Source organism: Lethenteron reissneri, chromosome 45 (assembly GCF_015708825.2).
Source record: "Lethenteron reissneri isolate LAM-NWPU_2019-01 chromosome 45, ASM1570882v1, whole genome shotgun sequence".
In the NCBI taxonomy this organism is placed as follows: Eukaryota; Metazoa; Chordata; class Hyperoartia; order Petromyzontiformes; family Petromyzontidae; genus Lethenteron; species Lethenteron reissneri.
The window spans coordinates 7,318,511-7,375,695 of record NC_083823.1 but is presented as its reverse complement, the minus strand read 5'-3'; the positions used below and the strand labels follow the sequence as shown (position 1 = coordinate 7,375,695).

The 57,185-nt window shown below is 50.3% G+C and overlaps 2 protein-coding genes and 1 non-coding gene across 3 annotated transcripts; 2 read left to right on the top strand and 1 right to left on the bottom strand.

Annotated features, from left to right (window-relative positions):
- Positions 1-1,341: 1,341 nt before the first annotated feature.
- MED17 (mediator complex subunit 17) lies at positions 1,342-15,368 on the bottom strand. Its single transcript, XM_061570467.1, has 12 exons — positions 14,839-15,368; positions 13,151-13,317; positions 12,497-12,707; positions 11,370-11,506; positions 9,381-9,465; positions 7,385-7,537; positions 5,923-6,059; positions 5,203-5,390; positions 4,603-4,740; positions 3,611-3,728; positions 2,408-2,567; positions 1,342-1,970 (listed from the first exon to the last, which is right to left on the bottom strand). The coding sequence occupies exons 1-12, from the start codon at positions 15,071-15,073 to the stop codon at positions 1,765-1,767; spliced, it is 1,935 nt and encodes a 644-aa protein (XP_061426451.1). The 5' UTR covers positions 15,074-15,368; the 3' UTR covers positions 1,342-1,764.
- An 802-nt stretch (positions 15,369-16,170) lies between these two features.
- On the top strand, positions 16,171-16,361 carry LOC133354012 (U2 spliceosomal RNA). Its single transcript, XR_009756519.1, has one exon. It is a non-coding gene; the product is annotated as a U2 spliceosomal RNA (small nuclear RNA).
- A 3,297-nt stretch (positions 16,362-19,658) lies between these two features.
- Positions 19,659-46,621, top strand: LOC133353947 (F-box-like/WD repeat-containing protein TBL1XR1-A). Its single transcript, XM_061570476.1, is given in 18 exon segments — positions 19,659-19,848; positions 20,416-20,516; positions 20,758-20,832; positions 22,884-22,963; positions 23,679-23,824; positions 26,964-27,144; positions 27,809-27,873; positions 27,875-27,936; positions 29,470-29,623; positions 30,919-30,982; positions 32,427-32,524; positions 33,438-33,498; positions 35,327-35,448; positions 36,649-36,723; positions 38,509-38,636; positions 40,047-40,212; positions 40,552-40,653; positions 43,482-46,621. Coding segments are annotated over 15 exon segments (1,509 nt in total). The 5' UTR covers positions 19,659-19,848; positions 20,416-20,516; positions 20,758-20,832; positions 22,884-22,905; the 3' UTR covers positions 43,509-46,621.
- The last annotated feature ends 10,564 nt before the right edge of the window (positions 46,622-57,185 follow it).

The following is a 57,185-nucleotide window of genomic DNA, read 5'->3' as shown; positions in this document are numbered from 1 at the left end:
CACATGACTCGAGTCCACACCTCAGAGGTGGGACAAAGTCATTGTTATGCAAGTCCAAGTCGAGTCTGAAGTCATCAAATTCATGACTCGAGTCTGACTCGAGTCCAAGTCACATGACTCGAGTCCACACCTCTGGCATTAGCACGACCTCGATGTGTATTTGAGCAGGAAATTACTGGAGACGTTTTAATTTGGAACATCGTTTGCAAAAGTTATTTCTGACTCGATGCTCTTGGTAGGAAATCTATTTGAAATGTTTAGGCAGGTGCCCTACTGACTCCACATTGTTTCCAAACAGAAATAATATCGACCACGAAGCCCTCGGCCCGAAAGACTTCAGCGAAACTTCACCGAGCGGTGTCACCCAGTGACAATGAACACACACGCATCAACATCAGATGTGTACGCACGTACGTATTTGGCACCAGGTCTGTCATCATAATCTTCCCAAGCACCACCTGTCCCAGCGGGGGTCACGTCTTGCCATGTGGGCGGTTGCAGTTTGCGGCTGATTACCGCGACCAAAATATGGATTTCCTCTTCCTCCCTTTGCGGGTGTGGCCAGGAAATCCAGGGTCAGGACCGACTCAATCCGGCCTCCACCACCCCCACAGTGCTTCATCCAAGGATGAGATTAAAACTTACCCGCAAATGACTCAATGGGAATTATACTTGGCTTTCATCTCCTCCCCCCCACCCCCCACGCTGGCAGACTCACACCTCAAGATCACTTGCGAATGAGACTATCCTGGCGTCTGACGTTCTCACGCGGTTGCACAGCTGTTGTTGTTCCGGTCCACCTCGATAACGGGAAGTCTGGTCACCTACAAAAGCATGCCCAGGCTTCACTTACTCCGTGCCAAGATTGCGGGAAAACGCTCTGCCATGGGGTGGTGGGATGCCTCTTCAAACAAGCGGAGTGCGTGTTCTCAAGCAAGCAGTGCCCCAACCTGTTCACGACGCTTCATGCAGTTGCTGCACAAGCGGCTGTAACCCAGCCAGCGTTGGGGAGGCGACATGGCCCAGCCACTTGTCGGAGAGGTTCGCGGTTAGATTCCAGAAGGCCGGTTGCTACTGCATGGCCGAGTGAATGTTAAAGAACCATGATGTCATTGCAAGAAGTGTAGGCCATCGTATGCTGGCATTATGGTCTAAATTTGGAAAATTGCTCGCATTTATTGGTAAATACACAGCAATCCTCTCCCCCAAATGAAAAGAAAACTTACCCGAGTCTTGAGGCTCTGTGAAGTTTTCTTGGATAAACTAGCATAATTATAATTAAACAGGAGTGCCGTCCAAATCTCCTAAGCCACACAGAATCGTGAGGTTTGAAGGCAGGCGTACAAACAGCAGAACTTTAATGGGGTGTACAGCACTCACGACATGGCAGGTTCAAAAATCACACAAACCAACAAAACGGCTCCCCCCGTTCATTGTTCGTTTCTGTTGATCCAACTTCGCCAAATGTGCCGTCATTCACGTGAACGATTGGAAAAATCGTTCTTTTTTGGCCATTTCTTCACGTGAATCATCGAGTTCAGTACACACAAGCGCTACATTTCCTTACTCATACCCCATGCCTTGCAATAAAAAAATAACAATGAAAATAGACTTGGCCTAATCATAAATAAACATCTTTGCTTGCCCAGGGTAGAGGTGCGTCCCCCTGGTGGTTGTAGGGGAATGAACGTCAGCTCGTTTGGTCAAAAACAAATCCCGCCACTCATCCAGCACCGCAGAAGCCACGGGGGGACCGCCCCCCCCTCAGCTGGGCATGAGTGCCGCCATGAGCAGCTCCATCTTGTTGACGAAATTGCGGCCTTCCATCTTGGCCCAGTTCACCTCCTTGTAGGGTCCGCCCAGGTGCAGCCACTTGGGGTCACTGATGACGTCGCTCTTGGGCATCTCCTTGGAGTGGCTCCGTGGACACTGCACCACGACCCGCGTGCCCATCTCTGGCCCGTTCCTCACTGCGCCGCGGGAGTTCAAACAAGAGGGTGTCGGCAATGCACGTTGTTTATCTGGGGAAAGGCTCACGGAGATTTTTTTTCAAGTGGGGCCCTGCATTGGGAGTGTTTTGCTTCATGCGTGGGAAATAAGCTGGAGCGCCTGGAGAAAACTCACCATGCGCGAGGGAATAACACTCAAAAGATTAAGTTATGATCCCACTTTACATTACCGGCATGGCCATTTCAGAACCCAGCCAGTTTTGGGTGGGGGAGGAGGGTGGTCACAAATGTGCACGATCCACCATTCCTTGGCCTTTCAAGAGACGGATTCAAGATGCGTTCCGACTGCAAATATGGTCACAGTGGCACAAAGACACCACGCCGACCGACGCCGTGGTAAACAACGCAAGGCGAGCGACGTGCAGCCGATTTGAAGAGCGACGGTGGAGCGGACTCACCGGTGATGGAGTACTCTCCGTTGGGCGATGCCACGCTGATGGAAGAGGCGTTGCCGATGCTCTCGACGGGACCCAGCCCCACGTGGTTGCTGAAGCTCAGCACCATCCAGCCCATCACCTTGGCCAGCTGCTGCACCGCATGCACCTGGTGCTGCGACATCTGCAGATGGCAAAGCCGGGGCGGAGCCGACGACGGGAACAAACGTCACTTAGCAAGGGTAGCTTTGCAGATGTGGCTGGGAGACTTGCTACTAGAGTGACAAGCCAGCATCAATCAATTATCTGGGATGTAATGCAGGCAACCCACCGGAACTGGACCCTGTTCTTACGTGGAATGAGTTGATGTTGTTCTCTGAAAAAGCCAGGTGGTGGTGCTTGCCTGTGATCGAGTGGATTTGACGTAAGAGTTGGCGGATGAAATATACGTTTCAAGCTCACTGAAATGTGAGAGGGGGCTAGGAAGGTAGTTCTAAAGGTCTTTGTGAACCTGTTTGTACGGACCTTTTGAGTGTTATTCCCACGTGTGCAGGGGTTACATGCAGATACTCTGGTTTCACGTCTATATGCAAAAAAAAACCCTTACAGGAAATGGCTGTACATCCCAATGCATGAGCAAGTGAGATTCAGCAAGTCTTCTCGAGACAAACAAGTCAAGATAAATTTAACACGAAGGCTTTTGCGACCAATATCATCCATAATACAGGTTTTTTGGGTTAGATCGCATAAATATATAAATGTGTCATTAAACTCACTATCACCTGACCCAGTCAATTGGTAAGGTTTGTCACGTAAACAGAACAAACCTTACTATTTTGCTGTGTCAGGTGGTGGTGGGTTTAACGACACATTTATATATTGAAAAACAAAAAACCTCTATTATGAAATCAACATCAAGTTGTTATCGTGGCTAAAGCCATTGATGCCACTACCCTGCACCAGATACTGCAGCTGCTGCACAGTCGACACGCAGTGACCTCTAACATCTTCCCAGACAGCATCCCAACATCCGCTTTTACGTCTTCTGCTTGATAGTATCCCACAACCCGCTCTCCAAAATCTGCTCTTTGGTCCCCCCCTTGATAATATAAAATAAATAACGTTGATATATCACGAAAAGGAACGTTAAAGAAGTGGCTGTCATACGCAAATAAGTTCTGGACGTCGAACGCAAGAGAGCAGTGTGGGACCTCCCCTAACCTGTACCTGTGAGATGAGGAAGTCCATGAGCTCCTGCTCCTGGTGGGAGAAGGTCATGACGCGACCATCGCGATGGACGACCTTCACCTGCTCCAGGCCGATGTTGAGCTGCAGTTGCAAGGTCCTGGGGGTACGGGCCGACATCGGTAGAATTCAGGGATAAGCACGGGCCTTGTGAGTTACACACTCGGTGTCGACCGCCGACCTCTCTGCTGGCACGCGTGCGTAAGAACTGCGCTCGGTGAGATGGCCGAGTGGCTAACGCCGTGTCGGAGCAATGAACCGGTACTGCCGAGATCCTGGGTTTGAAGCCACCCACGATTAAAGTTGGTTACTAAGCGGAGTGAGCTGATGGTCTCAGGCTGCCATCAATTGACCGCACGTATTTGGTTGTTTGCATTTTACTATTATTTAAGCAGGTGAGTCCCTGGTTCTTTCGGTAAAGTCACGTAGGTATAAAATAAAATAAATCACGACGTTTCGATTGCAACACAAGCGGTTGTCCTCAGGCAGAAACGTCGTGATTTATTTTATTTTCTACCGACGTGACTTTACCGAAAAAAACAAAGAGTATGGATTCCTGCAGTCACGAAAGCTTCAAATCAGGTAAGTCCCATTGAGCTATATAGCTCTTTTTCAGAAGTGACCTGGCAATTTTTTTTAAGTTCAACGAAGTGGAAATTCGTAGCAGCCAAATACTTTAATCGCGTGATGTTCATTCTAAATGTGGAGGGAAAAAGCGGAGGACCCGGACAAAAATCCACGCAACCACGGGAAGACCATGCAAACTCCAAATATATACGCGTCAGCGTCTGGATGGATCCCACGACCTCCTATATACCAGGCGAGGTCGTAAACATCTCGCCACCGTGACGCCCCTAAAAATATCAGTTTACCTGTCATGCGACGAACATTATTACCCTTAGTGGGAAGAGACAAGACGTATTTTGTTTAATCTCAGAATTAGATTGCCCGCGCCGCACACAGAGCAGACTCACTTGCAGATCTGCTCGTAGCCAAGCGAGGTGATGAGCACCTTGACGCTCGACTCGTACACGTCGTTGACATTAGACCAGTGCGCCTGGATCTGCGGGTCGTCCACCCTTGCCGCCAGCTTGTCGATCGTGGCCGCCGTCCTACACCGCGGACACACACAAAAAAGACAAATGTCTCCCGTGTAGCCGTGCAGATGGTTTGGGCAAGTGCTGTGAGCGAACACCACCTATCAAGGCTGGCACAGCACGTCAGGCAGCACCACTCCCGTCTGCTGTTGTCTCCCCAGTGTTGTTCTGGCTAAGTCGACCTAAGGGGAGGACAAGGACCGGTGCGGATAATCGCCACTGGTTCGTGACTCACCGAGGCTTTTCTGGTGATATAAATGACATCATTATTATGACTACCCATCCACACATTATCCAGGCTCAGCCCTGCACAGCTGCTGAGATATGACAAGAAGGGGCACATTCTGGGTGATTTGGTCACAGGCTCTCATGACCTGGTTACAAATTTGCGATCGCCCTCCTTCTAAATCTATTTCCATCGCCGCCACCGTTACAAACGTGCCAACCTGCGGGTTGGGACGTCGTGACGACGCTCACCTGCGCCGCAGGAAGATGTGTCTGGCCTGCTTGATGATCTTCTCCAGGAGACCCTCAGAGCTCTGCAGCGCCCCCAGCTCTGTCTTGTCGTAGGCCGAAGGCCCCGCCAGGCGCATCCGCTTGGTGAGGCCGAACTGCGCCGTTGACGGGTGCGGCATGGTTGCCACGTTCAGATTCTGCTTGTGGAACTGCGTTGGTGGGGATCGAGGGTGGGGGGGGGGGGGTGGTCAGGGACATCATCAGGACACATCCCCACCGGGCGTGGTGCTGGCCACCCACCCCCTCGTGTGGCGTGCCGGCCTGCATAGGTGCTACTCGCTAACATCACTTGCCCCTACAGTCTGTTAATAGGCTATATGGAGGGTATTTGTTTATCAAAGATGCTTGCATAGCCAAGGTCGGGGTGCGACTCACTGCCTCGCATCCCTCGCCCGCCTCGCACCATGCTATCAGTCAATGATACAGTACTTCAGGGTACAGTATACTGGCGAAGGGCCAAAAATAACCCCCGCAAGAGAAAAATTGGTGTACAAAGAAGATGCCCGCAATGGGTCGAAACTGTGAACGGTAAACCCGCGATATCCAGGGGTCTCCCGTACATATATATTTTTTAACAGGTGGTCCAGTTCACAAATACGTTTAATCACGACGCATGTAAGCGTTACGTTTGTTGAGAGGGCATTAACACGGATACATTAAGCAAGCACAGGCCAACGGTACCTCTCTCATAAGCTGGTGAAGGTTGTGCTCCAGCACGTAGAGGTGGTCGTCTGCTTGCGCCGAGCGCTCCGGCGCCAGCTTCTGCGACTTCTTCTCCTCGCTCAGCAGGTGGCACAGCGAGATGGACAGCTGCAGCCCTGCGAGAAACGACGGAGTTCTTGTAAATGTGTAATGTGAGGATATATCCGGCTCACTGACGTATCACAACTCGTCATGATGATTGGCTCTGCCGGTCCTGGTCTATAGCCAATGGGGGGAAGCCTAGGGGCGTGGCCCTGACGTTATGGAAAGGTGACAGCTGTAAGTAGAGGATTGGTTCTGCTGGCTTTGGCCACAGCTAATGGGGAGATGAGTCAGGGGCGTGGTCCCGGGAGCCTACGAGGGAGCCTGGAATATTCCATGGAGGCTAACCAGGATTGGTGGAAACGTACCAAGTGACCCGGGTATTAAATAGGGGTGGAGACGAACGACACGTGGTCAGAACGGGAACGAACGGAGGAAGGGGGCCACGTGGCAGTGCGTTTCTCTCTATCTATCCCTCTCACGCTGCCTATCAGCAGCGTGAAAGAAAGCTGTAATGCAAGTTGAATAAAAGACCGGATTCCAGAAGTCGCCTCAACGACCTTTATTACAAATGTAAAAAAACTTACCTAAGAGGCGGCTAATGGGTCGTGGACAATGAGCCGGCTCTGCCGAGATCCTGAGTTCGAACCCACGATTCGGCTGCCCAACCGTGGGTTAACCAGGTTCTCAAGCGTAGTCTCAGTTGGTCACCAATGACGGCACAAAATAAACTTCGTCAGCATGTAGTAATATTAATAGTAATGGTCATTTATTTACCCAGAAAAGCACACTGGGTCTGAAGACTTTTTCAGGGTGGTCCTGGCATTGGGATGTTTGGCCGATAACAATTAAATATCATTTTTGTTTACATATGGGAGGAAACCAGAAGTCCCGGAGTAAATCCATGCAGAATAGGGGAGAGCATACACACTCCACAATCAGCAATCAAACCCAGGTCCTCCCTGCTGCGAGGTATACGTGTTACCACTGTGCCACCCTCCTGTCCCCAAATCTCTGCCTTTTTAATTGGTGTTAATAACAAAATAAGTAATATTTAAAAGTAATTTTTCTTAAACACGCTTTAATAAAATGTACCCCACTTGTAATGGCAGAACTCCACGACTCCAGGAAGTGGCCGCAAAGCTTGCCATAACGTAAGGGACTGTGGTGATTTACAGCCAACGTCAGTTGAGCGTGGACAATTAGAATAGAATATAGTATTGTCATCAGTATGACATAAGTATTCCAAGTCTGCAATCGATACCACATTGGGAAGTGGGTTAAAACTGAGTTACAAGATTTGAGGAAACAACAACGACAACAGACAGAGTGAGTTAAATAAAAGCGTGTAAAAAACCCAGCACAAGTCATGCACGCATCTAACGCTGTGCAATGGCACCTGGGAAGAGCTGCGAGATGATCTGGTTCTTCACAACGATGGGCGGCATCTGGAACTTGATCTGCACGGCCTCTCGGGACAGCTGAGCGAAGATCTCTTTGCAGAAGAGCACGTTCTGGGCGGCCTCCAGCTTCGCCTGCCAGTGTGGCGCCCCTGCATAAAAACCGCGGCGTGTGAACACAAACCCGCGGGTAAACTCGGTCTGCGTCGTCACGTGAGCGCGCGCCACTGGTGTGTGTGCCGCTGGCGTGCGTGCCACTGGTGTGCGTGCCGCTGGTGTGTGTGCCGCTGGCGTGCGTGCCACTGGTGTGCGTGCCACTGGTGTGTGTGCCGCTGGTGTGCGTGCCACTGGCGTGCGTGCCGCTGGCGTGCGTGTCGCTGGCGTGCGTGACGCTGGTGTGCGTGTCGCTGGCGTGCGTGACACTGGTGTGTGTGCCGCTGGCGTGCGTGTCGCTGGCGTGCGTGACGCTGGTGTGCGTGTCGCTGGCGTGCGTGACACTGGCGTGCGTGCCGCTGGCGTGCGTGTCGCTGGCGTGCGTGACACTGGTGTGTGTGCCGCTGGCGTGCGTGTCGCTGGCGTGCGTGACGCTGGTGTGCGTGTCGCTGGCGTGCGTGACGCTGGCGTGCGTGACACTGGCGTGCGTGCCGCTGGCGTGCGTGACGCTGGCGTGCGTGACGCTGGCGTGCGTGTCGCTGGCGTGCGTGACACTGGCGTGCGTGACACTGGCGTGCGTGACGCTGGCGTGCGTGCCGCTGGCGTGCGTGTCGCTGGCGTGCGTGTCGCTGGCGTGCGTGACACTGGCGTGCGTGCCACTGGCGTGCGTGACGCTGGCGTGCGTGACACTGGCGTGCGTGACACTGGCGTGCGTGACACTGGCGTGCGTGACACTGGCGTGCGTGACACTGGTGTGCGTGCCACTGGCGTGCGTGACACTGGTGTGCGTGCCACTGGCGTGCGTGACACTGGCGTGCGTGACACTGGCGTGCGTGACACTGGCGTGCGTGACGCTGGCGTGCGTAACGCTGGCGTGCGTGACGCTGGTGTGCGTGACGCTGGTGTGCGTGCCGCTGGTGTGCGTGACACTGGTGTGCGTGACACTGGTGTGCGTGCCACTGGTGTGCGTGACACTGGTGTGCGTGCCGCTGGTGTGCGTGACACTGGTGTGCGTGACACTGGTGTGCGTGCCACTGGTGTGTGTGCCACTGGCATGCGCTCCGCTGGTGTGCGTGACACTGGTGTGCGTGACACTGGTGTGCGTGACACTGGTGTGCGTGACGCTGGTGTGCGTGACGCTGGTGTGCGTGCCGCTGGCGTGCGTGCCACTGGTGTGCGTGACACTGGTGTGCGTGCCGCTGGCGTGCGTGCCACTGGTGTGCGTGCCACTGGTGTGCGTGACGCTGGTGTGCGTGACGCTGGCGTGCGTGCCACTGGTGTGCGTGACACTGGTGTGCGTGCCACTGGTGTGCGTGCCACTGGTGTGCGTGACACTGGTGTGCGTGACGCTGGTGTGCGTGCCGCTGGCGTGCGTGCCGCTGGCGTGCGTGCCACTGGCGTGCGTGCCACTGGTGTGCGTGACACTGGTGTGCGTGACACTGGTGTGCGTGACACTGGTGTGCGTGACACTGGTGTGCGTGCCGCTGGCGTGCGTGCCGCTGGCGTGCGTGCCACTGGCGTGCGTGACACTGGTGTGCGTGCCACTGGTGTGCGTGACACTGGCGTGCGTGCCGCTGGCGTGCGTGCCGCTGGCGTGCGTGCCGCTGGCGTGCGTGCCACTGGTGTGCGTGACACTGGCGTGCGTGCCACTGGTGTGCGTGACGCTGGTGTGCGTGCTGCTGGTGTGCGTGCCGCTGGTGTGCGTGCCACTGGTGTGCGTGACACTGGTGTGTGTGACACTGGTGTGCGTGCCACTGGTGTGCGTGACACTGGTGTGTGTGCCACTGGCATGCGCTCCGCTGGTGTGCGCGCCACACACGTGTCCCCGCGCGCGACCCCCACCTTGCCGTGGTTTCCTGGCTGGGCAGCTGAAGAGGTTCACTGTGCCGAGGTCTCCAATATCTGTCGACTGCTTTTGGATGGACACCTGTAGATTCAATCACCGTGAAAACATTAGATCGATTGCTCTGAATTCGCTATGTGACCCTGAACCCTCCTGCATCTAGCTCTTCCACACCCCACCACCCCCCCACTGCCAGCTTTGATAAATTGCCATGATTCATGCTTGAACTTTAAATGGGGATTCAAGAATCAATTCTCTCGTTTCACGTTTGCGATCCTTGTTTGTATTTTTCCTGTCTCATTTATAATGTCTAGTTTGCGTCTTTATCCCTAATGTTTCAGTAGACTAATTTGCACAAATGGTATGGAACTGATTATATTATCAAATGATCGTTATGACGGTACCCCGGTGTACCAAATAATACAAAATGGCCGAGGCAATTAAATATTTTATTTTTGGGACAATATTTTGCCCAGGGGTGTACTTAACTCTGTGTCTGGGGTACCAATAAATCCGAAACCCTGAACGCTCGTACGCACCGTGGTGGTGGTGCATCGTCTACAGCTCGTCGAGATGAGTCGATTGCCGCATCGCCGACCATCAACAGACTAACAGTGACTGCATCACGCACATTATGCAAGAGCTGGGGTACTATAGTACCCCGGGGGTACCACCATAAGGTTCAAATGTACAATGTAATGAATCGTGAGCATAACAATAATAATTTTTTACATGGTTTCTTTCTCTCAATGATAAACTAAACTTTTTTATTTTACCAGGTAAGTCCCACTGAGCTATCTAGCTCTTTTTCAGAAGCGACCTGGCCGCAAACGGTAGCTCAACGAAGTGGTTTATCATCACGTGGATATTTCTAGTAGCCAAATCAGAATCCGAATCAGAAACTTTATTTATCCTGGAAAATCCGATGAGCTATGAAGCTCTTTGTCACAGATGTCCCAATTTTGTGACCGGCATCATCAAATGAAATTCCGAACTCTCGCACGGTACTTCACTCCGTATTAGAAAATTATCCCTGGAAGAAGATGTCAAAGAACTACCTGTAAAGTCTCTGCAAACAATCACCTATCTACAAAAGAGAGAAGCACTTTTCCGTGCCAAGCATAATGTTTGTCACATGACCGTCGAACCAATATTTTAAAATTCTCGCCACTGTAATACAGCCAAAGTGTGAGGCTAAAATTACTGTTGTGGTTTATATTGTACAGTCAACAGAGATTAGGCTGTGATCATAAACTCACTGCTTTGAGATCCCAGGACCTCAGTGGTAGCAGCTCGGCAATAATAATTACACTGGTCAACAAAAAAAAAAAATTCTGGCCTGGACTTTTGCAACTGTTTTAGACTAATTTCAGGGTGCTGATTCCAAATCTGATCTCAGATTTGCTCTATCACATCTCATTTTTATGCTATCGTCTTACTTCATTTTCATTGATTTTACCCGAAATTAACTCTGTCACTTATGATTGCAAGTTGTTGCGAGTCAGTGACTGCTTTATTGTTAAAATATGGTGCTGTATTTTTAGGATAGTGTGTTTATAAAATCATTGTATGTAGATATCCACATTTATTTGATATTTTTCTTCTGCAGTTTTCATTTAAAATGCAATATTTGATATCTAAAAAACCTGATGTGATAGACAAAAACTGATGCCAGATTTGGAATCAGCACCCCAAAATTACATTAGAACCATTGGAATACCTTATGCTAGAAAAAGTGTGTTGACCAGTGTAATCGATGAACCGATGGAGCAATATCATGATTATAACTGTCGTCATCAACGTTCAATCTACCAATAACGTATGATAATCATCCAGTTCAGTCTTTCAAAAGAGGCTATCCTGGGGTCTATTGAGCTCTCACCTGGTCAAACAAAATATATTTGAACCCCTCGGGAGACCCTCTATTTGGTTGACAGTTTTTACCAAATCCTAAATATGTGAGAGGCTCGTGTGCAGCTTCTCCTTGCCTTGATATACGCAGTTCCTTCCAGGTCACTTGGCACCAAGACATCAAGGGGACAGTAGTCATCCGGGATCTTCTTGTCCGGGTCAATGTCTGTGTTCTTGAGCACCTCAAATGTGCCCTGGTGCGGGTAGAGGGACCCTGCACGGCGCAACAACAGAGGCACCACAAGCATCGACAGTCAAACAGATAGACTCTCCATAAAACATTTGCAAGCTGGGTATGAACCAGAAATAATGATACCGAACTTAAATCTGCATTAAACTTAATTTGCAGCTTTCGTGACTGCAGGAATTACTCTTTGGTTATTTCGGTAAAGTCACGTATAAAGTTAAAATAATAAATTAAATACTAGCATACGACGTGTCGATTGCAACACAAGCAATCATCATCAGGTATAAATGAAATAGAAACACAAATCTAGTATACTTAGAAATGTAATGTAATACAACAGAGAGTCGGATAACATAACAGTCAACACCCTACCTGGTTGATTACGTTCTTCCTGAGAATGCTAAGCTTTAGCATTCTCAGGAAGAACGTAATCTGTTGTATTACATTACATTTCTAAGTATACTAGATTTGTGTTTCTATTAAATCTGCATTGTTTGTGTTTCTGTGTATTTTGCAGGTTGCTGTGTATAGTGCATGGAGATGCTAAACCAAAAATAAATCTCGATTTAAAGATTTCGTGACTGCAGGGATTCATCTTCTTGGTTCTTTCGGTAAAGTCACGTAGAAGGGAAGTAATAAAATAATAAAAATAAAACATAATAATATAATTCTCACGACGTTTCGGCCACAACGCAAGCAGCCGTCCTCAGGTTAAGAACAGGTCTGTCGGAAAGACAGCGTCTGAATGAACACCACCAGGCTTGGCAGCGTATATTTAAGCTGGGTTGGAGGGGGAAGAGCGCCTTGACAAAAGAATTTGCGTATCAAGAAGAATTCACCTGAGGACGGCTGCTTGCGTTGTGGCCGAAACGTCGTGAGAATTATTTTATTATGTTTTATTTTTATTATTTTATTACTTCCCTTCTACGTGACTTTACCGAAAGAACCAAGAAGACAAAAATAAATCGTTGTCATTATTATCAAATTGCCCGCAACTCACGGATGAGAACTCCTCACCGGCGCTGCGGTAGCTGAGGTCCCCGAGGATCTTGTCGCGAACCTTACGCAGCTTCCAGTGCTGACGCAGCTTGAGCAGCTCCGCGTTGAAGTCGCGCTGCCGCTTCTGCTCCTGGCTCTCGGCCACCGATCGGCTCAGCCTCTCGGCGCCGCGCAGGAGGATTTGCGCCGCGCCGGCCAACGTTTTCTTCTTAGCCACGAATTGGAGCAACTGCCCATCGGGAGATACGTAACGGTTCAACTAAGTATCCCCTCCGACAGTGATTCAGCAATTACTTTACTCTCGCGTTCAGCAACAGACAGCAAGTGTTCAGGAAACTAACGGCAACATCAAAACTTCAGAGAAAGCCTTGGAAGTGAGTTTGTCAAACTATTTGAACATTTTAAGTATTATCTTTTCATGTGCATGGCCTGACATTTACCCGCATCGTAAAGTTTCATCCCACAATTAAAACAATCTCCAAAAATAAAACGGCCAAAGAACTCAATGCAGGACCCTCATGACCCTCCTGAAGGAGTTTTGAGACTCACAGTGGATATATTCTGGGTAACTAATTCTCACGCACTGGCATCGTTGCACCCTTAATTATCTCCCTCTCTACCCTCCCTGCCCTCCCGCGATTGCCGTGTTGGGGTCGAGAGCATCAACCGCACCTGACGAGAGGGCAGCACTTCCAGCGACACGGGGTCGAGGGTCATGTACTTCTTCTCCCGCACCACGTTGAGCACGTCATAGAGCACGCTGATCTCGGTGAGGGCACTTCGCAGCTGGTTCCTCACAGAGTCCCAGGGCCACAGCGAAGGCTGGAATTTTGCCACACCTGGATGACAGCACCAGCAGAGCGGTGGGGAGAAGGGCAGACAGGAAAATAGCCGGCAATTAAATCTCGCGTCTCATTCGCAGCAGCGCCGAGTTTGTGGCAATTAATTGTATCAAAGGGAACACGGTTTCCTAAGATATTACCATTGTCTGCTCCCGAGTCATTATAGATCTTGTGTGGTACTTACAGCGCACACTGTGCAATCGTCCCCTGGGAATTATGCTGCCTTCATAGGAGTAGCATCATCAAATCGATGACAATGGTTACTTTTTTCTTGCGATGTGCTCACCTTTCCGATATTTTGAACTCCTTTGGTGTTTCGATTTAAAGCTTTCGGGACTGCAGGGATTCATCTTCTTGGTTCTTTCGGTAAAGTTATGTAGAAGGGAAATAATAAAAATAAAACATAATAAAATACAATTCCCACGACGTTTCGGCCACAACGCAAGCAGCCGTCCTCAGGTGAAGAACAGGGCTGTCGGAAAGATAGCGTCTGAATATGTTGTTTTATTTTTATTATTTTATTATTTCCCTTCTACGTGACTTTACCGAAAGAACCAAGAAGATGAATCCTTTGGTGTTTTGTATCGTTTGTTGTTGCAACGTCGTCACCCGCCCCGACTGGACATACGTGAAAAAGAGCTTTATAGCTAATCGAATTCCTCCTGCAGTATAAATAAATATTCTCATTCAACTTCTGCCATTGAAATATATAATTTTCACCAATAGCTGAGGGCTGGAACAAGTCGTAAGGAACATTCTCATTGTAACGGGAAACCACTTCAACCTTTTGAAACGTTACAAACTTCGCCGCAGTACTGAAACTTAAAGAGTGCATTACGCCCACAACAAAGTGAGTCTTGCGTTGTGAAGCTCAGCAATTATTGTTTTATGAATTCGCGTGGTGAGATCTTCAACAGTGGAGTTAACATGGCTGGTGTCAACAATGTGATTGTGTTTCTGTTGTCGATGATGGTTAATAATTATTATGGCGCTGATGTTTATGGACCATGTATGCTGTTAATTTGTATTAGAATGATTACGTTTGTTTACCCAAGAAAGCCTAATTATCTCACGACTTATTATCAATCGTGCTTATGTTCATATCGCGTATAAAGTCAGTTCCTGCGGACTGCTGTTGATTTGCTCTCCAACACAGCGGTGTGCTGTACCAATAGCGAATTGGCACGTTCTGTTTACGTGACAAACCTTTACTAATTAGCTGTGTCTGGTGGTGGCGGGTTTAACGACACAATATTTATATATTCGCGATCTAACCCAAACCCACCAACCCCTGTAGTATGGCTGATTGACTGCTGTTGACGGCTTTTGCCTGCATGCTGGTACGAACAATAATTGACGATAATAACATTGCTGGCAATGCTTCCCACAGCGCTATAACCCACCACAAACAAACCAACACATCAACAACAACAATTTACGTGAGCCACCCCCCCCCCCTAGCCCGCTCCCGCCCGCGGCCTAGCGCTCAGGCTGCGGCTAAAAATCCAGGCGAGGCACCTTCGTCCTGCTCCTCGGAGGCCGCCGCCGCTGCCGTCGCCCCCTCGGCGTCGTCTCCCTCGGCCTCGTCCTCCGAGTCGCTCTTGGAGAAGTCGATCTTGTGCGCCAACTTGGCCAGGTTCTCGGACATGGACAGCGGCTGCACGAACGTCTCCGTGCCATCGAGAGCGACCTCCTTGATCTGGTGCTCGCTGCCCGCCTCGATGCTGATCTTCACCGACGGGGCAGCCGCCATGGTGGCAGACGCCGCTCGCGATCAGCGAAGGCGGTTGGGAGTAATCGATTGTAATAATCGATGAGAGTAATCGATTCGCGTGTGCGAGGGCAAAGAGACCGACAGTAAAGAGACGGAATGAAGGGTGGTGGTGGTGGTGGGGGGGGCGTTCGTGACGCCTTCTGCCCGAGCCGCGGCTGACAGGAGGCCGACTGAACCACGCCAACCCTCGGGGTTCGCACCAGAAGCAGAAGTAATCGATTTCACTCGATTAGGTGGAAAATCGATTACGATGACGTGCAAAATCGACTACACGTAATATAGACAACACGTTCTACTGAATTAAATAGACTTTTTAATAAATGTTTTCTCCTACAACATCAGAGTGCAGCGGCACATTAAATACACACTACAATGACAATAGTTTAAAGCGATTTGAAGCATGTTTTGGGAGGGGGGGTCTGACTTTTTGTGACGCCGCATGACACGGGGGGGGGGGGGGGGGGTCAAATATCGTCCAAAATCGCGTGACGTCATTCATGGACGGCCCCTTACGGACACGTCTCGTGTAAATAGGGCACATTTTGAAAATTAATGGAGCGATTGGAATCATGTGACTCCATCACTCTGCCACAACACGCACACGTGTGCGCCGCCACGTGGGGCATGGCGATATGACCGAAAATTATTTGAGCCTCTGGCGGGATGCTAATAATTATCTATATTTATATACGGTACAAACAGCAGATATCTGAATTTAAATATATTGATGTAAATCTGTTTCAAATATTTTCACATCACGAGTGAGATTGTGTTCCACGTGAAATAGCCGTTTTGTATAAATTATGGTACGACCCATAGCGTAAATATAGGCGACAACGTCACTCCCATAAGTCATTGCGCGGGATTTTAACAATGTGCTATCCTATATTTTAGATACAAACATACGATCTGTAACTTAAAGTTTATTCAATTTAAAGCTATACACAATGTTGCATATTCTGTGTATAGCTGTGCTGCATGTGATTATAGCTGTTTTGTGATAATCATTGTATGTTCCCATAGCGTAGAGAGAGTACCTGTGGGTATGTGTACCCCAGCGTAGGCAGTGTTTAGGTATCGCTTCTCGGCCTTTTGGCTAAGATCAAGTGTAGTATCTGTTCTTATCAGTTTAATATCTGATACGTACCACATTGTGGTACCTTATATTAAATTGATTTTTGGGACAGGGAGATGGAATAGGGGCTTGCTCCGTCCACTCCGCGCATCAACCCGGTATTGCAGTACCTCCGGGAATGGTGCACCTCCCCGCTTGGGGAGGGAAAATGTTAAACAAAGAAAGATTTACTTTTTGCCGGACATTTCCTATTCGGTAAAGCAATCAACTCCATCCTTGTCTCCAGCCCGTGTAATTGCAATCTACAGCACGATGGGATGATAGATATTGACCCTGATATTTTTGTTTACTATATTCTTATGCCCGTTTTTCTGAGCGTCCGGTTTTATATTAAACATTATTCAATGAGCGCACATACAAAGCAGTGGTATTATCGATGTCCGATTGCATATTAATATTGATTCTGTGAGTGTAAACAAACATTTTCGGGGTAAGGAGCTTACAGAACTTATATTGCATTGTTTTTAACACAGGCCTTTTGGCAATCTGCTGCTGGATGAAGGCCTCACTTAGCCTCCCAAATTAGCAGACTGCTGCTGGTCTCACACACTCCGATCTGTTTTTACCCCATTGTCACTCAACCCATCAATCTCACTGTCACCTCATCCGTCACACGCAACACACCGCTATACTTTTCGTGTTGAACTTCTTTCGCACCGTACGTAGTCAACGTGCTCATCGGAGGTGCGGGGAAAAACAACAAATTAAACACAAAAGCAATTTACCAAACAATGGAACCTCCCATATTCATTATTTTCCTCCGGTCTACAATATTCTACAATGTCATATTATTCGTTTCACAAGTCTCCACCTGTCACCTGTAGCTTAAAATTAATCGTAGCCGTGTATGTCAAAAAGCTAAAATTTTTACAACACCCCATACGTTGTAAAACTATATTTTAGGTGGGGTGTTGAAACATTTTCTGGTCCCATTACGACCACATCTTCTCCAACTCAACAGATTTCAAACACAGAGACACAGGGTAGCCGGCAGCATCCAGAGGCGACGCATGGAGCGGGCAGGAGTGACGACCCCAGCTCACGCTTCTCGTACCCTCACCAAGACCGCTGTCAGCTGAAGTTGAGTGGAGCTGATGGCGCTGTGCGGACATGGAACGGGTGGTCTGTGCGTAGGGCCGTGGGCGTGAGTGAACTTCTGACTTGACGTCTTTATGCCTCTGGCTTTGTAGTCGTATTTCTCTGGGGTGTGTGGCACCATTCGAGGTGCTGGTCACCATCTCTCTCTCTCGTGTGTATGTCATTGTTTGCACTCACGGAATGTGTAATACAAACTTTAACACAGAATTAAGATGAAGTAAGGCATCGCAATTCAATGGTCGTGTATGCACTCATTGAATGAAGTTTCATACTGGTAGGAACCTCCTGGTTACACCAGCCCACAGGGGATTATTGTGTCCGTCCGTCCGTCGTGCAGGGAGGGGCTGGGTGGGGAGGGAGGGGCTGGGTGGGGAGGGTGGGGCTGGGTGGGGAGGGGAGGGTGTGGAGGGGCTGGGTGGGGAGGGTGGGAGGGGCTGGGTGGGGAGGGTGGGGCTGGGTGGGGGGTGGGAGGGGTGGGGCTGGGTGGGGAGGGGAGGGTGTGGAGGGGCTGGGTGGGGAGGGTGGGAGGGGCTGGGTGGGGAGGGTGGGGCTGGGTGGGGGGTGGGAGGGGTGGGGCTGGGTGGGGAGGGGAGGGGCTGGTCACCCCGTGGTGCCCTTATAAAACTCAACGTTTAACCTACTCACGCCGGCTTGTGCCCGCCCTCACAGTCGGGCATATTTGCGGAATACACCACGCCGCCGTTGACCCTGGCCATTGACCGAGCAACCCAACGTTCCTACCAGCTCCCTCCACAGGAATTGTTATAAAAGATCGGACACTCAACAGTAAAGTTTTGATGAAGTAGGACATCAGAATACACTGAATCGCGGCTATGATAAAGTCGGTCATCAGTATAACATTCAAATAATGTTTTTTACACAGCGACTTAACATAGCAATCTGATCAACTATATGAACAGATTCCTATAAAACATAAGTATAAATCTGGCATCAATGGTCGTTGTTTCTGTATGCTCATTGAAGTGCTGAATGCGATTAAAGATTAAATCTGACACTAATCAAGACGCCTGCCAATTCGACTTTGATCTGGCTCCGGATCGACTGAGCGGAATCGATAGAATAAGCCTCGATCCTCGATCAACAAAGAGCAGCATCCATGGGGCACGACTCTAATCGGTGATTGTGCCCGAGTTGATCGAATTACAGCGCCCCTCGGCCAGCCCTGATCCAGCAGCCCCCCCCCCCCCCCGCGTCACCACCACCACCTCCATCATCATCTCCATCATCATTACCACCACCACCTCCATCATCATCTCCATCATCATTACCACCTCCATCATCATCTCCATCATCATTACCACCACCACCTCCATCACCACCACCATCACCACCACCACCACCACCTCCATCATCACCACCACCTCCATCACCACCACCACCTCTATCATCATCACCATCACCACCTCCATCATCACCACCACCACCTCCATCATCGTCACCATCATCATCACCATCATCCCTCGGCCTCCCTAGGCGCCATCCATTCAGTAAGTACGCATGGAGGGGGGAGGGGGGGGGTTAACCCAAATACGTAGCTGGCGTATGGGGGGGGAGGGGGGGTCTACTGACAGTGTGCGCATAGGAAACGGGGGGGGGGGGGTGAAGCCTCGACAATAAAGTGTCTACTTTGGCCTTCAAATGAGTTAGAGAGCCCGGCGGTGGACGATCTGTTTGCTTAAACGCGTTAATATTATTAATCCTTCATCGTTTCCGCGTGGATTAAATATCGGCCGTTCTATAGGATTCGGGAGGGGTGGGGGTGTAAAAAGTCCGCGTGCGTACAGGGAGCGGGAGGGAGAGGGGGGAGAGGTCAAGTTTTGACAGATTGCTGCGTGGGGACTCAATGGATGGCCCCTCACACCCACCCGGCGTCCCGCCCCTCCCCCTCCTCTCTTCTCATACACCCCGCCCCCTCAGCCCCCTCACTCTGCCCCTCACCCCGCCCCTCATCCCCCTCACCCCGCCCCTCATCCTCACCCCTCACCCCCTTCACCCCGCCCCTCACCCCGCCCCTCACCCCCCTCACCCCGCCCCTCATCCTCACCCCTCACCCCCTTCACCCCGCCCCTCATCCCCCTCACCCCGCCCCTCATCCTCACCCCTCACCCCCTTCACCCCGCCTCTCATCCTCCTAAGCCCCTCACCCCGCCCCTCAACCCCCTCATCAACATCACCCCGCCCCTCACGCCCCCCACCCCCCCATCACCCCGCCCCTCACCCCCCACACACCCCCCCATCACCCCGCCCCTCACCCCCCACACACCCCGCCCCTCACCCCCCATCACCCCGCCCCCCACCCCCCCATCACCCCGCCTCTCCGAGCCGCCATTGCCCGTCTCGGCTGCCCACTGTCCCCTCCCCCGCCGTCTTTGTTGTCGCTCTGGGCGCTCCGTCACTCGCGGCCACCACCGAGAGGGGCACCGCCGAGAGGGCCGCCACCGCCACCACCGAGCCGGGCACCGCAGGAGACGACGCAGCCGCCGGAAACCCGAGCAGAGAGGTGAGCGAGATGGCGTGAGACACACGCCGCACTGTACGCGCGTGTGCGGCCACAGTGCGTCGCGCACTGTACACAGCACAACGCACTGTACACAGTACAACGCACTGTACACAACACAACGCACTGTACACAGCACAACACACTGTACACAGCATCGCGCACTGTACACAGCATAGAGCACTGTACACAGCACAACGCACTGTACACAGCACAACGCACTGTACACAGCATCGCGCACTGTACACGGCATAAAGCACTGTACACAGCGCACTGCACACAACGCACTGTACACAACGCACTGTACACAACACTGTACACAAAACAACGCACTGTACACAGCATAGAGCACTGTACATAGCACTGTACACAGCATCGCGCACTGTACACGCACGACGCACTGTACACGACACTGTACACACCCGCACGGCGCACTGTACACGCACTGTACATACCAGCACAGCACACACCGCGCACTGTAGCGCACTGTACATACCAGCACAGCACACACCGCGCACTGTACCGCGCACTGTACGCTTATTAACAGCGGCGTCTCGTGTGTGACTGCAGCTGCGTGTTGTTGTACACCGCCGACACCACCGCCCACGGCTGCGAACGCCTCTTCTCTTAACGCAGTTTACGCACTTGCGCTATTGTGAGCGCACGTACAGGTACATCAGTCTGCGCTGTGTGCCCTGCAGTACACGAAGCTACATTGAAAGTGCTGGCAGTGAATACCCACTGCCCTATGCAACGTCGCCCATTCAAACGAGCAATGCGACTGAGCCAGTGGTGTGAAATTCCACAATCTGAGACTACTCACAACATAGTACTAATGTTATCGACCTCGGGAACATGATGTCTCATTCGTATTTATGGGTCGTGCCCATTGATTGCATCGTTGTACTGCAGCGGTCTGTCGGAGTGGACACTGCTGACTGAGAGCGTGGGGAGTGAAGTCGAAACATCCCTTGGACACCGAGACGTGTAAGTAGCATCACTCTCTGAGTCGGGGCTCATTTTGTGAGCGAAGTTATGTTTGATTAGATTTTTCCGTAGCAATTGAAGTAAATTGAGTGGTTGACATGGTGCAAAAATTGACGGCTGTTTGATTAATTTTTCTTGTGCGGTTCTATGTTTTTGCGTTCGTATGTTAGTGACCGTGCTATCCTGTTCACTTCAATTATCATTTGGTTAAATTGGCTTTGTTATAGTAGGGTTTTACCCTTTTAAACTGGTACAAAACTGACACCTTTATACAAGGCATCATGTTTGCAATAACCACAACACAAGAGGTCAAAAATGCAAACAAAAAGTAGCAACTCTGATAATGATAATAATATGCACTGTCCTTGAAGTTGATTGGTCCACACCCGAGACGGCTTTCTTTAGAGCTTAGTCCCCATTGGTGTTGGACCAGATGACACCATTTTTGACTACTTGTGTTGTGGTTATTGCAAACATGATGCCTTGTATAAAGGTGTCAGTTTTGTACCAGTTTAAAAGGGTAAAAACCTACTACTATATTTTGCCACTGGTAAAAGAGATCTCATAGTGGCTTTGTTGTGTTTTTGTTGCCCTCCGATTAGCACGGTTGGCTACGAACGGTGCGAAAGATGCTTAACGTACAAACAAAATACAGTAAAACCTTGGATTGCGAGTAACTTGGTCTGCGAGTGTTTTTTAAGACGAGCAAATTTTTTACACAAATAATAATTTGATAAACGAGCGAGGTCTTGCAATACGAGCAGTACGTATACGCTTTGTCTGTCGAGCGTCACGTGATCACAACTGAGCCGATGGTTCTTCTTTCTGGGTAATCGTCTCCCATGCTCGGTCTCAGTCGGGGATGCCTGTGTACGCATTAAACTTGAAATTACTGTTGAGTGCAAATTATAGAGAGGGCCACTAATGTGTGGTGGAGCCATAACCTCTGCTTAATAATCCACTGCATTGAGTCTGGGTAGAGTGTTTTGAAGAGTGAACATGTGCATCAGGTTGTTTTAGGCTGTGGGACAATGTTGCAGAGGGCAATGCAGCAAATTCCAATGTTGAACTGTTTTTTTTTTACCCCCGTGTGGTGAATTATGGTCAAATAACTCCCATGACCCACACGACGTGGCATTGCCCTCATCCATAAGTGACTTGATGAAAGGGCCGTGCCTGTTTATGTAGAGGCCCCCTGCACATTCATAAAGCCAGAGCCATCCGTAGGGTACACTGAATCGGGGGTGGTATGCCCTGGGCCCCGCGCTTTGGTGGTGGGGGGGGGCGGCACGCTACGACGTCACGGTGTCGGGTGTAATACTTCCGGTTTAGTTCGAAGGTGTCGGGGGGGGGCTCAATCGGGCCCCGCGCCCCCCTATGGACGGCCCTGCCCAGACCATACGCTTGGTGTAGATGTAGTGGCATAGAATCGGTCACGTAGCAGCATAGCGCTGGCTGCTGGCAGGGAAGGGGATCTGCAGCTACAGTAGCCCTGCCTGACAGCAGGTCACGTGATAGACCAGAGAGGGATGTAGGGGAAGGGTCACGGAAGGGTCACATCGAGAACCCGCTAGAAGGTTCCAGAAGGGGGCGTGGCTGGGGGTGGAGCCAGGCCACGCTGACAGTAAAAGAGGGGCCAGGGAGGGAGCTCGGGGCTGTCGTGTGGAGTGGGGGGGGGGGTCCCGTCGTGCTGCTGCTGGAGTCTTCACCGTCGTCTCCGTCTTCACCATCTCGGAGTCGCCAGTCAGGCGGCAGTCCACCAGCTGCCCTGGTTGACTGCCGCCTGACTGACTGGGAACCGTAGTCACTAAGTGTTCACTGTCAGGCCGTGTTAATAAACAGTGTGCCTCCTATTCTTCGTGTCTCCGAGTCGGTCACTACATATACACAGCTTCCCATGTCATTCTCTTTGTTGAATTTGCAAAAAATACCCCCAAAAATATGATGCCTCATAACGTTTTTATAAAGTCACTGGGTTCTCGCATGTGTGACTCAATGAGATTTAATTGGCGTGTGCTCATACATGTGTTTGCGTGTTTGTGTGTTTACAGGACCGCCGTGCCACGTGTAATCATGAGCCTAAGCAGCGATGAAGTCAATTTCTTGGTTTACCGTTACCTCCAGGAGTCGGGTGAGTATGGGCAAATGGGCTCTGCAGGGTTTCCTGGGAAGAAAATAATTCTCATGGTAGATACAGGGAGGGGTCTTCCATTCCATGCATAGGGATGTTTCCACCAAACAGGGGTCTCCAGGACTAAACGCACGACCCCCCCAGGATGGACTGGGGGGGTCTCTGATGAGGTTACGCGTCAGTGGGCTCAGTAAGATCTCCCAGCGTGAGCGGTTTATTTCCCGGCAGCTGCGTACCCATACCCAGCAGCATGGGGAGAACTTGGCAACGCATTTAATGGCAATGCGAAGTCTGATACCAGTCATCTTTACGGTCTCCCCGGTTCAGCCTCTAGGGCCTTATTTCCATCATCAGCTCATTCTGTGTCACACTTCAGGTAGCTGATTCTGCACAAATTTGGCAGTAGACCGTGTCTGGCTTGAGCCATGCTGGGGTACACAGTGCACATGACGCCACTCACCCCAGTCAGGTTTATTATACATGGAGCACCGCCAATACGGTTTACCAACACGTCTACTTCCCAGTCATCACGGCCCCAAGTGGATTCGCGCCCGTAACAATTGCCACCTGCCCTGGTTCAGACACAAAAATTGCTTGGGGTTTTTTGTTGTTGCTCTTGTTGGCACTTTAGCCAGACCCTGCCGACGTTGACGGGTCAGAACGCGCGAGCGTTGAAACGAGCCGCAGGCATCTCGACCCACGTGTCGTGGCGCAGGTTTCTCGCACTCGGCGTTCTCCTTCGGCATGGAGAGCCGCGTGAGCCGCGCCAGCATCAACGGCGCCCTCGTGCCGCCCGCCGCGCTCGTGTCCGTGCTGCAGAAGGGCCTGCAGTACGTGGAGGCCGACATGTCCGTCAGCGAGGTTGGTGGGGGTGGTGGGACGGTGGTGGGACGGTGGTGGGCGATGGTGGTGTTGGTGGGGGTGGTGGGTGGGGGTGGCGTTGGTGGGGGTGGTGGGTGGGGGTTGCGGTGGTGGGGGTGGTGGGTGGGGGTTGCGTTGGTGGGGGTGGTGGGCAGCGGTGGCGTTGGTGGGGGGGTGCGCATCCTGTGCCTTGGCACCACGTGTCTCATGATGTCACTGTAATCGCGTGATCAGTGTGGGAGTGTGTGATGCATCTTTTTGTGACTGTGATCAATGTGTGACTGTAATCAATGTTCGAGCACGTTCTGTAATTTCCGTTAGATTATTGACATTATTTAGCTGCTGAGTTTCCACATTAGCCACTTTGTTGAGCCTTTGTGGCCAGGTTACTTTTGTAAAAGAAGCTAATAGCTTAGTGGGGTTTACCTGGTAAGATGAAAAGTAAACCCGTAAAAACAAAGTTTTTCACTATAAATCCTTTATATGCGTGGCATCGGGGCGGCTCGAGTCCTCTCGTCCTCTGGCTTGAGATGGCTGCCACCTATGGGTCAGATGATTGTCTGGCAGCATTAAACAATTGGTACTAAAAGATTTAATTTTTTTCCCCTAAACAGTGTAAAATTTAGGAATTTTTTTCACGAAAATGCATTGTCACGCACAACCAGTCTGTGTGCAAAATGTCAGCTCGATTGGATCACGGGAAGTGAGTTAAAAAACGACCGAAAGATTTGCACGGTCCTAAGCAAGCAAGCAAACTTAATATAAAGGATTTAAAAATAGTTTAGTTTTTTTTTAAATATATATTTTAAAGTGATTTGTTTACATTTCTTATGCTTTGTACTCCTATCATGTTTTTGTATTGTTGTAATGTTCTGACCGGCCCCTACTGGACATCTGTGAAAAAGAGCTTCATAGCTCTTCGGATTCCTGCAGTATCAATAACTATTCAGATTCTGAATGTGGGACTATGTGATCAATGTGTGACTGTAATCAATGTGTGGTGATCAATATGTGACTGATCAATGTGTAACTGTAATCAATGTGTGGTGATCAATATGTGACTGTGATCAATGTGTAACTGTAATCAATGTGTGGTGATCAATGTGTAACTGTAATCAATGTGTGGTGATCAATATGTGACTGTGATCAACGTGTGACTGCAACTAATGTACGACTAAATTTCGATTTAAAGCTTTCGTGACTGCAGGGATTCATCTTTTTGGTTCTTTCGGTAAAGTCACGTAGAAGTGAAATAATGAAATAATAAAAATACAAAATAATAGTGAGAATTGTATTTGATAATGTTTTATTTTTATTATTTTATTATTTCCCTTCTACGTGACTTTACCAAAAGAACCAAGAAGAATAATGTACGACTGTGATTAATGTGACTGTGATGAATGTACAATAGTGTTGACTATAAGATTTCATTAATGTTCTGCAACATCAGTCTATCAGTGTATAACTGGGTTTAAATTCCTGCACCGAATATTGCTGCTTGCTCACTACCACCTATCCCTCGTTCCTAAAGCAACTCTGCTAGGCTCTTCCTGGTGTTACTCGGCATGTAAACAATATCATCGATGCCATTTTGAGAATATCCAAACTTGCACACATTTCTCAAACATTCATAACTTTATAAACAAGTGATGCCACCATCTCCCACTAAAATAAATATGTTCAGTCATTTCAATAGCTCTGCCTGGAAAAAAACAGAATGTCAGAGCTTTAAACAAGGTTAAGTGGAACATGTCAGATAATAAAATTTAAAGGGTAACACTTGAGTACACTTTACCCAATCTCTTCTGAAAGGTTGAGGCACCATCCGTTCCATTTGTTACTTGATCTCAGCCCCATCACCCTTCCTTCGCATGCCTCACAGCACGCTTCTCTCTCGCTCCCTTCCCTCCAGGCACCGAAACCATCGTGCAACCCCACGACGAATGTCAAGGCCCATGTCCACTCGGCTAGCCAATGTTCCTTCCTTCATTTCAGTGCTTTGGGCATCTCTTCACATCCTCTTAATAATTATTTTTGTGCAATTACTCAAAGCACATGGTGCTTACTACACTTGTTTTTTTTTTCTCGTTTTTCCTGCTGCCTCTTTTGACCTGTTTAATTAATTTTCACCAGTAAAGAAATGTTACTGGTAGGAACCTCCTGGTTACACCAGCCCACAGGGGATTATTCTGTCCGTCAGTCTTGCAGGGAGGGGCTGGGTGGGGAGGGAGGGGCTGGGTTGGGAGGGGAGGGGCTGGGTGGGGAGGGGCTGGGTGGGGGGTGGGGGGTGGGAGGGGTGGGGGTGGGAGGGTGGGGCTGGGTGGGGAGGGGCTGGTCACCCCATGGTGCCCTTATAAAACTCAACGTTTAACCTACTCACGCCGGCTTGTGCCCGCCCTCACAGTCGGCCATATTTGCGGAATACACCACGCCGCCGTTGACCCTGGCCATTGACCGAGCAACCCAATGTTCCTACCAGCTCCCTCCGCAGGAATGTGTTTAAACCGAGCATATATTGCCGTGGACTGCCATGCTAAGAATACACATCATTTGGTTATGCTGCTGCTGTGTTGGCAGTGGTGCTCAAGCAAAATCCACAAATAAAACTCAATTCGTGTGCTATGAAGAAGGATCATTGCCTGAAACGTCACTTATTATATATTCTTTTTTATTTTAAGGCCTCCGTGTTATTGCTAAAAATAGGGCATCTGATTACTATTGATGTAAAAAATATAGAATAGGCTAACGAATACCATTAACACTGTTGTTAAATCTGCTTACAACTGTTAATCACGCTGAAGATGTAAGCACCATTGCACGTGTGTTGAGTAAACACACGGTTAGCGCGCTGCGCTACGAACCCCGCGACCTGAGTTCGATTTCCATTTTGGGCTTCCACCTAGGTCGACTCAGCCCCAAACTAATACCTGCTGCGATGTGTAAACCTCCACTTTGAAGATGAAGGTGGCTGGATGAGGAGCTGGCCACCCACCCCCTCACGTGCTGCGCCTGCGCCGGCCTTCATAACTGCTACTCGCTCAACAGCACTCTCCCCTACCCACTCTTGAAGGCTACACGGGGGATCTCTGTCTTTGCATTAAGCACAAACGCGTTGCTCGACGTGTCCCGCCCACTCCAGGACGGCTCTGCGTTCCGCCCCATCGAGCTGCTCTCCCTGGTGGACGCCGTGATGCCGGCTGTCGTGTCGTCGCGCCCCCACGCCTACCGCCCCAGCAACCAGCAGCCGGGGACGCCCCCCAAGAACGGCGGCGGCCCCCCGATGAACGGCGTTGACGACTACGGGGCGCACGCTCTCGGCGGTGAGCGAGCGAACGAACGATACGTGGGTGGTGGCGAGTGGCACGCTGCGAGCGTTGCCTCTCGCGTTCCATCACCGCAGGGTCGGCCTCGACGCCGATGGTGCCCGATGGCCCAAGGCTGGATGATTTAGGTATTGATGAGGCGGGTGACGAAAATATTTGTCAACGAAGTGGGTGGTTTTGGATTATTGTGAATTGTAATGTTGTGGTACGCTCGGACCTGCAGGTGTTAGTCTCCTCTTAAGCTCCGTGTGTGTGTGTGCGTACATGCTCGTAATTATTGTTGGGAGTGGTAGTGCAGCTGTTAGCGTGCTGCTCTACGGATAAGGGCGACCCGAGTACGATTCCCGCTCACGGCCAACATCGGTGATGATTTTCTGAACCGATCCTGGGCCTCCCCTAAGTCGACACAACCTCAAATGAGTACCTAAAGGGGTGCGTAAACATCTCCACTGGGGAGACAAAGGCGGCCGGGCATGGTGCTGGCCACCCACCCCCTCGTGTGCCGTGCCGGCCATCATAGGTGCTCGCTAACAACACTTGCCCCAACGGTCTGTTCAGGCTATACGGGGGATCTCTGTCTTTGTGTGTGATTGCCCTACGCTGGGTCCTTCCCTGCACCCGTTGCCACCTGTGCGCTCGTGCTGCCCCTCCACCCCTCCAGAGCCGCTGGTGGATGGGCCCGACGAGGGCTCGGTGCAGCTGTTGAACAAGGTGTCCGTGCTGCGCTGGGCACGAGTCCGAGGTGTTCATCTGCTCCTGGAACCCGGCCCTGGACCTGCTCGCCTCTGGGTACGATTGGACTTTACCGCCACGCGACTCGTGAGATCTAGCGGCAGTGTTCTTTCACAGACGAGTGCCTGGCTGGCAGATAACACGGGTGTCCGTGATGTCACAGGTTACCCGATGGTGCGCCACAGTGGTGAGAGGGGCGCCATGGTGGCGAGGTGTTAACTGCCTCGCCTGGTATACAGGAGGTCGTGGGTTCGATCGCAACCCTGACGCCAGGTGTATATTTGGAGTTTGCGTGTCTCTCTCTCATCATCATCACGGTGGCTAGGAGATGTTAACTACCTCGCCTGATATACAGGAGATCGTGGGTTCGATCGGGACCCTGACGCCAGGTGTATATTTGGAGTTTGCGTGTCTCTCATCATCATCACGGTGGCTAGGAGATGTTAACTACCTCGCCTGGTATACCGGAGGTCGTGGGTTCGATCGGGACCCTGACGCCAGGTGTATATTTGGAGTTTGCGTGTCTCTCTCATCATCATCACGGTGGCTAGGAGATGTTGACTACCTCGCCAGGTATCCAGGAGGTCGTGGGTTCGATCGGGACCCTGATGCCAGGTGTATGTTTGGAATTTGCGTGTGTTCTCTCCGTGGTCGTGGGGATTTTTCTCCGGGTCCTCCGGATTTTCTTTCCACATTTTAGAAACGTGTGTGAAGAGTATTTGCTGCTATAAATGTCCACGTGATAAGCCACTCCGTTGAGCTATCATTTGTGGCCAGGTCGCTTCTGATGAAGAACTGTACGGCTCAGTGGGCCTCACCTGGTAAAATAAAAATAGTTCAGTTTGGTTTGGTTCATCTTTCTCAGCATGTCGGAATCTTTCAGCATTTTTAGGTTGAATTATGAAACATAAAAAATTAATGTTTACCTGCAAACTACGTGGAGTGGAATGAAAACAAATGTCCCAATCCTTTGTTTTCTTGAAATTGTAAATTTTTTCATACTTGCATATATTGGCGGGATCAAAATGTACTTTATTGGAATGGAGGCTTATTTATAATTATTGAATCGGTTACCGTTGTGTGTTTGGAAGACTCGTGGCAGGGCTTACGTTGCGTGAACTACAGTTGAAGAATGTTTAAGCTAATCTTTATCCTACGAGAAACACAGCAGAGCACAAAAACAACACCGAAAACGTGAAATACAATTACCAGAAACTGATATGGCGATAATGTTCAAATGTGTTCGGAGTCGGCGCTGGAAGATGTGTCGTATATCAAGTTTCTGTTTCGAAAATTGACCCATCGGGGCGTCATATAAACGTTTTAAATGTGGATTGTCGTAAACCAGACCGTCGTAAACTGGAGACCTTTTTTAAATTAGCAATGATAGTGTCGCGTTTGTTCACGTGACAACTTTTTCAATTTGGCTATCGGGTGGAGGAGGGCGTACGACACACATTGCCATTTTACCCGCATGGCGATCTGACCCGAAACTCACGTTTAAAAACGTCGCACGGACATAGTGGCTTAACCAATACATTTTCACTTACCGGAAATTAACACCTTGACATGACATCATTGCCGTGCCAGGTCAGGTGACTCTACAGCGAGAATCTGGGATGTGCGCGAGGGGCCGGGAGGGGCGCCGGCCGAGGGCTCCAGCCAGCTGGTGCTGCGCCACTGCATCCACGAGGGCGGCCAGGACGTGCCCAGCAACAAGGACGTGACATCGCTCGACTGGAACGTGCGTGTGGCCGCCGCGACCTCTCTCGTTGCCGGATGGTGGCGCCCCCGGTTTGCGCCAGTCGCCTGGCGATGCTGGCTGTAGCCGCAGAGCGCTGGGACGTCGTATCAAATTGATTTAGATTAAAATTAACCCGTAAAAACAAAGTTTTTCACTATAAATCCTTTATATGCGTGGCGGCTAGAGTCATCTCGTCCTCTGGCTTGAGATGGCTGCCACCTATGGGTCCGATGATTGCCTGCCACCATTAAGCAATTGGTAATTAAAATACAAAATTTTTTTTAAAAAGTGTCAAATTTTGGAAAAAAAATTTCACGAAAATAAATTGTCACGCACAACGAGTCTGTGTGCAAAATGTCAGCTCGATTGGATCACGGGAAGTGGGTTAAAAAACGACCGAAAGATTTGCACGGTCGTAAGGTGCGCAAGCAAGCAAGCAAGTGAACTTAATATAAAAGATTTAAAAATGGAACACTTGGGCACCGCTGTATTGGAGCAGTGATAAAGTGTCATGTTCGACCACGTGACGGCTTTATCAACTGCCTGTGTTAGGTGGAGGAGGGTGCACGACACACATTCTATTAACGCGATCTGAGCCAAATATCAATTATGAGTCGTGTTGTTTGATGTTTGTAGATCGCTCTCCAGCATCACCGGTACGCCGAAGCAATGATAGTGTCGCGTTTATTCACGTGACAACTTTTTTTTATTTGGCTGTGTCGGGTGGAGGAGGGCGTATGACACACATTGGCATTTTACCCGCATGGCGATCTGACCCAAAACTCAATTTCGAATCAATCGGCTGTTTGTTCTTAGAATGAAATAGTTCTGCTTATGAACGTGGAGTGGAACAAGCAACTCAACACATGGATCAACAAGCGAGACATTGGATTTGATATGTTGTGTTGCTGTTCCAAACATCAGGTCCTTGTCTATGCAAGAGTCCGCGCGAAAGAATACGAAGATTGCAACCGATATTCTTTATATTTGTCTCGACTTTTAATTGATTTTTGTAAAAAAAAAAAGACATTCTAAGCTCATGCAGGAAGCCATTTGTCTTTGTTAGTCGGACCCTCGCGTGTTTTTTCACAACTATTTATTATCGCTCTATTTGTGCAACTTGGTGTGTCCGGAGAAAACCCACAGATTTTGGTGTAGCGTGCGGTGGTGTGTCGCAGAGGATTCCTCTCGGCGTGATGAGCTGACCTCGTGTGCTGCTAGGCACAGACGTGTGCGGTATGCGCGCCGGTGAGGCCGAGACCTCTGCTGATCAATGTGTGTCGCTGTGTTTGTAGAGCGAGGGAACGCTGCTGGCCACTGGCTCCTACGACGGGTTTGCCCGGATCTGGACGAAGGACGGTGAGTTAGAGACGATTGTCCCCAGGTTCGAGGCCTGCCCGGATCTTCCTTTTTGACCCACTAGCCAACCAAACCCCGTGACCCACTTCTACAACGCCAATTTTACCTGCAACTTGACCTGACCCACTTTCATTAGACCCACATCCGCAACACAACCCAAAGCTTGGAATGTTTTTTGTTCAACAACAGTATCCGTCTTTGTTTGGACGCTAGGTTATTTTCGCACTGTCATGTAAGGTAACGTATACAGAAAACATAATTGTGTTGCTCCATCGTGAATATGACGCGACTCGCACCGTGTGTCGTAATACAATGATTAGAAGATTTTCAATTGGCGCCATTCTAAAAACGCGACGCTACTACCAAGGCGCTACGTTTGGCAGCCTGGTATAGTCCGCTGGTCATGTTGCAATGTGTTTTTTTTTCTTCCCGAATCGAGTAATTTCTTCATTCATGTCATGAGACATAGACGGACATGCCCAACCAGTGAAGATACAACCTAAATATGGTGGGGGGGGGGGGGGAAGTAACTTATGATTAATGCCAATCCACTGGATGAAGCCAAACGCCACACAACAGATAACACACTTTAGAATTCCTCGTGCACAAACGCCCGTTGCGTTTGTGTTACGTTGCGTTTAGTTCGAGCAACCGCTGCCGACTGACCTCGCCTCCATTCGTTCCCAGCTAAAGGAGCCCCCTCTCCCTCCTGTTCAGCAGTCTGGAAGCAGCCGAGTCTGGCCCGACAAGTTGTGTTGCATGGTGATGCAAGACTAAAGCAGGAACTTTGTATCTGGTGTGTGTGCGTGTGTGTCTCTGGGGAGCGGTAGCTTGGCGGTTATTGCGTTGCGCTGCGAACCCGGCGACCCGCGTTCGATTCCCGCTCACGGCCAACACCAGTGACGATTATCTTACCTGATCCCGGGCATCACTTAGGTGAAATGAGTACATAATGTGATGTGTAAATATCAGCATTGGGGAGACAAAGGTGGCTGGGCATGGTGCTGGGAACGCTAGCCCCTTGTGTGCCATGCCGGCCTTCATAGATGCTCGCTTACATTACTTGCCCCAACAGTCTGTTGAAGACTAGACAGGAGAGGTTTGTGTTTGTGTGTTTGGCGGTTGTGCGGAGCGGGGGTGAAGTTTCTAGCGCACTGTGCTATGAACCCGGTGATCCGAGTTCAATTCGAGTTCATGACTAAACAACAGTGGTGAATATTTGATGCAGTCCTGGGCCTCCCCAAAGTCAGCTCGGCCTTAAATGAGTACCTTGTGCGATGTGTGAACATCAGCACTAGCGAGACAAAGGCAGCCAGGCTCGATCCAGGCCACGCCGCCACCTCGACTGACATTCTGGCCTTCATAGATGCTACTAACAACGCCTGCTCCAACAGTCTGTTAAGGCTGTACGGGGGACCTGTGTGTGTCTTTTGTGTGTCTGTAGGTAACCTTTCCAGCACACTGGGGCAGCACAAAGGCCCAATTTTCGCCCTGAAGTGGAACAAAGAGGGGAACTACATCCTGAGTGCCGGCGTGGACAAGGTGAGGCCTCGTGTCTCCCCCACTATAGCTCTACTCGGCAACACAGGATGCCTACGATGACACCACCTAAGCCCTGGTGAAATGTAATTGGTGTCAACTTACAACTATAATTCGTGACTTAAGTTATGAATACACTTAGTGAATGGACTACATATTTTTCAATTTAAAGCTTTCGTGACTGCAGGGATTCATCTACTTGGTTCTTTCGGTAAAGTCACGTAGGAAGGGAAATAATAAAATTATAAAAATAAAACATAATAAAATAAAAATTCTCACGACGTTTCGGCCACAAGCAGCCGTCCTCAGGTGAAGAAACAGAGCTGTTTTATTATTTCCCTTCTACGTGACTTTACCGACAGATCCAAGAAGATGGACTACATATGTACTCCAAATACTGCAGGCATTTACAGTTATATCACTTGAAACCAAAGTGAGCGCATTATCTCATGTTCACATTACTCATGCCATGACAATATCGTCAATGTTGCTTGAAAACGCTTGTGAAATGATAACCGAGGTCTCCTCGCCATTGGAATGTAGAATTTCCAGCGCTGGCTCATCGCTCGCGTAGTCTCAGGGTGGGGGAGGCAATTCCACACGCACCCACGTGAATTACTCTCATAATGCCGTCAGAAATCTACACTGCCCGCCCAGTCTGCGAGATGCCTGCAAACAAACGACCCGTTGCGGGACATTTTCAGCGACGATGCGTAAACGTAAACACGCGTGAATGATTGGAGCGTGTATGTGCGTGTGTACTGAACTTACTTTGCACTTACGTAGCCAACCGTGCTAATTGGATGTGTGGGGACCTAATCGGAGGTGCGGGAAAGTGCACGAGAGGCGGTGTGGACGTGAGCGGTGTGAGACTTGGTGGCGCGTGCCGTGTGGCTCTCTCGCCCCTCGTTCTCAGACGACCATCATCTGGGACGCACAGACAGGAGAAGCCAAGCAGCAGTTTCCCTTCCACTCGGGTAAATCCTCGCGTGCCGTGAGCACGCCGCCAACGGCATCACCATGCGGTGCCGGAGACTTCATCACTCCGACCTGTTCTCCTGTCACCCTAACTGCACCATCGCTTTTAATAACCCTACTCTTTATTTTAAGCACTATCTTATTTACAATTTGTGAAGGTGCTATGTACAATATATGTAAGATAAGAAACGATAAATTGTGTTTATTTACTAATCTGTTATTATTTCGATTTAAAGCTTTCATGACACAGGAATTCATATTATTGGTTCTTTCTACGTGACTTTACCGAAAAAACCAAGAATATAATCTGTTATTATTTCACTTGGTGACCTCACTCCACGTGAGCTGCTCCAAATGCCCCAGGCATTCACGGTTGTATCACTTGAGGCCAAAGTGAACTGGCACCACCTGATGTTCGCATGACTCATGCCACAATATGTTGAAAAAACAATAGGCTTTACCCTTTACGGTGATAATACAGGAGGTGTTAAGATGTTCGAACACCACATAGACACCTATTGCAAGGCATCATAAAGTCTACGTGAACTCCACATACTTGTGGTAAAATATGTGCACAACAGATGTATGCATTGTCTTGGAAACTGATTGGCCAACACCAGAGACTGCCTCCTTCATGGCCTCACCAGTGTTAGACAAGAGGACGCCAATAGGCAATCTGAACACTTCCTGTATTTAGATTTGAAGTTTTCGTGACTGCAGGGATATCCATACTCTTTGGTTGGTTCTTTTCGGTAAAGTCACGTAGGTAGAAAATTAAATTTAAATAAAATTCAAACAATTGTTTCTTGCTGTGGTTGTCCCACCTGATGACGGACGCTTGTGTTGCGCCCGAAACGTCGTGATTTAATTTTAATTTATTTTATACCGACGTGACTTTACCGAAAGAATCAAAGAGTACGCCTCCTGTATTATTTTCAGAAAGGGTGAAGCCCATTCTGTTTTAATCATCTTGATATCGGCAATGTAAGTATCAATGTTCCTTGAAAACGTGCGTAAAATGATGAGTGAGATTCCCTCGCCGTGGGAATATGAAATTTCCACCGCTGGCTCAGGGGGGGGCCTTAACAAGTCTGAATTTCAGTAAAATCCTGCTTGGGTCGTCGGACCAATTCTTCTTGACCAAAGCTCACAGCCGCCACTGGCAGCCAGCGAGCGGCTGTGAGCCGCCCAGCTTGGCGACACCTCATCTGCGCTCACAGTGCAGCTCCGCCAGATGCCTCAACTTGAACCTCGTAGCATCCAACTGTTGCCGCGTTCCCACGACCACCGGGAAGTTTGCTGGCTCGGCGCTCCACTCGGTTTCGCTGCTCGGCACGGGGTTCCAAGCGGCAGCCCTGCCGTGCCGACCCGGCCAGCAGGCGGGCTCGGCGCACCTGCTCGGTGCCTCGCGTTGGTAGGGAGGGGGCGGCACTTTTTCACCTGAGCTAACCTCAGAATCGATCGGGGTCTCGGCTGCGTTTCGGCGAATGTCAGGGCCGCACGTTTGAAACAAAACAAAAACACCTCGGACAATTGCGAAACTTAACATATTTCAGCTTAGAATTGACTAACTTCGCCGTAGCTTCCGTTAAATGTTGTTAATGACTTAAAAAAAAATGTCTTCTCTCCTTTTTCACGACACGACCGTCCAGAGTAGCGATGGGAAGGGGGGGCGGTGGGGAGCAGAGCCCACGGCCTTTTGGCCTGCGAAGCGTCGGGGGGTGGAGGGGGGGAGAAGTGAAACCAGTACCGCGGCGTGGCTGTTGTAACATCCGAAACGCCGGCCTCCGGCCTCCTTTGTCGTCTCCCGTGTTCCTCGCGTTGCAGCGCCTGCGCTGGACGTCGATTGGCAGACGGACGACAGCTTCGCCTCGTGCAGCACGGACATGAGCATCCACGTGTGCCGGCTGGGAGAGGAGGAGCCGATCCGGACCTTCCGGGGGCACACGGTGCGTGGTTAGCGTGGTTCGCGAGTGCCGAGCGGTCGCGCGTTTTTTGCCGTTCATTACGGGGGTTTGCGGTGCGAGTCCGCACGCCCGCCCCGGTCAGTACTGTGGGGGGGGGGGCGTAATGTCCGTAATGACGCCACGCAAGCCGGCTGCCGTCCCATCACCTGCTCCTTGCCTCAGCTGTTTTCTTTCCATCGTAACAATAATAATGCAGTGGGAGGTGGCTTGGGTGGGAGTGAGTGGGGAGCGGTGGCGTAGTGGTTGGTGCACTGCGCTACGAACCCGGCTACCCAGATTCCATTCCCGCTCATGGCCAACACCAATGAAGATTGTTTGATCCGGTCCTGGGCCTACCCGAGGTCGACTCAAATGAGTGCCTGGTGCGGTTTGTCAACACTCGCCACTCGGGAGACAAAGGCGGTCGGGCGTGGTGCTGGCCAACCATCCCTTCGTGTGCCGTGTCGGCCTTCATAGGTGCTCGCTAACAGAACTCGCTCCAACAGTCTGTTAAAGGCTATGCGGGGGATCTTTGTCTTTGGTAGGGGGGGTTGGAATTCACTTCTAAGAGACAGAGGCCCCAATCCTCTGTGTCCTGGCTTTCGAGCGACGCTCGGCCTCCGCGCCTCAAGCGTCACGGTCATTTACGTCCGTGATATATCGCACGCACGTGACATCACAGTGACATCACAGTGACAATGACATCACAATGACATCACAATTCATACGCAGCCGTCTGTTTTGTGGTGGACGTTCCAGTTCCCGCAACGTCACATATTGACCAAGAGCAGACCACATTTCCTGGGGTCACGGTCTGAATTTGTCAAATTTCATAGGAACAATCTCCCTACAAAATACTTAAGTGAGAGATAACTCCCCCACCCCCCCCCCCCCCCCCATTGGTAGGCAACAGCCGTTTATAATGTAAATAAGCAGACAATACTCCTTAACGTATCCGTCTCCATGTAAAATAATTAATAAATATTTGGTACATAACCCGTCGGCTACAGCTTTCTGGGAGAGCTTTAAGACGCACCTATTTTTAAGTGGTGTTTTCTATTTCTTTAATATATATATTTTTTCGGTTGGGTGTTATGGGTGCGAGCCTGCATGCAATTTTTTTATGGTCATACATGACAGCACACGCATGTTGCCGATTCATCACTGTGCACACGTGTGTCTGCGTGCCGGCGTGTGGAACAGAACGAAGTTAACGCAATCAAGTGGGACCCCTCGGGGACACTGCTCGCCTCCTGCTCTGACGACATGACTCTCAAGGTGCGCACACGAACACTCTTTTTTTAAAGTAGGTGGCATCGTAAAACCCTTGAGGTCGGCGACTCCAGGTGCTCGTGACGGCTCTTGTCAGAGCGCCTCGAGCCAGCACCGGCGAGGTTCTGAGTTCACAAACCCAGGAGCTTCTCATTTCCCCAGCCGCTCAAAACCTGGCCCGAGTCACGTCCATGTCACTGTGGCCCCTTGGTTTTCACAGCAGGTCTGTGGAGCCGTAGCCAGTAAAGCTTTCCGTGCCTTGGCCTCGGAGCTTCCTTTCTGAACTCTACGTCCCCTGTGGAGGCCGGCCCAACCCTGGATATGGTTTTAACGTCGTCACGGGGTCAGCGGAGTCTGGTCCCAGATTGGTCCCAGACTCGGCTGGCCAATCTTGGCTCTGATATGAGTCTGGGACCAGCTTGAATCTGGGACCAGCTTGAGTCTGGTTGTGGATACATGGGAACAGTCGGACCTGATTAATCAAGCTTGCCTACTTAAGATGAACAGTCTAATATTCATCGAGCCGACTTAACCCAACCGAGAATGTATTATTTAACACGGATTTACGTTTTTGCACTCTGCATTATTTACATGACACAGATATTTTTGCTCCGATTTCTCTATGCTTTATTGCTCCACTTTATTTGATTGGTTTTGCAATTGTCATATCGGTGGCCCAGGTCACTCCAGCAACTGGAGGTTCTGTTCTGGTCCCTTTTAGTTCTTGCCTGAGTTAAACAACACACCACCTTGGCCTGTCCAAAGTGTTGTCGATCACCGATGTCTGCACAGAAACCTCTTGGGTTTTTCATTCAGCCCAGTGAACTTCTTGAGAGGTAAATATGAATGTAGACTCGTGTGCCCGCTGATCGACATCATCTGGTGAACCCATGCATAAACTACATTATTTCTATTTTATCAGGTAAGGCCCACTCAGCTATGTAGCTCCTTTTCAGAAGTGACCCTGCCACAAATGATAGCTCAACGAAGTGGCTTATCACGTGTAAATGTATAGCAGCCCAAAGACACTCAACGGATGATTCTAAATGTGGAGGGAAAAACCGGAGGACCCGGAGAAAAATCCACGCGACCACGGAGAGAGCATGCAAACTCCAAATAGGGTCGGGATCAAAGCCATGCTCTCCTGCATGCCTAGCAGGCGAGATAGTTAACATCTCACCACCGCATCTCACGGAGCATCATCCCTGGGACTCGCAACGTTGAGCACGTCACGGCCGTCTAATGGATTCTCGCGTTGTAGTTCACCTGCTGAAAATCACGCACTCGGCCCTGTTTGCCGCAGCGTCTCGCCAGCAGCTGCTGCCCGTGGTTCAGGTCTCGTGTAAGGGGTCTGCTCCACGAGTTCTGTCTTTACTCGCCGCCTCTCTTTTTAGAAGCAAGCAGCAAACTAATCACAGCTATCGAATGTTATTATTTAATTGACTATGGGGGGTTGGGGGGGGGGGGGTGTTGAATAAGTGGTGTGCATTAACTTATTGCTGCTACACAAACCAATTCAGTCAACCTCCCCACATTTTCTCCAAAAGTGGACTCGCCTTTGCTTGCTACTCAACGTTTCTGTGCCTCGGCTTCTTGAGTTTCCATTTCAGTTTCTTGGTGTTTTCCCAATTTGTATCCATTCGTGCTCCGACTGACTTTGGAACCCTTTGGGGCTTGACGTGTACGCGGGACCACTCTGACCGCTCTTCACATCGCCAAGAAGCGTCCTCCAACATCGGACAAGAGGTGGCAGCTGTCCATTTGACCGCGGGGCACTTTGATCGTCCTCAGATCTGGAGCATGAAGCAAGACACGTGCGTGCACGACCTGCAGGCCCACAGCAAGGAGATCTACACCATCCGCTGGAGCCCAGGCGGGTCACACTCTGGCCACCCCAACAGCGGCCAGATGCTCGCCAGGTCTGCGTCCTCTCGAATCGGAATCGGGATTATCTATTTCTTAATTTGGAGCTTTCGTGATTGCAGGAATTACTCTTTGGTTCTTTCGGTAAAGTCACGTATTTTATCTTTATACGTGACTTTACCGAAAGAACCAAAGAGTATTATCTATTTCAACTGGAGGAACCCAATGAGCTAATAAGTTATCTTTCACAGACGTCCGGTGTAGACCAGCGGGTCCAAGCCTGTGGTCGGCAGGCCACCGTTGGCCCACGGGGCTGTCGAGAAGTGGTCCGCAGAAACCGTTGCGGATCAGTGTCGTGATTCATAATTGTGATGAATTATTAATTTGGTTTTTGGGTTGGGTCGTCGTGTACGACACACTTTTTTACGTAAGTTAACTCGAAGTACTGATTATGAATAACGATAAGTAAAGTTTTAAACGTGAAACTATTTCGCCCGATAAATTGGTGCTTAAAAAATTACGTCTTCAGCAGGAATTGATTTCACCGTGGAATCTTCACTGGAAGGTAATCCCTCATTTCACGCGGTAGTCGATGCGTCCCTGAAAAGTGCCACGTTAATTGAAAACGACGCGTTCAGTGACGAATGACCAAGTTTCTGAATCCCATTCGCGCACTGTTTGCTCGGCCTGCAGCCAGGCAGTGAGATGGGGGTACGCCGCCGCATACCGGATCATTCCGCGGGGGTCGTCGAGGAGTGGTTCGCAGGAAACTGTTGTGGCCCACGTGATGTAATGCCTTGGTTTTAGTTGGAGGGTTAACGGTGGTCTGCGGCTCTAGAATGATTCATCTTCTTAGTTCTTTCGGTAAAGTCACGTAGAAGGGAAATAATAAAATAATTAAAATGAAAACATTATTAAATAATTCTCACGACGTTTCGACTGCAACACAAGCAATCATCATCAGGTGTGAAATCCACAGCAAGACACAAGCAATCATCATCAGGTGTGAAATCCACAGCAAGACACAAGCAATCATCATCAGGTGTGAAATCCACAGGTGTGAAATCCACAGCAAGAACAATTTCTTGCTGTGGATTTCACACCTGATGATGAATGCTTGTGTTGCAGTCGAAACGTCGTGAGAATTTGTATTGTTTGATATCTATATTATTTGATTATTTCCCTTTGTTTGATATCTATATTATTTTATTATTTCCCTTTGTTTGATATCTATATTATTTTATTATTTCCCTTCTACGTGACTTTACCGAAAGAACCAAGAATACTTAAATATGTAGTTGGTGCGGTGTGTAAAAATCAGGCAGCCGGGCATGGTGTCGGCCCCCCACCCCCTAGTGTGCCACCGTGCGCTAACAGCACTTGCCCCAACAGGCTGTTGAAGGCTACATGACGGGGATGATCTTTTTGTTTGTGCCACGGTGGCGGTGGCGGCGGTGTTCCCGCAGCGCGTCGTTCGACGCGACGGTGCGCCTGTGGGACGTGGAGAGCGGCACGTGCACGCACGTCCTCACGCGCCACACGGAGCCCGTGTATAGCGTCGCGTTCAGCCCCGACGGGAAGTACCTGGCCACCGGCTCCTTTGACAAGTGTGTACACATCTGGAACACGCAGGTGAGGCCCAGTGTGAGAGAGGCCATTCTCTGGTGGGACACAGAGCTGGAATGAGGTTACGCCACCGCGTCCTGTATCATTCCGCATACTGCATCGTACCGCTCGACCGTGCAGCTCAAGAACGTAGTTTGTTGTTGACCGCTCGGATCGTGCGCCTGTGACGCGTGCGTTCACCGCGTGCGTCGGTGATGCGTGTGCGTGCCACGCTTGTGAATGTGCGTGTGTAATGTGTGCCTGCCTGCCTGCCTGCGAGCCATATGTACCGGTGCGATTTTGTGTGTGTGTGCATGCAATGTGCGCGTGTGCGATGTGTGATTGCGTGTGTGTGTGTGCATACAGACGGGCTCGCTGGTGTACAGCTACCGGGGCAGCGGCGGCGTATTCGAGGTTTGCTGGAACTACACGGGAGAGCGGGTCGCGGCCAGCGCCTCTGACGGAACGGTGAGTGACGGTGATTAGCCAGGGCTCCACTCACTCCCAAATCCACTCACTCACCCCCAGATCCACCCACTCACAGATCCACTCACTCACAAATGCACTCAATCAGGGCTCCACTCGCCCCCAAATCCACTCACTCACCCCCAGATCCACCCACTCACAGATCCACTCACTCACAAATGCACTCAATCAGGGCTCCACTCGCCCCCAAATCTACTCACTCACCCCCAGATCCACTCACTCACAGATCCACTCACTCACAAATGCACTCAATCAGGGCTCCACTCACCCCCAAATCCACTCACTCACCCCCAGATCCACTCACTCACCCACAAATGCTCTCACTCAGGGCTCCACTCACTCACATGTCCACTTACCCAGAGATCCACTCACTCGGAGATCCACTGATTCACAGATTACTCACTCACAGATCCACTCACTCAGGGCTCCACTCACTCACCCACAAATGCACTCACTCAGGGCTCCACTCACTCACATATCCACTTACCCAGAGATCCACTCACTCGGAGATCCACTGATTCACAGATTACTCACTCACAGATCCACTCACTCAGGGCCCCACTCACTCACCCACAGAGCCACTGAATCAGGGCTCCACTCTCTCACAGATCCACTTACCCAGAGATCCACTCACTCGGAGATCCACTGATTCACAGATTACTCACTCACAGATCCACTCATTCAGGGCTCCACTCAACGATCCACTTACACACATAACCACTGACCCACAGGTCCACTCATCCACAGCTCCACTCTAGTGTGCGGATCTGTATGTGTGTGGACCTGTGTGTGACTGAGTGGATCTGTGAGTAAGGGAGTGGATCAATCTCAGTGAGTGGATGTGTGAGTGAGTGGATTAGTGTGAGTGAGATGATCTTTAATGTGAGTGCATATTTTGTCTTTACTTCAGCCACTAATGCATTAATTAGTGGACTGCCAATTCTGCAAATTCAATATTTTGTTCATTATTTTTGGAATCCAATTCTCTATTGTGAACACATCCACCGTCACAACCACCATCACCACCACCCCACCACATCACATTCACTGCCCAAGACCATTGTCATCATCATCTTCACTACATCCACCATCCGGAGTTTGAAGTGGATCACGAGGATGGGGTTAATTTAATGGAACTCACCGACAGGGGGCGAGACAGGGCGCAATGTATGTCTGTTGAACTTCGTTCGCACCGTATAGATCCAACCGGGTTAATCGGCGGTGCGGTGGAAGGATAACAAACTAAACACAAAAAGCAGTTCCATTTTGATTTGAAGCGTTCGTGACTGCAGTAATCCATACTCTTTGGTTCTTTCGGTAAAGTGACGTAGGTAGAAAAAATTATTCATAATATAGGTTTTTGGGTCGGATCACGTTATTTATAAATGTGTCGTAACCCTCCACCACCCGACACGGCCAAATAGTAAAAAATGTGTCACGTTTTTCAAAGGACAAAATAATTCACATCTTTAGCCCACCGGTGTGTTGAAGAGAGAATCAACAGCATTTAAAAATTTGAGTAGTACGACGTTTCGCTGGCAATTACAATCAGCTTCATTACCAGCGAAACGTCGTACTACTCAAATTTTTAAATGCTGTTGATTCTCTCTTCAACACACCGGTGGGCTAAAGATGTGAATTATTTTGTCCTTTGAAAAACGTGACACATTTTTTACTGATTGGCCGTGTCGGGTGGTGGAGGGTTACGACACATTTATAAATAACGCGATCTGACCCAAAAACCTATATTGTGAATAATATTGGTCGCGAAAGCCTGCTACGTATTAAACAGAAAAAATTATTTAAGAAAACAACAGCAGATACATTTTTTTATCTGTGCTTATATAAAGCCACAACAGCAGATACAATTTTTTTTCTCACCTGAAGATGGCCGCTTGTGTTGCGACCCAAACGTCGTGTTTTCTTTTGTTATGTTTACTACCTACGTGACTTTACCGAAAGAACCAGAGAGCACAAAAAGCAGTTCCAAAGAAATGAGTTTTCAGTCGAGATTTAAAAGGAGGCCGGGTAGCAGCACCCCTGGGAGGCTGACAATGTCTCTGTTCACGTTCCTGTCTCTCCACGTAATAATAATAATAATAGGAGAGCCACACTGAGCCATGCGACTCTGTTGAAGGGTGTCCTGCATTGCTGGGTTGATACTGTAAGATGTTTCCAGCTAAATGAACGATGAGTGTTTATAGCGGGAGGAAGCTGAAGCACCCGGAGAAAACCCACATCTTGCGTGAGGGGGCAACGCTCTATCCCCGTTCTTAAAGACAGATTTGCGAAGGAGATACATTGTCTGCTTATATTTGTTCAGTATTCTTATTGTTTACGTTTTCAGAAGCATAAATTGTGTAAAACCTTGAAGCAGCAGCAGCAACTGCTTGGTCACATTTCGATTTAAAGCTTTCGTGACTGCAGGGATTCATCTTCTTGGTTCTTTCGGTAAAGTCACGTAGAAGGGAATTATTTTATTATGTTTTATTTTTATTATTTCCCTTCTACGTGACTTTACCGAAAGAACCAAGAAGATGCTTGGTCACAGTTCTCTGACGGCCACGCTTGCTGGGGTATTCTGCGCGGTTGGCTTCTTCTCCGTAGGGCCGATGTTGCTGTCGAGCAACGGCTATTGTTGTACATTGGGGGGGGGATTAATGAGTGGGATGATTGCGGAGTCGGGACTGGCGGAGTGGTGCACCGAGTCGTTAAATGTTCCTTGTTGCTCTGCCGGGTGGTGACCACAGCCTGGGTAACGATTCGCCGTCCTCTCTGCCCTACCTCCACCTTCCGTTTCTTCTTGGCAGGTGTGCGTGCTGGACCTGCGGAAGTAGCCAAACGCGACAAGCCCTACGACCCGGCGGCCCCACACGTTCCCAACCACACGAGCCCTACTCCACCCCCTCACCACACCCCCTCTCCACCCATGGCCCATCAAGGTCCATGCCTTCCCGGCTTGCTCAGTCGCGCGCGCACCCCCCATCGTACAACCTTTACCCCGACCCGCCGCTCAAACGCTCTCTTTCCGTAGCCTTTATCGGCAGCCTGTGGCTTCGTATTCGCCGATAAATGTTCCACTCTCGACTTTCACGAGGTTTAAGGTCGTGGCGACCTCTCTCATAACGGGGTCGCGGTCGGTAAAGAGTTGCGCAGTCGTTACGAACTTTCTTGCCGTAATCTTTAGTTGCACGCGTTGTGTTTTAAAGTGGCGACTCGCGCCGTGGTACTGGCAACGTAGTCTGTCCGCTGTTGCGAGTGACATTGTGGGATTTTAAGGTCCTACTTCACGGCGGCAAACGCCCGCTGCGCGATGAGAACATCGCTCGGTGGGGCTCCACGATCAACTCTCCCGCTTGCAGCAGCACCGACAGTAATGCTGCTCCATTGTTTCACAGCACATCGCCTCTCCTCGACTATTCCTATCATCCTCACCCACAATATTATTCGCGCTTACCCACAGATTGCACCTCCGATTAGCACGTACATACAGATAAGTGAGCCCGAAAAGTGGTGGCTAATTCATCCTTATTATCCACGCTTTTAAGGTGCCGATACACACACGCACACAACTTCCCCGTGGTGCAGTGGTGGTGGTGGTTCTTTCGGTGCTCCCATTGGGCCCCAGTGCTAGTTCCGGTGCTGGTCCCAGCGATCTCCCTGTGGTCCCGACCGCCCGACGCCGACTCGCGTGGTAATGCCCAGCGGCCACGGAAGTGGCGGCGTCCGTTTACAGCGGCGAAGTTGATAGCCACAGCGCACCCGGACGTTTGCCACGGATTCATCCCCTTAGTCCGCATTCATCCACTGCGCCTCTGCATGCAGATAAGAGGGAGGAAATTCACGCCGTTAAGACGAGGGACATCACGCAGATAAGCCTGGGACGGCTTAATCAGTGCAATTGCAAAACACGAAATCGAATTACATTTGAAAGAAAACGAGAATGTACGCATCAAGTTGCGCTGATGTTGAGGCGACGTGGATCGTTTGGTTGATCGCGACAATCCACAAGTTCGACTCGTCGTCGTCGTCATCGTCACTCTCTCTACGTTCGCTCGGCACCGTGGCAACGCCGATGGCCGTGCGAGCAGCCAGGAACGCCGGCAGAAGTCCCGAGAGAAGTATTTTGAAGGCGGATTGTTTCGAGTAATTGTCGTCGTGTTCAGTCCCGTTGTCAATCCAGTGCAGGACGAAAGGCCTCTTCTCCCCCGTTTGACCATACCTCACCGTGCTGGTTCGGTGTGGTTTGGTGAAGGGGAGCCAAGAATACTGTTGAGATTTGACGCTCGCCACTGATCTGCTTTTACCGTGGGCCGGGATTCAAACTCGAGTCACGGTGCCACCGCCACCACCCACCCGATGCGCCACCCACCGCACCACACCACCGATGATTGCCGCATGTTTAAAGCCACGCTGAACCGTCCTCTGTTGAGGGAGAGAGGAGGAGGTCTGTGTGAAGTGACTCAGAGACGTTAGTTCTGTTGTTTCTTTGGTGTCATTTTCTGTATTTCAACGTTGCTCTACTGAGCTTGGGGTGTGTGGCTACATCTCATGTCTTGACTCGTGTTTGGTACTGCTGAGATATCACTTTGGTTTAAGATGTGAGAAAAAAATCAGTGACATTCTGACAACACCGTCTTTATTTAGGTTAAAGTCATCTTAAGTCGATCCGATGTAAACATCTAATGATAATTTTATATGCAGCTTCAGGAACGTAAACTACGATTCATAATTCGTTTATTTTGGGGTAGATCGTTTGGGTACAATACCAATTTATTAATTGTAACCCCCCTCGTCCCGAAAGCCAATGCTTCACCTGCATGGCTATCCTGATGACGTCACGGCAGCCACTTAGCTTCTGTTAACGCCTCATGATGCAGGGGGGCGTGATCTCCAGCGAAACGTCGGACACGATTGTCCATAAGAATTGGTCGCTTTTTCGACAATCGGCACATTTGCCCAAGATGTGACAACTCGATTGGATTGCCCCTGCCAGGTGAAGGGCTGTCGTAACGACTAAAGTGTTTGACATCAGAGCTGCGATCGCTACATGACGACGATCTCGCCCAGGCGTCGGCAGCCTGCGGGTTGACTCTTTGGTTTCCCCCTTGAGGAGGGCAGCAGTTTAAAAAAACAACTAATTCTTAAACGTTATTTTACGTAAAGATAGTTGATTAAATATGGCAGGGAACGGGTTACTGGAATTTGTTGGTGATAAGAAAATGTACAACAGTCAAACTATTGTTAAAGAATAAGGGGGGGAAAAACTAAATTGACGCAGCTTATGCTATCACCTATGTTGTTTAAAGTCCTGATGTGTGTTGTCATTCGCTGCGTACCTGCTGCGTTTGTGTTCAAGTAGCTCTGCGTGTGGTGCGCTCTCCAACTATTCTGGTCAAGACAAAAACAAGATAATTCTTCTTCTTGAAAAGGTTGCCGACCCATGCTCCAGGCCAAAATAAACCGTGACTCGTATTCGACGAGAGTACAAAAACGAGTCGTGATCACGCATGGAACTTCGTATCTGTCAAACGTGGCCACCCCAAAACCACCACTGCCATCACCAAACTTCCCACACCTCCCCCTCCCTCTCCCCGCTCACAAACGACAGTGAATGTTGTCCCCAAACTCTTGAAGGCCCTGGCACCTGGTTCCCGAGCCAGGGTTCGCTGGCCTCCTCCCATCGCACACAGTCGCGTGCACAGGCAGTCCGTGGGGAATGGCGGCGTCTAAAATTGTTGTAAATGTTAAAATTTTTGTCCTTGAAAAAAAAATACTTTTTAAAGAATCTCCTCTCAGTGAGTCACTTTTTTGGAAAGAAACTTGACTGTGAACGTAGACTTATACAGTACTGTATATGTATTATTTTAAGTTTATAAAATGTGTACAGTGTAAAATGTAAGCTTTTGAAATACACATTTTGAAAGCGAAATAAAAAGCATGGAGTGAGTGCTGTGTCTGCGATGAGTGTGTGTGTTTCTAAGAGCCCGTGTCCATTCTCAAAGATGTCCCCCATCGTGGCCATCCTTACAATCGGCTCTGTGAAAGAACGCGAGAACTTGCTCGTCTGTGGGCAATGTTAGTCTATGGGCATTAGAGTCTATGGGCAATGTTAGTCTATGGGCAATGTTAATCTATGGGCATTAGAGTCTATGGGCAATGTTAGAGTCTATGGGCATTAGAGTCTATGAGCAATGTTAGAGTCTATGGGCATTAGAGTCTATGGGCATTAGAGTCTATGAGCAATGTTAGAGTCTATGGGCATTAGAGTCTATGAGCAATGTTAGAGTCTATGGGCAATGTTACTATATGGGCAGTGTTAGTCTATGGGCAATGTTAGTCTATGGGCAGTGTTCGTCTATGGGCAATGTTACTATATGGGCAATGTTAGTCTATGGGTAATGTTAGTCTATGGGCAATATTAGTCTATGGGCAGTGTTAGTCTATGGGCAGTGTTAGTCTATGGGCAGTGTTAGTCTATGGGCAGTGTTAGTCTATGGGCATTGTTAGTCTGGGCAATGCTAGTCTATGGGCATTGTTAGTCTATTGGCATTGTTAGTCTATGGGCAGTGTTAGTCTATGGGCAGTGTTAGTCTATGGGCATTGTTAGTCTATGGGCAGTGTTAGAGTCTATGGGCAGTGTTAGTCTATGGGCATTGTTAGTCTATGGGCAATGTTAGAGTCTATGGGCAGTGTTAGTCTATGGGCAATGTTAGAGTCTATGGGCAGTGTTAGTCTATGGGCAATGTTAGAGTCTATGGGCAATGTTAGTCTATGGGTAATGTTTGTCTATGGGCAGTGTTAGTCTATGGGCAGTGTTAATCTCTGGGTAATGTTAGAGTCTATGGGCAATGTTAGTCTATGGGCAGTGTTAGTCTATGGGCAGTGTTAGTCTATGGGCAATGTTAGTCTATTGGCAATGTTAGTCTATGGGCAGTGTTAGTCTATGGGCAGTGTTAGTCTATGGGCAGTGTTAGTCTCTGGGTAATGTTAGTCTATGGGCAGTGTTAGTCTATGGGTAGTGTTAGTCTATGGGCAATGTTAGAGTCTATGGGCAGTGTTAGTCTATGGGCAGTGTTAGTCTATGGGCAATGTTAGTCTATGGGCAGTGTTAGTCTGGGTAATGTTAGTCTATGGGCAGTGTTAGTCTCTGGGTAATGTTAGAGTCTATGGGCAATGTTAGTCTATGGGCAGTGTTAGTCTATGGGCAGTGTTAGTCTATGGGCAGTGTTAGTCTATGGGCAATGTTAGTCTATGGGCAGTGTTAGTCTGGGTAATGTTAGTCTATGGGCAGTGTTAGTCTATGGGCAGTGTTAGTCTATGGGCAATGTTAGTCTATGGACAGTGTTAGTCTGGGTAATGTTAGTCTATGGGCAGTGTTAGTCTCTGGGTAATGTTAGAGTCTATGGGCAATGTTAGTCTATGGGCAGTGTTAGTCTATGGGCAGTGTTAGTCTATGGGCAGACATTTGTGACAATGTGTGACGATTGGGGGTGGGGGTGAGAAATGTGACGTCACATCAAAATGCCCAACTTTAAATAAATATAGACAACACGCTCCACTTAATTAAATAGACTTTGTAATAAATGTGTTCTCCTACAACATCAGAGTACAGCGCCACATTAAATACGCACTACAATGCCAATAGTTTAAAGCGATTTGAAGCATGTTTATTTGGGCGGGGGGGGGGGCAGAGCTTTGTGACGTTATATTTGAGGGGGGTCTGACTTTTTGTGACGCTGTGTGATGAAGGGGGGGGGGGGGGTCAAAAATCGTCCAAAATCGCGTGACGTCATTTATGGCCGTCCCCTAAGGACAGAGGAAGATGTGCGATTAAATGTACGTTGAGGTGTGTGGGACACGTACAGGGAGAGAAATCAGTTGCAGTTACTTGAAACTCACTGAGTTCCCACAGAATTGACTTGTTGATACACTAATATGAACGGCACTTTATCATATAATACCAAACGTTCGTGTTGATACAATCTAACACCCTTAAATCCTGACTTAAAGCTTTCGTGACTGCAGGAATTCACATTCTTTGGGTTTTTCGGTAAAGCCACGTAGATTGGTGGCCCAGTAAACGTTACGGTCAGCCAGACATGTTTCCGGTCGCTTGCTGGACGTGGAAAAAAATAAAAAAGTTTTTATTTCTCCGGATATATTTCCCCTCGATGGAAACTTGCCCTCTGCGGCATGGGATACGAATGATCCATCGTAAAGTATACGTTTGGGTACGTTCATAAATGACAAATTCAATCAAACATAACGTTAGACGCACCAGAGTTTGTTCAAATAAAGATGTTGATATCCATAGGGAGCACATAAATCATGACACGGCTGATTTAATTTTAAAATGTAGATAAGGTACAGTGAGATAAGGACAGTAGTTCTTGCTACCTTGAGGAAGCAGTGGCCCTGACGGTGGCTCAGCGGTTTGCGCACCCGGCCACCTAAGTTCGATTCCCAACCACAGCCAACATCCGTGGCGCATGACATCTGAACCGGTCCTGCACGCGCCCGACCCGCACTGACCAGAGTGGTGAGGTATGGTCAAACAACTGCCATGACCGAGAGGCATGGGGAGGCCTTGTGCGGCGTATTGCTGGAGAGCTGTCGTGTCCACAGCTCACTGCTCGGTGCTCTGTTCCACGTCCGTCAATTTAAAGACCATCAACGCATCAGAACATCAACGGCCCCATGCGCCCGCTGCATCTTCATCTGTTGTCGATGTGAAGGCACAAGCCACGGTCGAGTGATTGTGGCCATGCGACCTAAGCCGTGGGACCGTACAGCGTAGAAAACCACTGCGGCCTGCGCGCCTTACACGGAGGACGAGGAGCAGCAAAACGACACGGATTCTCTCTCCGCTGAAGCCCTTTCGCCGTGGCGAGCAGCGGATTAGCTTCGACCTCCTCAACATTAATTCTAGATTTGAAGCTTTCGTGACTGCAAGGATTCATACACTTGATGCAGCAAATCTGGCTGTGACGGTCCCACCAGAGCGACGTTTGTGTGAAGCCGCCAGGTTGCTTTGGTGTCCTCCCACTTGTGAGCCACTCATTGACTGAAAACGCCTTCATATATCGAGGACCGCAGAGCTTGGGGGCCGTCCATAAATGACATCACGCGATTTTGGACGATTTTTGACCGCCCCCCCCCCCTTCGTCACACGGCGTCACAAAAAGTCAGACCCCCCCTCAAATATGACGTCACAAATATCTGCCGCCCCCCCCCCCAAATAAAAAAATAGAACATACTTCAAATCGCTTTAAACTATTGTCATTGTAGTGCGTATTTAAAGTGGCGCTGCACTCTGATGTTGTAGGAGAAACATTTATTAACAAGTCTATTTAATTAAGTAGAACGTGTTGTCATTACTTTTTTAAAGTTGCGCATTTTTACGTGATGTCACATTTCTCACCCCCGCCCCCCCCCCTTGTCACACATCGTCACAAATGTCTGACCCCCGACCCCCCCCCCCTAGGTGCGTGACGTCCCCAAAGTGCTTTCCTCTCGGCGATAACGAGCGAATGCTCTGCGGCCGCGCCGCGTAACAAGTTGAGATGTATAAGTAACGGTAATTATTACCGTGAGTTCATTTAACAAGCGTTGGGCAAACGGGCGAAGAGAAAAACACAAACTCGCCAACGGCAACGCTTTTTAGCGTGCGCGGCTGTGGTCGAGACCGCAGGCCAGGTGCTCGCCTCCGACAAGGTGGGAGAAGCAGCGCAGATGAAAGAGCCCTCGGGAGGTAAACAAAGTGGAGGAGAGAGAGGGAGATGTGGGCCCCGGGCAGAGAGACGTTTTGACTTTTTAAACAACTTTTATTGCCGCCAGCAGCAACAGCACTGGAGGCGATTCCGATACGAAACACACAAATCACAAAAGCTATAAATCCACGCGCTGTCGCGCTAAAAACGCCGCGCACAACACGAAATAAAAGCCACGTGGTTGTGGTGGTGGTCATCGCACGCCACGGTGACGAGCGAGCGCTTCAGAAGGTGAACACGAGGGTGCCGTCCACGCCGGTACAGAGAGGGGCTTGTCCGGCTCCCCAGCGTTCGAAGAAGACGCGCTGCACATCACCGACATGTGTGTGGTACATGGCGTGCTCCAGCCGGAGCCGCGCCTTGAGCAGGCCTCTGAACACTGGAATCAGCACAGAGCAGCCGTCAGTGTTCACCTTGCAGCATCTTTCCCTCGTCTTGTACACGGCCCAGGGAAAGAGAGAGATATGAGCCCCCGGGAGAGAGAGAGATATGAGCCCCGGGGAGGGAGAGAGATATGAGCCCTGGTGAGGCTGGGCTCAGTCAAGAGGCTAAGGCGGTGGCGCTCAGAAAGACACAAAAAGGTCGCGCGAAATTGGTTTAACAACGTGGAGGCGTGCAGGTCGATTTTTCAAAAAAATTAGAATGAGAGCGATATTGTACTGATACAATGAAAGTTATATTGTACTGATACAATGAGAGTGACATTGTACTGATACAATGAAAGTGATATTGTACTGATACAATGAGGGTGATACAAGAACCGATTTACGTCGGTGGGTGTCGTTCCTAAAAGTCGCGACGACGAACATCGAAACGACGCCAACGACAGCGACTCGGGTTCACGTCTCGACAGACAGTGGCTCTTTCAGGACTGCTGCATCGTCAGCCGCTCTTTATTAAAGCACCGCCACCACACAGCTCTTGAAATATTTGAGTTGTTGTTTTAATTTGGGTTCAACACGTAGGTTTTCGCGACCAATATTATTCATAATCAACGTTTTTGGGTTTAGATCAGCGTTATTTATAAATGTGTCGTAACCCTCCACCACCCGGGCCCCGTGCTCATTACCAAAATAACTCAACGCATTCGGTCAACGACGCTGTGGCCTTGAAATAAAAATACACAATTGGCAACGTTTCGGGAAATAACCCTTCTGCGTGGTACACGGTTTGGCTATACGTACGCTGCGAAAGAAGTCCAACATACAGCAGGTACCTGAGCAGAGATTCCAGGCGAGAGACAGAGTGGATGGTAAGAGTTGGAAAGCTGTACTCGTGTGCAGCGTGCATGGGGGCTTGATTGCATTTTGCTCGCTCGCTCTTGTAGAGGGAGGACGGCGAGGAAGAGCCACAGACGAGCGGGAAGGCATCAGCAGCAGCGGCCGACACAACAATTGCCCAAGCTCTGTGTTCTTCTACATATGAAGGTGTTATCGAACAATAACCCGTTGTTTTAAAACGCGACTTTTGCGGCAATGACCTTTCTTGTGCCGTGGAAAATGTCCATTGGCCGAAACGTCGCCTATTATGTTTTCCTGTTAAAGGCAAAGATGACCGGGGTAGCCTTAACACACTGTTGGGGGGAGTGCTGTTAGCGAGCACCTATAAAAGGCCGGGACAGCACACGAGGAGGTGGGTGGCCACCACCACACCCGGCCGCCTTTGTCTCCCCAGTGGCGATGTTTACACACAGCACCAGGTACTCATTTGAGGTGGAGTCGACCTAGTGGAGGCCCAGGACCGGTTCATCAGATAATCGTCATCGGTATTGGCCGAACTCGGGTCGCCGGATTCGTAGCGCAGCGTGCTAACCACTGCACCACCGCTCCCCGTTTGATTGAGGCCACACACACAGTGTTATCCTCTTTGGTTCTTTCGGTAAAGTCACGTGGGTAGAAAATAAAATAAATCACGACGTTTCGGGCGCAACACCACCAGCGTCCATCGTCAAATGGGAAAGCGTGGCCTGCTGCTGATGCAGACTGATGATTGGACGCTTGTGTTGCGCCCGAAACGTCGTGAAAATAAAACAAAATAATATAAATTATAATGGTCCAAATAATATCTTATTTTAGTTTTATTTTATTTTTTTACCTACGTGACTTTAACCGAAAGAACCAAAGAGTACGGATCCCTGCAGTCACGAAAGCTTCAAATCTAGATGTAACACGCAGTGTTATTGAGGAATGCGTTAAGGTTGAAGAAACAGCGCAGTAATGCTGATGCATCTTGAAGCACGGGGGGAAATCTGCGGAAGCCGCACGGAGGGCACGACGCGACCACGCTCTCTCACATGGGGTGCAAGAGAAACAGCGCCTGGCTGACCTCTGTTTCTGTCGCGGCTGCGTTATCGTCCGTGTGGTCTGCGTGAGTTGAGTTGCGCAGAGATAAGGGGCAGCAGCTGCCAGTCGCCGATCGGGGGGTGAGGGCATTGGGGGCATTTGTCACCCTCCCACCCAACCCCCACGCACCCTGAGACGACGAAAATCTCAAATTTGTGTAGGCGTTCCTCGCTTAACGAGCGAGATACGTTCCGCGAAATTTGCTCGTTCGGCGAAAATCCGTTAAAGAGATCGTCGTTGTTAAAGGCTGAGTCACCTTTCAGCCCCAAAATGTTCCACTCTAGAACAACTTTTTTTTAACGTGAGAAATACGAAGTATAATTTTAAAATAAAGTCATAAAACATCAACTGTATAACTTCGCATCCAGGCGCCTCTCCTCAGCGCCTTAATTAGCCGCTCTCCCCCGGGAAGTTCCCGGCTCTCAGTGTTGTGGTGACCACCCCCTGTGACCCACACACAGACAAAGATCCCCCGTATAGCCTTAACATACTGCAGGGGCAAGTGCTGTTAGCGAGCAGCACCTATGAAGGCCAAAACAGCACACGAGGGGGTGGGTGGCCAGAAAATTAGTACCTCGTAGTGATGTTTACACACAGAACCGGGTACTTATTTGAGGTCGATTCTGGGCCTCCCCTAGGTCGACTCAGCCTGTGACGCACGAAAACACACACCTGCCATCTCACTTGCCTCTGCCCGTACAGTGACACACAATCCTTTATATGCGTCAAAGGATTGCGAAGCTATGATGATGAAGCTGCGTGTCACCACAACGGGAAACTTTCGGGATGGGACTTGCGACACGTGGTGCTCAACGTGAACAGCACCGGGGGGTAAGGCCCACAGAGCTATGGAGCTATTTTTCAGAAGCGACCTGGCCACAAATGATAGCTCAACGAAGTGGGCTTATCACGTGGACATTTATAGCAGCCACATTTCTCTGAACGCACGTCGTTGTTTCTAAAAGTGGAGGGAAAAACTGGAGAACCCGGCGAAAAATCCACGCGACTACGGGGAGAGTGAGAGAGAGACACGCAGACTCCAAATAAACAGCAGCCTTTTAGGGTCGGGATCGAACAAGGACCTCCTGTATAGCAGGCGAGGGAGTTAACATCTCCTAGCCACCGCGGCGGCGAGTTCACGCCGAAGCCGCTGTCCTACGCGACAACACCAGGTCGTGAAATACTGAATCGGCTGATCGTTGTGCGGGCTTTGCTGGATGAGGCTCACACATTTCACTGATGAGACGTCGCGTGGTCAAAACCGGTCCAGAGTTTTGCTTTGACTCAATCAAGGCTGCTGAACGGATGCACTCCCGGGTGGCCATTTGTGTGAGCAGACTTACTTCAAATGCCTTTGTTCGAGTGACGGATCACAGAGGGAGACATTGCCCATCTGTTTTGCTATCAATATTATCAGCTGCAGGCACGTATGCGTTAAGTCAACCCAATTGTTAAGGATTATTATGATGGGGAGGCGCTTAAACCGCGCACCGGAGTGGCGAGCGCCGTACGCCGAGAATATCTGCCCCAAGCGAGCCGAGCGTGGAAACATTTCACAAGAATCTCGAGTTAATAATGATGATGACGGTGATGGTGATGAGGATTGTGATGGTAATGATGATGACGAGGATCGTGATGATGGTGATGATGACGAAGATCGTGATGGTGATGGTTATGAAGATTGTGATGATGATGATGACGAGGATGGTGATGGTGATGACGAAGATTGTGATGGTGATGATGACGAGGATGATGATGACGCCTTGTAACGCTGCACCACTGCTGCCCGATGTTTGCTCGGGCAGAGATAGCTAGGGGGAGGGGTAAGTGGGAGTGGAAAGGAGTGGGGGAGTAAGTGGGGGGCTAAGTGGGGGGGGGGGGGGTGAGTAGAGTGGGGGCGACTTGGGGGTTTGAACTCGCGACCTTTGCATTGGGAGCCGCTCGCTCAACGCCCGAGTCGTTTTGCGAGCGACAAAGCGACCCCCCTGTGAATATGGACCCCCCCCCCCCTGTGAGTATGGACTCCCCCCCTCCCTGTGAGTATGGACCCCTCCTGTGTGTTGGACTCGGCATTCCGGAGTCTTTGTCATCAGCGCTAGGAATCGTCATCGCCAAACAAAAAACAAAACTCAGCGCAATCGTCAACGACACCGTGGGCTTCAAATCGCAATGCGCAATTGGCAAAGTTTCGGGAAATAACCCCGTGACGCATCGAGCAGAGGTGGGAGAGGGAGAGAGAGAGAGAGAGTGGACGGTACGAGTTGGAGGGTGCACTCGTTAATGTAACACATTCCTCCTGCGGAGGGAGCTGGTAGGAACATTGGGTTGCTCGGTCAATGGCCAAGGTCAACGGCGGCGTGGTGTATTCCGCAAATATGGCCGACTGTGAGGGCGGGCACAAGCCGGCGTGAGTAGGTTCAACGTTGAGTTTTATAAGGGCACCACGGGGTGACCAGCCCCTCCCCACCCAGCCCCACCCAGCCCCTCTCCACCCTCCCCTCTCCACCCAGCCCCACCCCTCCCCGTTTTGGATGCACGACGGACGGACACAATAATCCCCTGTGGGCTGGTGTAACACACCTTGGGGGTCTCGTGTGAATCGCATGTTCTTCACATGTTATTCACTCACTCTAAGAGACAGAGAGAGAGAGACCCAGAGGCAAGAGGAAGAACCACAGACGGGCGGCAAGGCAGCAGCAGTAGCCACGCGGTGAGTCTGCCGAAACCAAACGTTGCCTCAGCTCTTGCGCTCCTATACATATCAAGGTGTTTCGGGGCCGTCCATAAATGACGTCACGCACCTAGGTGGGGGGGGGGGGGGCTCAGACATCTGTGACGATGTGTGACGAGGGGGGGAGGGTTTGAGAAATGTGACGTCACATCAAAATGCGCAACTTTAAATAAATATAGACAACACGTTCTAGTTAATTAAATATACTTGTTAATAAATGTTTTCTCCTACAACATCAAAGTACAGCGCCACATTAAATACGCACTACAATGACAATAGTTTAAAGCGATTTGAAGCATGTTTTATTTTGGGGGGGGGGGAGGGCAGAGCTTTGTGACGTCATATTTGAGGGGGGGGTCTGACTTTTTGTGACGCCGCGTGACGAGGGGGGGGGGGGTCAAAAATTGTCCAAAATCGCGTGACGTCATTTATGTACGGCCCCACAGTGGTGGGTTACAGGCAAAGATCCCCCCGGATAGCCTTAACAGAATTTCGGGGCAAGTGCTGTTCGTGAGCACCTATGAAGGTCGCCACGGACACCCGTAGGGGAGAGGGGGGGGGGGGCAACACCAACGCCCGGCTGCCTTTGTCTCCCCAGTGGCGATGTTGACACACCGCACCATTTGAGGCTGAGTCGACGAGTGGTTTCGACAATCATGGGAATCGAACTCTGTTCGCCGGGTATCGTTGCACAGCACGCTAACCACGATGCTACCGCACTCACCAAAGACAAAGATCCCCCGTATAGCCTCTAACAGGCTGCAGGGGCAAGTGCTGTTAGCGAGCACCTATCAAGGCCGGCACGGTACACGAGGGGGTGGGTGGCCAGCACCACGCCCGGCCGCTTTGTCTCCCTAGGGGCGATGTTTTTACACAACGCACCAGGTACTCATTCGAGGCTGAGTCGACCTAGGGGAGACCCAGGACCGGTTCAAATAATCGTCACCGGCGTTGTCCGTGAGCGGGAATCGAACTCGGGTGTCCCGGGTATCGTAGCGCAGCGATGCCCACTACACCCCCCCCCATCACCCCCCCATCACCCCCCCCATCACCACCACCACTACCAGCAGCAGCAGGCTGAGTCGTGAGAGGCGGCTGGCTCCCTCCCTCCCTCCCTCCCCTCCCTCCCCCCTCCACCCGCTCTCCCTCCTCCCCTCTCCCCCTCCATCCCCCCTCCCCCTCCATCCCCCCTCCACCCCCTCCCCCCTCTCCCTCCTCCCCTCCACCCCCTCTCCCTCTCCCTCCCCCCTCCACCCCCTCTCCCCCTCCACCCCCTCCCTCTCCCCCTCTCCCTCTCCCTCCCCCCTCCACCCCCTCCCCCCTCTCCCTCCTCCCCTCCACCCCTCCCTCCTCCCCCTCCCTCCCCCCTCCACCCCCTCCCCCCTCTCCCTCCTCCCCTCCACCCCCTCTCCCCCTCCCTCCCCCCTCCACCCCCTCTCCCCCTCCACCCCCTCCCTCTCCCCCTCTCCCTCCCCCCTCCACCCCCTCCCCCCTCTCCCTCCTCCCCTCCACCCCTCCCTCCTCCCCCTCCCTCCCCCTCCACCCCCTCCCCCCTCTCCCTCCTCCCCCTCCTCCTTCCACCCCCTCCCTCTACCCCCTCCACCCTCTCCCTCCCCCCTCCACCCCCTCCCTCCCCTCCCTCTACCCCCCTCCACCCCCTCCCTCTCC

Excerpts from the sequence above, each read along its gene's own strand:
- MED17 (XM_061570467.1), bottom strand. The coding sequence starts at position 15,073 with ATGGCGGCTGCCCCGTCGGTGAAGATCAGCATCGAGGCGGGCAGCGAG. Across the intron at positions 7,538-9,380 it reads AGCCAGGAAACCACGGCAAG|GGGCGCCACACTGGCAGGCG; the intron begins GTGGGGGTCGCG and ends GTTTTTATGCAG. Across the intron at positions 5,391-5,922 it reads TTCACCAGCTTATGAGAGAG|TTCCACAAGCAGAATCTGAA; the intron begins GTACCGTTGGCC and ends CCACCAACGCAG.